Source organism: Syzygium oleosum, unplaced genomic scaffold, assembly GCF_021117445.2.
Source record: "Syzygium oleosum isolate NSW1041296 unplaced genomic scaffold, Sole_v2.1 Sole_v2.23, whole genome shotgun sequence".
NCBI lineage: Eukaryota > Viridiplantae > Streptophyta > Magnoliopsida > Myrtales > Myrtaceae > Syzygium > Syzygium oleosum.
In genome coordinates, this window is record NW_026607507.1 from 4,666,209 (window position 1) to 4,726,989 (window position 60,781).

At 42.3% G+C, this 60,781-nt stretch overlaps 7 protein-coding genes, 1 long non-coding RNA gene and 1 other non-coding gene across 12 annotated transcripts; 8 read left to right on the top strand and 1 right to left on the bottom strand.

The window, feature by feature from the left end:
- The first annotated feature begins 7,351 nt into the window (after nucleotides 1–7,351).
- Nucleotides 7,352–12,066, top strand: LOC115682297 ((+)-alpha-terpineol synthase-like). The gene is made up of 7 exons (XM_030606479.2): nucleotides 7,352–7,624; nucleotides 7,759–8,020; nucleotides 10,138–10,513; nucleotides 10,606–10,821; nucleotides 11,102–11,240; nucleotides 11,420–11,668; nucleotides 11,758–12,066. Exons 1-7 carry the CDS (start codon nucleotides 7,361–7,363, stop codon nucleotides 12,058–12,060), a joined length of 1,809 nt encoding a protein of 602 aa, XP_030462339.1. The 5' UTR covers nucleotides 7,352–7,360; the 3' UTR covers nucleotides 12,061–12,066.
- Nucleotides 12,067–19,716: 7,650 nt separating this feature from the next.
- LOC115682311 (beta-bisabolene synthase-like) lies at nucleotides 19,717–23,102 on the top strand. The gene is made up of 6 exons (XM_030606497.2): nucleotides 19,717–20,008; nucleotides 20,105–20,480; nucleotides 21,454–21,669; nucleotides 21,766–21,904; nucleotides 22,441–22,689; nucleotides 22,773–23,102. Exons 1-6 carry the CDS (start codon nucleotides 19,717–19,719, stop codon nucleotides 23,100–23,102), a joined length of 1,602 nt encoding a protein of 533 aa, XP_030462357.2.
- Nucleotides 23,103–25,047: 1,945 nt separating this feature from the next.
- LOC115682290 (histone-lysine N-methyltransferase ATXR3) lies at nucleotides 25,048–39,560 on the top strand. 2 transcript variants are annotated; one of them, XM_030606466.2, is made up of 20 exons: nucleotides 25,048–25,326; nucleotides 25,533–28,047; nucleotides 28,162–28,218; nucleotides 29,281–30,453; nucleotides 30,750–31,123; nucleotides 31,202–31,744; nucleotides 31,836–31,936; nucleotides 33,148–34,153; nucleotides 34,243–34,314; nucleotides 35,170–35,280; nucleotides 35,390–35,490; nucleotides 35,912–36,011; nucleotides 36,096–36,191; nucleotides 36,482–36,649; nucleotides 36,740–36,865; nucleotides 37,064–37,117; nucleotides 37,243–37,490; nucleotides 37,596–37,704; nucleotides 38,079–38,381; nucleotides 39,030–39,560. In XM_030606466.2, the coding sequence occupies exons 2-20, from the start codon at nucleotides 25,659–25,661 to the stop codon at nucleotides 39,204–39,206; spliced, it is 7,308 nt and encodes a 2,435-aa protein (XP_030462326.1). In that variant the 5' UTR covers nucleotides 25,048–25,326; nucleotides 25,533–25,658; the 3' UTR covers nucleotides 39,207–39,560. The 2 variants fall into 2 exon arrangements, with proteins under 2 accessions (XP_030462326.1, XP_056158341.1); XM_056302366.1 differs by lacking the exon at nucleotides 25,048–25,326 and having other exon boundaries at nucleotides 25,360–28,047.
- Nucleotides 39,561–40,132: 572 nt separating this feature from the next.
- LOC130134739 (uncharacterized) lies at nucleotides 40,133–41,287 on the top strand. The gene is made up of 2 exons (XR_008814265.1): nucleotides 40,133–40,553; nucleotides 40,877–41,287. It is a non-coding gene; the product is annotated as an uncharacterized LOC130134739 (long non-coding RNA).
- A 2,632-nt stretch (nucleotides 41,288–43,919) lies between these two features.
- LOC130134776 (uncharacterized) lies at nucleotides 43,920–44,999 on the top strand. The gene has a single exon (XM_056302452.1). It carries the CDS (start codon nucleotides 43,920–43,922, stop codon nucleotides 44,997–44,999), a length of 1,080 nt encoding a protein of 359 aa, XP_056158427.1.
- A 2,430-nt stretch (nucleotides 45,000–47,429) lies between these two features.
- LOC115682296 (protein VASCULATURE COMPLEXITY AND CONNECTIVITY) lies at nucleotides 47,430–48,690 on the top strand. Of its 2 annotated transcripts, none has more exons than XM_056321477.1 (3): nucleotides 47,430–47,886; nucleotides 47,970–48,194; nucleotides 48,262–48,690. In XM_056321477.1, exons 1-3 carry the CDS (start codon nucleotides 47,788–47,790, stop codon nucleotides 48,430–48,432), a joined length of 495 nt encoding a protein of 164 aa, XP_056177452.1. In that variant the 5' UTR covers nucleotides 47,430–47,787; the 3' UTR covers nucleotides 48,433–48,690. The 2 variants fall into 2 exon arrangements, with proteins under 2 accessions (XP_056177452.1, XP_030462338.2); XM_030606478.2 differs by having other exon boundaries at nucleotides 47,442–47,886; nucleotides 47,986–48,194.
- Nucleotides 48,691–50,368: 1,678 nt separating this feature from the next.
- Nucleotides 50,369–53,640, top strand: LOC115682294 (pentatricopeptide repeat-containing protein At3g29230-like). 2 transcript variants are annotated; one of them, XM_030606476.2, is made up of 2 exons: nucleotides 50,369–51,323; nucleotides 51,831–53,640. In XM_030606476.2, the coding sequence occupies exons 1-2, from the start codon at nucleotides 50,664–50,666 to the stop codon at nucleotides 52,932–52,934; spliced, it is 1,764 nt and encodes a 587-aa protein (XP_030462336.1). In that variant the 5' UTR covers nucleotides 50,369–50,663; the 3' UTR covers nucleotides 52,935–53,640. The 2 variants fall into 2 exon arrangements, with proteins under 2 accessions (XP_030462336.1, XP_056158252.1); XM_056302277.1 differs by having other exon boundaries at nucleotides 50,369–51,318; nucleotides 51,973–53,640.
- A 277-nt stretch (nucleotides 53,641–53,917) lies between these two features.
- Nucleotides 53,918–59,365, bottom strand: LOC115682291 (formin-like protein 3). Its single transcript, XM_030606467.2, has 6 exons — nucleotides 58,617–59,365; nucleotides 57,061–57,880; nucleotides 56,526–56,970; nucleotides 56,206–56,405; nucleotides 55,179–55,414; nucleotides 53,918–54,938 (listed from the first exon to the last, which is right to left on the bottom strand). The coding sequence occupies exons 1-6, from the start codon at nucleotides 58,758–58,760 to the stop codon at nucleotides 54,078–54,080; spliced, it is 2,706 nt and encodes a 901-aa protein (XP_030462327.1). The 5' UTR covers nucleotides 58,761–59,365; the 3' UTR covers nucleotides 53,918–54,077.
- Nucleotides 59,366–60,020: 655 nt separating this feature from the next.
- On the top strand, nucleotides 60,021–60,093 carry TRNAA-AGC (transfer RNA alanine (anticodon AGC)). The gene has a single exon. It is a non-coding gene; the product is annotated as a tRNA-Ala (tRNA).
- The last annotated feature ends 688 nt before the right edge of the window (nucleotides 60,094–60,781 follow it).

Here is a 60,781-nt window from a genome sequence, read left to right on the forward strand (position 1 = left end):
GTGCATATATGAGTGTGCACAAATGACATGAGTGTGTGATCACCTAAAATGCCCTGATGCGTTTTACGCGGGGTTCAGATAACAGTTGGTGTTTGTGAATGAGTGATCACATAAAACCCTGATGCGTTTTACGCGGGGTAGTGAACCCGTCCTGAGGCGTGTTACGCGGGACGATGCCCGGATTACCGGAAGATGACCAATCTGATGCGTGTTACGCGGGTTATGTGTCATGAGCCTGATGCGTTTTACGCGGGCCGGAGATCGATCTCGAAGTGATGGACCTGATGCGTTTTACGTGGGTCGGACCTGATGCGTTTAACGCGGGTCGGAGGAGAAATTGATAAATGGCAAGTGTGCTAGAGTGCAAGCGTGCGAAAATGCATTGATGAGGCGTGAGCACGCGTATGAGCACGAGCATAAGCATGACATGCGTTGTGACCAAATGATGTGTACATGTGCTGCGACTGGGTCCTATGTTTTATGCTTGAACTGTAAGTACCTAACCTGCAGGGCAAGGTGAGTGTTGGATTTGGGCCCGAGGGCCTAAGTCAATTATGATTTGCTTGGTGTGTTGATTTGTGCTCGTCAGGAGGTGCACGTTAGCCTAATTTAGGTTTAGGGAATTACTCACTGAGATTATTCTCATTGTTGTTTAAACCACATTTTCAGACCCCCAGCCCTGAGGATGGCAGGCGTACCGATGTGTTTTGGGAGGAGCCCCGGCTAGTTGTAGTGCTTGACCGCCGAGTCGCGTGTCCCCCATTTTGACGTTAGTGGCCGTTGAATCGCTTTTGATTTTTTGAGCGTGGGCTGTATATGAACATTGTATATGGTTTCCCATAGTAATACAAGTGTTTATTTTGTAATCTTGTTCTCGTTTGTGGCTATCCTGGTTTGGTGTTATAGTTCTGTATGGGTGTTTGATTTGCTTCCGCATGTGCTTTAAACCTCTGTGTTGGGCATTGGGTCGGTGACGCGTCCTGGGACGTCGCACTCGAATCGACCATGGCAGGGATGCTCGCGCGCTGTAGGGTTCGGGGCGTGACACCGTGAGGGTTCTGAACAACAGTTGGAAAGTCCTGCACCCGCTCCCAAATTTGATCGCCAGTCAACCTCAATGGTGGACGTGTTCTTTCAGTCCTATTTTTGATGAACTCTTTTTTATTCCTTCTGAAGGTATGATTTATCGGTAAAAATTGTCTGTGACAGTCAAAATAGCTGGGCTTCTTTCCATGTTTTAATCTAAATGACTTTGATCTCTCCAAACATATCGGACATCCTAAGATCCCAGCTGTACTCCATCCAGATAACATTCCGTAAGCTGGAAAGTCATTTATCGTCCAAAGAAGAGCAGCCTTCATTACAAATGTTTGATCGGTAGAAACATCATATGTAAGGACACCTTCCTCCCATAGCCGTTGTAACTCTTCAATCAATGGTTACATATAAACATCTATTAACTTTTTCGGATTTTGCGGGCCAGGCACGATCAATGTCAAAAACATATAAGGTGTCTTCATGCACATACCAGGTGGAAGATTGTACGGCGTTAAGATAACTGGCCAACATGAATAACTTTTTTCTGATTTCCCAAATGGGGCAAATCCATCAGAGCAGAGACCTAACCTGATATTTCGAGGCTCTATCGCAAACTCAGGATACGTTCTATCAAAATGCTTCCATGCCTCTGCATCTGAAGGATGACACATTAGATCCTCTTCTGTTTCATGATTTGCGTGCCAAGTCATGTGTTCAGCTGTGGCTTGAGATGCATAAAGCCTTTACAATCTGGGGATTAAGGGCAGATAAAACATTTGCTTGCATGGTCTACGCTTCTGATTACGACCCTGCCTCATGTTAATCTTGTACCTAGGTTGGCTACAGAATTTGCAAGATTCTGCATTTTCATCATCCCTCCAATATAACATACAACCCCTACTACATACATCAATCCTTACAACCGGAAGACCTAAGTTATCCACTAGCTTTTTCATATCGTAACAATCACTTGGCATGCTGTTATCACGAGGCATTGTTTCCCGCATTACTTCAACAAAAGAGTTGAAGCAATCTTGCGACACATTATGCTCTGCCTTGATATTTAACAGTCTTGCTGTCACTGATAACTTAGTGTGTTGTCACAACCTGGCCATAAAGGTTCATCTGCTGCTTTCAACACTTCCCAAAATTGATTATATGAAAAAGCTCCATTATACACATTCTCATCAAAACTCGTTACTCCCATGTCTTCCAATTGCGATGCATGACTAGTACCCACTTGTTCATGTGTAGTAGTAAAACTAGTACTTGCATGGTTCGAATCTGAAACAAAATTCTGACCAGCTGCATCAATCACCATCCTCTCGTATGGGTTCAATTGGTCATAATAGCTACATTCTTCCCCTCCTAAAAATTGGTCACTTCTTCAATATCCTTCATCGGATATAAATGGTTCACCATGGCAAGTCCAATTATAATAATTCGGAGTAAACCCAACTCTACAAAGATGTTCTCTAACTGTATCACACACATGAAATTTACCATTACTGCACTTTCTACACGGACACCTTAACTTATTTCCATCCATGAACTCATATTTACTACTAGCAAAGTCTAAAAATAGTTCTAACTCAGTCCGAAACTCATCGGTCAATCCTTGACGTCCAGGTAAGTTCTTATTATACATCCAAGCCCTGTTTCTTTGCATTGTGTCTGTATTAAAATAAAAAAATCTCGTAAAATATTGAAAATATCATATCTACCGTTGTTAATTAAAAAAAATTTATGAAAATTAAAATTTTGTTTTTCACGCAACAATTACTACGAAATTTTAAAAAATGAAAAAATTACCATGTAAAGAAGACTTACCTAGATATTTGACTGAAATCTTGATAGCAGAAAGTGGTCAATTTGAAGAGAATTGCAAAGTTCACTTGGATTGCGAGACCTTCAATTGGACACGTACCTAAATAAAAGCAAAATCACTTAACATTCATTTTTTAAAATTTTTTTATTTTTTCCGAATTTTTAAAAAAAAAATTTCTTATAATTTTCTCCGGTCGCCGGCGAGGCCGCTCGGCCTCACCATGGCAGCCGGCCCGGCTGATCTGGGCGAGGCCGAGCGGGGTCGCCATGGCCGCGGGTCGACGTCGGTCGGCCTCGCCCAGATCTGGGGGAGGCCGCCACGGCGGCGAGGTCGACCGGCACCTCACCCTTTCGTCCATCGCAAATTGGTGGCCGGTCGCCAACCGGCGACCAATTTACAACAAAAACAGAAAATAATGTCAATAAAAAAAAAATTCGCATCTGACGATGAATCAGAAGGACAGGACCATATTAGTTGCATGTTTAAACGGACTTAATTAGCTACGATACTTACCTGTGGAAAAGCTTCACCGAGATTGATTTCTGTGCGCACGGATTATTGAGAGAAATGATAAAAGGAGAAGGTGAGAGAAAAGCGGGCGACCTGACGAATCACTACTGAAAGAGAGAGAGAGAGAGAAATTGACGGGTGGGGTGGGGTGCATATCACAAAATTAATTTTCCGGTACAAATTTGCGACGAATCCAATTTCGTCGCAATTTGCAACGGATAAAATATTCGTTGCGACGGAAAATCAATCCGTCGCAAAATTCGTCGCAAATTTGCGACGGAAAATTAGTCGTCGCAAATTAGCGACGGAACTGGCGACGACCAACTTTCCGTCGCAAATTTGCGACGGATTATTTTCGTCGCAAATTTGCGACGGATTTATAAATCCGTCGCAAAGTTTGTCGCAAATTTACGACGAAAATAATCCGTCGCAAATTTCCGTCGCAAAAAACAAGTTTTTTTGTAGTGTCAAGAAAGAGACCTACGAGATGTAGAGGTAGATGGTTTAAGGAGACAAGTGCAACAACTGCACAAGTGTTTGCAATGCTTCGAACTTCTAGAACGTGATGATTTGCATCATGATTCGGAAGATGCTCTCTCTGATGAAGAGGATGTTATCCCTTCACTGGTACTCGAAGTCATGGTTCAAGTGAGGAAGGACTTCCTCGACATTAGTATCGAAGGTTTCATGGAATTCAACAAGATTCTTATTTGAAGGTGTAAATTCCTAAATCCAAAGGGAAAATGCAACTGGAAGAATTTATGGATTGGTTGCATGCCGTAGAAAGAGTCTTTGACTACAAAGAAATACCAAATGATCAAAAGGTAAAGCTAGTCACCATCAAGCTCAAAAAACATGCATCTATTTGATTGGAGCATTTGAAAAAGCAAAGAGCTAATGAAGGAAGAAGTCGTATCGAAACTTGTGAGAAAATGAAGAAAGAATTGAAGAAGTTCTTATCGACAAACTACTGTCAAGATACCTTTCTTCAGTTTCACAATCTCAAACAAAAGGCACTGTCTGTGGAAGAATATACAGCGAAATTTGATCACCTCATGATCCTTTTTAATGTTTATGAGCCAGAAGAGTAAACTGTTGTCCGCTACCTTGGTGGACTTCGATCAGAAATCAGTAATGCTGTTCAACTACAAACTTATTGAACTTATAATGATGTTATTCAACTTGCACTTAAGGTGGAATGACAACTTAAAGAAGCACATGGTAGAAGCTCTCGGTCTTGGAACAAAGAAGGTTATTCCAAAGGTGAGAGTGCCGCTACTTCTAATACTAGGGCAGCCGCTTCAAAGTCACTTCCTAAGAATGATGGAGCATCAAGTTCCAATCACCTTAACTCTATCAAGTGTTTCAAGTGCCAAGGGTTTGGACATAGTGCCTCTAATTGTCCAAATCGTAAGATTGTCTCTCTAGTAGAAGAACAGCTTGAAGAAGACTCAACTAGCTCCAATGAAGGTCCAGATGAGGGACATGAAGTTACCTATGGAGATCAAGGAGAGTCTATAATCCTTCATCGAATCTTGAATGCTACTCCTAGTGAAGATGATACTTGGCTTCGCAACAACTTTTTTCAAACTAGATGCACTTCTTATAGAAATATGTTTGATGTTATCATTGATGGAGGAAATTGTGAGAAAATAGTGGCCACAACAATGGTGGATAAATTGCACCTCAAAACAGAAAAACACCCACAACCTTACAAGTTTTTTTGGCTTCGCAAAGAAAATAAGGTAAGGGTTGATAAAAAATGTCCTGTTCAATTCTCTACTGGGAAAAATATAATAATGGAATATGGTGTGATATTGTTCCCACGGATGCTTGCCATCTGATTATTGAGATGCCTTGGCAATTTGATAGAAAAACTAAGCATGATGGGTTAAAAATACTTACGCTTTCAAGAAAGATGTTGTCAAAATCACCTTGGGTCTTTCCAAAATAGAGAGTACTCCTAAACCATCTAATGGGGAAGGAAATAATTTACTCTCTAAATCTGAAATTGATGAGGCCTTGGAAGAATTCATGGAGGCATATGCACTTGTGGTGTACGAAGAAAATGAAGAAAAATAATATGTCCCTTCTCAAGTAGAACCTCTTCTCCAAGACTCTAAAGATGTTGTTCTGGAAGAGATTCCACTTGGTCTTCCACCCATATAAGACATCCAGCATTGCATTGATTTCGTTTTGGGAAAGCAGCCTACAGAATGAGTCCTAAAGAGCATAAAGAGCTACAATGGCCACTGGATGAAATCATGGCTAAAGAAATGGTTTATCATGTTCCAAGAGGCCTTACTTTCGAGCAAGACGAGATCACGGAAAAATTGAAGGGAGAGATGCTGATCATTTAGATACCATCAAGCAACTATGATGTTATGGATGGTGAATCTCCAAACAAATTTGTTGAGGCAAATGTCGAGGTCATAAATGGAGAGGGAATGATTATAATGGCCGGAGGCATTACCTACCACTTTCATTTTGTATGCCCCGAAGCATTCTCTATCAAAGTTTTCATCAATTGTCAAAATATGTTTAATATATTTCATCTTTTTAGCATGCCATGAAGATATTTGTTAGTATGAAACTAATCTATTATCTAGTTCGTTAGAGAGGCCGTCCGAGAAATCTGTTGGAATCAAGTTCTTTTGGTAAGGATGTGTCAGGCAATGCTCAATGTTACAAAACTTTCTCCCTACCATGAAGTTGAGGACAAAGGAAACTTGGAGACGAGTTTACATGCAGCAAAAGCTTCTGATGCCGGAGCATTCCTTGAAGGCCATTGATTAAGCAACTTTGAAAATATTTAAACTTGAAGACCTACAACCATATTTCTCATATTTTCGAGGTCTTATAATTGTCATCATTGCATTTCTTAGTTCCTAGGTCTATATGAGTCTTATTTGTGATAAAGGTTCCAAGAGTTAAAAGTTCTAGTTCCTAAGACTTTATTATACTTTGTAGTAAAACTAATTTTGTCTCCAATGAGTCTAGGAAATTACTCATGCTCGGACGGTTGTTCCATGCTCATCTATATAAGCATGCTATGATGAATAAAAAAAAGGAAGACTTGATTGATTCATAACTTATTTAAGCCTTTGGCTTAAGAACAAGAAATTTTTCTTGTTTTGCTATTATCCCTTAGGTTGATTACCTACGAGTGACAAGTATTGTTCTTATCCTTAAGTGGATTCCTACATATGGCAAGTAGCATATCCATTTAAGTTATCACTTATGTCACTTTCTACTTCTCTACACTTTCTCCGGCATTGAAGATCCGAACATGAAGAGAGCGCGTGGCATCAACTTCATCCCTTACATGTAGAAAGTGACCTTCTAGAAAGGAAAAAGAAAAAGTATAAGTTTTTTTTTATTATTTTTTTGTTTATCTTACTCTAACTCTCAACTCATTCTCAAACTTTTGCTCTACCTCTTGCAGAGCGTAGGAGTTGAAACCAATATTTAAAACTACACGTCCCCACCCCTAGCCTCTCCTGAAAAGGTGAGGCTTCGAACTCCCCACCTTCCCCTTCTCAAGTAAGAAAGGTGGTCACTGGGGCAAACTCCGGTGGTTAAAAAAATAAAGTGACGTTTCTGTTTTTTTCATTTTCACCCTTTTGGTTCGACAAGAAATTGATGTTCTCGTTTTTATTAACTTTTTTGTTTTGTTTTTAGTTCTAAGTGGACAGTGGTGTGATCTTGACTTGCTAATTCTTTAACCTAATCTTGTCTGCCGACAGCCACCATGCCACGTGAATCTCGTCAAAAGTGGATATGATATTCGCACATTGAAAAGGTGCTGCCCATCTGGTGTGCAAGTTGCTATTTTCGACTTCAGCAAAAACAAAGTTGCTATTTCCGACACGAATGACCTGCAACGATTATTTCTTTTCTCTTTTTTCTACAAGCAGAAAAGACAATATAAATATCAACTCATGATCCATGAATAGCTAATGCTAATACCAAAACACAAGAAGCATGGCTATTCAATCTCCTACCACAAGCTACCTCCCTTCTTCTTCACTCCACCGCGGGCGACGACCCTCCGTCCTGCTCCTCAAACACCCTCGCCCCTCCTCCTCCTCCTCTTTTGTCGCGGTCGCAATCACCACAGGGATTCGGCGCGTTAGCAGCATTAATTCGAATGCGAATGAGCAGTCGCCAGTCACTAGGCGTTCGGCAAACTACACGCCGAGTATCTGGGATTATGACATTCTGAAGTCACTGAGTGCAGATTATGCGGTCGGTTTCAATATGCTTTCCTCTTGCTTGTATCATTAATACCTTGTGAAGCTTTTTGATTGCTCAAAACTTGTGAGAAGGCCACAATATGCTTGATTTTCTTGCGAGCTTATAAGAGTGAAATTAATATGTAGGAGGAGAGATATGTGGAGGGGATCCAGAGGATGAAGGAAGAGCTGAAGGACAGATTGGAGAGGGAGACACATTGGTTGGCGAAGCTTGAGCTCATCGATGCGATTCAAAGGCTTGGGCTGCAATACCATTTCGAGAATGACATCAAAAGGGCATTACAAGTCATCCGTGACGATTCGAATGATGCTTGTTTTTCAAGTGATCTCCGCTCGACTGCGCTTGGATTTAGACTTCTCAGACAGCATGGCTACGATATATCTCAAGGTTAATTTTTGTATTATTTGCCATCTCACTTTCCTTTTGAAACAACACCCACACCCCCCCCCCCCCCCCCCAAAAAAAATCCCATTTATAACTGCAACTTAGTTTAATTCATGAAAGTTTTAGGGTTAATACAACGAAAAACCCCAAACTGGTACACATGTGACAAATTTACTTCAAACTAATTTTTTAACCACAAAAAACCCCAAACTAGCATACTTGTGACAAGTTTACCCTCCTTTAACTACCGTTAAATTTTATAGTTAAATTGCTTTGTTAATTAACACGCGACAGTTGACGGATGTACCGGTTTTGGGTTTTACCCTCCGTTTGTCACAAATGTACCAGTTTGCAATTTTTTTCGTATTAATCCAATTAATGAAAATTAATGGATGGTAAATTTGTCACAAATATACAAGTTTGGAGTTTTTTATGCTCAAAAAATTTGTTTTTGGTAAATTTGTCACAAGTGTACCAATTTGGGGTTTTTAGTGGTTAAAAAATTAGTTTGGGTAAATTTGTCACGGGTGTACCAGTTTGAAATTTTTCGTGGTATTAACCTCTTAAAAATATGATAGTTTTAGAGAAAAATTAGCCTTTAGAATGGAATAAGATTTTCATTGACAATATGATATTTAGGATCATTACATTTTGAAAGAAACTAACCTCCAATATAAAAAGCTAGGATGCGTAGTTTGACCAAATCTTCATTGGGTCTACTTTAATAAATATTTAATCCAAAAAAGGCTTCACAATAAGTGTAGTTTTATATTTGGTAGGTGTATTACGTGTATGAATCTTGACCCGTAAATTAGAGCATGTTACATGTACCAAAATATTAATTATTATCACCATTTCAATGATTTGCACATTAAATCAATAAAATGGTGGATTTTGCACGGGATTCATCTAGGACAAAATTTATTCGCCTAATAATTTCTCGTGATAACAATTCAAATTAATCTTCATATGATTTTTAATTTTAAGTCATTAGTCAATTTTGGGTCGACATCATGTGCTTTTTACAGTAGAAGCAAAGACACATTCTCATGATAAGTTGGAACTTGGACGGTTCAATTGTTTTGTTCCCGAAAGAACAGATTTTTTCGTGCTAGTAAATATATGAAAGAGTTTGTAAGTGTTAAAGATATGTTTGTAAAAGAAATTACAAGTTTACCTGATTTCTCGGTAATTTGTAAACAACTTATTGGCACTTCTATGAAATTACCAATTCCCTTTAACAGGTTTGCAAATTCCAATTTTCTTATATTTAACCGACTTTAATTTTTCAACTATTATATGAATTTATTAATCTTTATACGAGTGACTTGCCAACATTTTTTTATTAAATTACCAATTACTTGTGAGTTGGCAACTTTCATTTGAATTACTTACCAATATTTATTTGTTCTTTTAATTTATCAACTATTGTTATCGTTTTCCAACTATTATTTGTCTTTCTCACAAACGTCTTTAATTTATCAACTCTTACATGAACTTATCGACTTTTGTTTGTGTGAGCTACTAGCTTTTCTCCCATTACTTACCAACTAGTTTTAGTTTATTGACTCTCAATTGAGTTGCTTATCAATGTTTATTTGTTTTCTTTTTAAAAATTTACCAACTTTTCTATTGAGTTTTCTATAAATCTATTTACTCTTTCTAGAAATTACCAACTTTTTATTGAGTTATCAATTAGTTCTTAGCGTTGTTTGAGTTAGTTATTGATTTCTTTAAAATTACCAACAACTCTTGTCTATGACAAGAATTCTCTTATCAGTTGCAAATTTTAATTTACCATTCTTATCATCAGCTTGATTTTGTCAACTACCAAATGAAATTACCAACCTTTTGTGTCTGACTAACCAACTTTTTTTCCGATTAAGTTTATTGGTTTTGAGTTACTAACTCTCATTTATGTTGCTTAACAACTCTTTCTATACGTCACCGACCTCAATTAAAGTGATTATCAACTTGTCTCCTATTAAGTTACCAACAAATTGTGCATTACAAACTCTTATTTAAGTTAGTTATGAACTTTCGTTTTAGTCTTATTCTAATTACTATATTCTCTTATCTCTAAACAAAAAAAAATATCATTGGTTTTGTTGGACATATAGATGTGTTTCGAAGGTTTATTAACAAGATGGGTACCTTCAAGGAATCACTCGAGAAGGATGTGAAGGGGCTTCTTGGTCTTTATGAAGCTTCTTTTCATGGATTGGAAGGTGAAAGCATACTGGACGAAGCTCAGGATTTCGCTTCTAAGCATCTGAAGAATCTGAACCTCGATGAAATTCCAACTTGTTTGGCGAGAAAAGTGCTTCATGCATTAGATATGCCAATCCACTGGAGGCCAAACAGATTGGAGGCTCGGTGGTTCATGGAAATGTACGAGAAGCAGCAAGACATGATCCCCTCTTTGCTACGATTGGCTAAAATAGACTTCAATTTAGTGCAGTCAATCCACAGGAAGGAAGTTAGCAATCTGGCAAGGTATACACAAGCACTCAATAGTTCATAGATGCAATCTGGCAAGTTAGGAGCGCATTTTGATTGACTTAGTCATCATATGACAAATTTTTCAGGTGGTGGGTTGAACTGGGCGCGAACAAGATGACATTCTTTAGGGACAGGCTAGTGGAAAACTATTTTTGGTGCTGTTTAATGGTTTTTGAACCTCAATATACAGCTTTCAGAGAAATGACAACAAAGATCGGTTGTATGGTGACACTCATCGATGATGTTTATGATGTATATGGGACACTGGAAGAGCTTGAGCTCTTAACAGATTTCATTGTCAGGTTCGTATAATATCACCACCATCATCATTTTCTCTCGTAACCATTATCGTCAAGAAAAAAGACTACAGGGAATTAATTAGTCTACAAATGCAATAGGTAAATCATATCCTAAAAATTTTATGTTATGAAATAAATTCTTCAATGTGTTTTGGACATCATGTTTTATGTCAGCTTGTTTTTCTTCTATGCAATTGACTGGTTTGGGCTAATAAAGTAAGGATATGAACTATTTTTCATTGTTATTACTAAAAAGCATATCAAGTGACGGTAACTTTTCTAGATGGGATATCACGGACGTCGATAACCTTCCTCCAACAATAAGGGATAGTTACATTGCCTTGTACAACACGACCAACGAAATTGGGTATTGGACAATGAGAGAGCAAGGAATCAACCCCATTCCCTACATGCGAAAAGTGGTAATCTCGACTTGCTAAACCTTTCAACTAACAATTTCTCAACCGTGCAGGGCAACTTATTTTCTACTTCTAACTTTCGTTATGACTTCTCTCAAAACATTTGAGAATCCAAAAAAGTTGGAGAAAAGAACGTCCCTCGACTTGGTCATTGACACACTTTTCGAATTTCAATCCTACAGTGGGCGGATGAATGTACGGCGTACATAAAGGAGGTGCATTGGTACAACAAGGGGGTTAAACCAACACTGAAGGAGTACATGGGCAATGCGGTGGATTCAATAGGCGGGCTGATTTTGCTGTTGCACAGCTACTTCCTAACCACAGACGAATTGACGCAAGAGGGACTTGATTACGTGTCGAAAATCCCGAGTCTCATGCATTCTTCCGCCAAGATTCTTCGACTCAATGATGATCTCAGCACATCATCGGTAACTTACTTTGATATTTGTCTTTGATACGAATGTCAGATGAATCTCGGGACTAATGTTTGTGACCCATCAATGTCGTCCATGCTTAGTATGAATTGGCACGAGGAGACAACTTCAAGGCGCTAGAATGCTACATGAATGAAACTGGCGCTTTGGAAGAGGCCGCGCGGCAACACATCAGGCATCTAATGCGCAAGACGTGGAAGAAGATCAACGGAGATGTGTTTGAGGACCACCCATTTCCCGGGTTCAGGCCTTTTCTTGGGGCATGTTTGAACTTGGCGCGAGCTTCTCAGTGCTTTTACCAGTATGGAGATGGACACGGCCTTCCTGATCACGAGACCAAGGACCATATTGTGTCAACTTTATTCGAACCTGTGCCCCTCGATTAGGGATGCATTGTTGGCCGAAAACTCGCTTTTGGTTACAGGCTTTTGCTTTATGCATTAGTGATGGGTGTTTGTACAAGCTTTATAAAATTCGTCAAAGAAGCATATGCTATTCCGTGCTTTGCGTTGTGGCTGATTCCATTGTCCGCAAGTTCATGGCACTTCTTGAGCGTAATCTATTGCAATTCACATCAGTTATCGCTGTTGCGCATATCCTTCTAAATCTACATTTGCAAGATGAATCCGTGACTTATGATATTTTTTATTCATCAATATCCATGATTAGTATGATATGACAAGAAGATATAACTTGTAGGCACCAGAGTGCTATATAAACGAAACCGGCGCTTCCATTCCTATATTTAGTGATAGATTTGATCCCTGAACCGACTAGCTATCTTGATTTCAAGGTAGACTTTGTGACATAGAGCAAGTCACAAAGTCTACCTTGAACCAACTATCAATGAGAAGATGTCCTCTCACCATGTCTCTCCCATCTCACTGTGACAGCTGATTCCCAACATCAGCCTCGCACAGATCGTAGCTTTTCTCCCGACAAACAATCAATAATATATGCATCCACCACCTATATTAATGGTATTTAAAACAATGACGTGCATTATTGTGGTAGAGAGAGTTGCATTTGAAAAAAGGATATAGTTGGCCAATCATACTCTTCAAGATATGCTATAGGATTGGTTTTATTTATTTTATATTATGAATGCACAATGATACATTGAACTTCGACAATATGAATATCATTTTGGTAGTTTTCGCTTACATTCCTACTGTAGTATGTAGGATTCATGGTTACGGAGGATGTTAGCATTATTGAAGAGTAATCAAACACTTACACTAGATGCTAATTGCGTTGATATGGATGCATTAACTTAACCGCAGCTGACTAAATGTTCGTGACCACAAATTCTCATGCCACTACTTAAGGAGTGCATGTTTTGCATCTACAAGTTAGCCACATTAAATCAGTTTATATCTACAGCTTATGTTAGTGATTTTTCATGAAAAATACAAGATGACATGGATTATTGTGGTACGGGGAATTGCAATTACAAAACTCAAAAAAATAACTTGCGAATACATACGCTTTATGACGCTATAAGATAGGTTTTCCTTATTCATATCAGATTAGATATTAGATGAGCTTACTTGTAAGTAAGCTCACAGGGCACACGAGTTTCATACCATCGTGCAAGTTCCAAGACGGCGTCTCCTGGAAAATTTTCTGGGCTGATTTGATAATGATACCGTTTACTTTATGTCTTCCCTCTAAGTCAATTTCAAGTTTCATTTCCCCCTTTTGTTTCATTTCTAGTTAAGCAAAATGAAAGTGACCACAACAATAATAATGAAAGTTTTTCGTTTGTCAATAGCAACAATCCATGAAAGATTATCGGAGTCTTCTCCTTACATCCCTCCACCTCCATGACATGTTATCTTGACACATCAACTTCACACATACACAACAATAACAGAATGTAATTGGATTCTTTAAGTTCTATCAAGAAAGTAAGTCTCGAGTCAAAAGACAAGGAAGTCGGTACGTTGCCCTGCACAAGTACAATGAAATAAAATATACCAGGAGTGAACACAGCAAGGGAGAGGAAAAAGGAGGATATCGGAGACTATGCAGTATGCAGGAACATCAATATTTTCGAGGGATTCGACTAAAATGGCTAACATGCGACTGCTCATTCGACCTGCGCAGGCATTTCTTTCATTCTTCAAAAGACCAATTGACTTAGCATCTCAATAACATCAGAAACGATAGAAAAAACTTAATACAACTACGACCTCTTCTAGGTGGAAGCCTCTTCTTCCAATTCTTGAGTTTCTCTGTTGGTCCGTCATCTGCGGTAGTAGCAAATAAGCAACAAACAAACAAGTAGGAAGAACTTTCAAGATTATTTCCCATGCAAGAAAGTTCTTCGCTGGATTGTAACAGATTATGACCGACGATTTGAAGAGCAGATTTTAATCACTTCAAATCTAGATTTGTGGACTGACTCAAATGACAATGATGAGTGATGTTTGAAATCAAATGAACCAGTTCATTTAGGTCCGACACATGCTTGAACTTCGGTTCCAACTACAATCAAAACAACGCATAGCAAAGAATCAGACAATACCTGATTTATTGACGCTGAAGAAGCTGTGATCTGTGAGTCTATGACTAGGTCGAGAGAAAAAGCTTCGATTCATCACTGCCGGTCAGAATCTAAGTGAGTACAAGGCACTGGCAAGAGACGAAGGCGCTGGAACGAGAAAAGGGCCAAGGTGAAAACTAGAAAAGGAGAGAGCTTTGCCGGAGAGGGATGGTCACCGGTTATGGAGCCAGTGGACGGGAGGTCATGTGACGGGCGATATCGAAGAGAAGGCTGCTGACGAATACCTGTTTGGTCCATCTCTGTTTTTCGCCAACATTTTTTGGTCAAATGGTTAAGCCAAAAATGTATCTCATTAGGAAGTACCTAACCCTTCTGGTCCATCATCTCTCTGCTCATTTAAACATTAATTGCATCTATATAACTAGGGAGAGGATTACGATTATGAGACCACACTTGGTTACGCAAGTTTCTCCATAGACTCTTATTAACGGAAAAGGATAGATTGTGCCTTTGACTCGATGTATTTCGGTCATTTACTGAGCAATCCAGATATCAAGTTTTTAGTCAAAAATGCCATTGTACTTTGAACAATTGGTAATAGACAGACCGCTCTACTTGGCTTTCATTCCACTTATGCTGAATTTTTTTTTTTTGCTAAATAAAAAAAAAATATGCCATAGGTAATGACTGATGACCACTTATTTCGTCTCAAAAATACGCCATAGGTTTCGTAGTGTTTCTCATACAAATATGTTAATGCATCAAAATGAAAAGGGTAACTGCTAAAACGGTCATCTTGTTGGAAAATCTTAAGAAAAATCTGTAGGTTATCGTTTAGGTGAAATCATAGCAACAACCTTATACAATGTTGTTTAGCACAAACTTCAAAGAAATTTAGCGTACGAGGCCGCCTCTTACCGGTTCTTAAGAAGAGTAAAATCGGTCATATATCTTGCGATCGGCCAAACATACTTAGTATAATGTCTTTCTGACTAAATACTTGGTTAAAATATGTGATTGAAAACAGGTTTAATAGGGTACTCAATGCAGATTGTACCATGTAATAATACAACTACTTTCTTCTTCAGGTAGATCTTGTTTGGGTGTGGTTCATACTCCCCAGCAACTAGACAGAACGGGTTGAGTTTGGGCCCATCTTTCTCTTGTAATTGAGGAATGTAATAGAGATATGCGAGGTGCTAATTATAACGGAATTCTCAGCTAGACGAAACCCTAATTTAAGAGTGAACCGAGATAAAACCATGCATCTCAAATTCTCTTTCTCGCTTTTACTCTCTATTTTCTTTGTGATTGTGCAGCAAATCCTAACAGATCCATCGTGCTTGAAATACTAGACTTGATTCACGGAGGCTGTGTTGTTCCCAAGAGTCAACAGGTTTAGAACTCAATTGGCAATATTGAAAAGTAATTGACGCAAATGTAATGGATTTAGGACTTTTTTCAATACTTTTCCCTAATATCTAACAAACCTCTTATTTGTACGAGCACCTATCACGAATTTTGAAATTCATTTCCATGAAAGTCTATTGACACCTATTTTTAATTACCCAATTAGATTAATTATGCAGAAATTATGAATTAAATTTTTAATTCCTAAAACAAAAAAAAATATTTTTAATTTCAATTGCATTGCATATAGACATAGGTACACCTTGCACTATTACAATGTATTTTTCTTTTTCATTTTTTAAATAATAAAAAAATTCAAAAAAAATCAAATCAGGCTGGACCAAGGCCGGCCCGACCCGACTCTCTCCTTTCTTCCCCCACGCGGGCCCAGCCCATCTCCTCTCTTCCCTTCCTTTCGCGCGAGCTGGGGCCGACCCAGCCCGCTCCCTCTTCCCCACCGCCACACACACCCCCCCTTCCCCCCACAGCCGGCTTCTCTCCCTCTCTCCTCCTTCCTTCCCTTGTCGCTATAATCAGCCACCTGGGACAAACGCGGAGAAGCCGCTCCACCGCGCAAGTCTGGCCACCGAAGTCAATGGAGCAGAGAGCAGTTGGGGGACCATTAAGGCGACGACTTCCGGGGCGGGCCAGATGGCCGGCGGCCCCTATAAAGGCCGGTGAAGAGAGAGGAGAACGGGGGGTCGGTTTAGGAAAGAGACTGAGAGCGGAGTGAGAGATACAGAGAGAGCTGAGCAGAGAGAGAACCAGAGGAGGAAGGCCCTTGCCGGCGACCACCACATCTCAACTGCGGCAAGCCTCGCCCGACCTCCGCCCACCACCCCTGTTTTGCCTCTTCTGGTTCCAAATTTGCTCTGTTTCGGGCATGCCGGATTGGGGCTCGCGGCCGTCCATCTCGCCCGAGCTCCGCCCCCACTCCATCCTTCGTTTATCTATTGGAAGTGTCGTTGTTCGCGTGTTGAGAGCCCCCGCTCGTGTTTGAGCCTCCTTTGAGCCAAAAGTCATTGGTTTTTCCAGCGCCCACCAAGTGTTCGACAAAACGCCTAGATGAGATCCGGTTTTTTTGGTCATCTGTTTTGGCCGGCGTTGAGTGGTCCGGGCATCGTCACACACGGTTGGGGCCTGTTGATAGCGTTTTGTGTGTCTGCGTGTCGAGAAGAGGCCACGTTGAAGCCGAGCGTGGAGCTTGAAGTGACCGGGTCAGGCTGAGCTGAGTCCCGGCTTGCGGTGGTGATTAGCCAGACTGAAACCGAGCTTTCGGTTGGGGAACCACCAAAGCGGCGCCAGAACGGGTGCACCGCCAGGCCGAGACGGACGACGCCGTTCGTCCCGGTTGTCCCCGTCGAGACCGTGGAACAGGGGAGGCAGAGCGTCGTGGCTGAGGAAGAAGGCGTCGGGCTCGGCGTTGGGGTGAGTTGAGCCAGCGGCGACACGGGCAGAGGAGCAACGCTGGGTTTGGATCATGGCGATGAGGCGATAGTGGCTCGGGCGTCGGCGTACGACCGCGGCAGGTGGAACGCCGCAAGTGCCACTGTGAGGCCGCGGAAGAAGAGAAAAACTGGGGAGTCGGGTTGCTAGGGACGATTCGGGTCAGATCTGGGTTGGTCAGGATTCGAGTCGGATCCAGGTTGGTCATGACTCGGGTCAACGACCCGGGTTGACCTCGACCCGGTTCAGATCCGGAGATCCAACCCGGGTCAACGACTTTGGGTCGGATCCATTGACCGGGTCGGTCAGAACCGACCCGGATACTCCGACCCGACCCGGTTTTATTTATTATATTAATATTTTATTATTTTTAATAAAAATTTTAATTTTTTAAAAATCGTGTTATATTATTATTATTATTATTTTAAAAAAATCGTTTTTTATTATTTCTCTTAAAATTAGGAAATAGTTTTAAAATTAGTATTTTTCTAAATTATCTGAATTATTTGATTAATAATTATGTCTAAATCGGATAATCTTATAGAGCTAGACGATAGTGTTTTGCATGTTATTTTTACTACTGTTGTATTATTATTATTATGCATGTTGTTTTTTAATTAGAATGTAATTTCATCAATTGCCATGTTTTAAATGTTATTGCCTTAGTTAGGATTAAAATCTTAGGCTGCATATCTATCTTAACTACTAATCACTAATGATTGTGCACTCGCTTGATTACCTCACATGTTAAGAGACAGTTCCTAAAATCAATTCAAATTGCCTGACAAACATTTTTTAAAATGAACAGTATGAAAGGTACTGAAAGGGCACTAGTAACTTAATTAGTGTAACAAAGTCTCCGAACTCACAGAATCTCTAGTTCGCAGAAATAAGCAATTCTCCCATTGTCTTGCTTGGGTGTCTAATCGACCCACCCCAAACCGATTAGTGGTGACTCCTAGGTAAAAATCACTTGCAGATTAAAAATCTAAACCCTAAGTCGCGATATGATATAGGCTTGAGAGAGGTCGAGTTAAGTCTCGAATTTAGACTTAACGCGTACTAGGCGAAACTCCCTTTTTGATGTTTAAAAAATCGGAGGTCGTTCGCGACAAAGTCTTATCATTAATTGTTTAAGGCAGCAATATTCAAAGTTAATTAGTACAAATAAAATGAGTTTATGTCTTTTTCAATGTATTTCCCTGGTATCTAACAAACCTTTTATCTGTACGAGCACGTATCACGAATTTTGAAATTCATTTCCATGGAAGTCTTATCATTAATTGTTTAAAGGTGGCGGCGGTGGAGAGTTGGTCAACCTAGGTCGCTTGCGGAATGGTTGAACATTGAACTCCACCCGTGGAAGTCTTATCACACTAATTGTTTCAAGCTTTCTAGATAGATGTAGGGAATTCAAAACTCAACGAAAATTTAAAATATATATATCCGATACCGTTGTCCGAAAAGGAAAAGATCGAGTGGACTGAATCAATCAAATCTTGTTGCGGCTTTACTTTACGACTTTGAATGGAGTTTCATGTCTGATGGGCGCGCTCGAAAGAATCAAAAAATGCTGGCTAACTTACCAGAACTCGAAAATATCCTCTTTCCATAGGAGAATTACGGTTAGTTTAACTTTCGATATGCCATTAAGTTATGTGCTTAACGCGTTGAATTTAGGCGGATCATTGCCATCAAGCACGCAATTTCTTGCCGTCATTAACCCGCGGTAGCCAGGGGCTTGCTTTGTATTCTTGTTAGTGGTTACTGATGGTACTTCACCAAAGTAGGGGAAGCTAAAGCTTCCAACTAGGGCCACCACGCCTATCCAGGCATACACATCCGACGAGCTGACAGGACCGTGTTCCTCATTTTAACGTACCGATACTTGCATGTCTAGCCCCGCGATTAGAGAGAGTGTTTCTTCCCTCTCTCATGGGAATACCCCCGAATTTAACGTTTCAGAGTTTAAACGAAGCACTTTAAGGACATACTTAGGTCAAGTTCATAAGAAGTGTCTTCTGAAAGTTTATTACGAGCTGATTTAGGGTGCATTTGTTTCATGAAAAATTTAAAATTAAATAATAGTTTGTATTGCTTACAAAAATAAATGAATGAAAAATATTTTCATCACTTACGAAAATAGTTGGGTATAAATTATTGTCGATGATGAGAACATCTTCCGTTGACTAATTTTTTTAACTAATATGACCAATCATCTTTCGAAAAACATTTTTCCAATTTTAAATTTTTTAGCTAGTGAAGGACTAACAAATAATGCATCCGAAATAAGGGCGACTGTGTTGGGTCCTTCGCATGGAACATCTCTTTAAATAGAAGTGCTGAAACCTGGAACTTCACATCAAGCTCATCAGCCAGCAACAACATATTCCTTCTCACGCTCCACATTCTCTCTCGTCTCCTTATAACCTTTCAGCCACCACCAACACCACCAACTCATGGCGGCCTGCGGTGTAATCAGCGACTTGGTAATCGACGGCTCGAAGAGGCGAACTGCAAACTTCCGGCCGAGCGCTTGGGACTACAACTTTGTTCAGTCACTCAGAAGTGAATATGGGGTAACCACGACACTAACTTACTAGAATGCTAATGGAGTGCTGTTTCATGTGATTGTTTCACGTTCTTTTGACTATTGAAATAATGGGGAGAGGACGAAATGGTGAACTTGTGGGCGATGCAGGAGGAGAAACACATGGAAAGGGTCACGAAGATGAAGGAAGACGTGAAGGATTTGATTTGCAGCGAAATGCCTCGGGTGGAGAAGCTCGAGCAGATCGACGCGGTCCAACGGCTAGGATTGGGATACCACTTCGAGGAGGAGATCAAGAACGCATTGCGAGCCATTACAAATGGCACGACCAATAGGTCTTGGGCTTTCGACGGTGATCTCCACGCCACGGCGCTTCGGTTTAGGCTTCTCCGCCAAAACGGCTTCACCGTGGAGCAAGGTATCATCATTCATAAGCGAAATATCATTTGAAGATATATATACACACACCATTTAGTGACGAGTACACACAAAAACATGTTGCTCTTACGCGCAGGCGTGTTCGAAAGATTCATGACAGAAGATGCGAGCGGTTTCCAAGAATCCCTGAGGGAAGATGTCAAGGGTTTACTGAGCCTGTATGAAGCATCCTTCTATGGATTCACAGGCGAAGCCATCATGGATGAAGCCAGGACTTTCTCGTCTGCATGTTTGGAAAATCTCAAGGGAGACGGTGTCTGGTCGAAAAGGATAGATCACGCTTTGGACATGCCCGTTCACTGGAGGCCCAACAGATTGGAGGCCAGATGGTTCATGGACATGTACGAGGAAGATCGGCTCGATCGCTCGAACCCCGTCTTGCTCGATCTGGCTAAGCTTGATTTCAACATAGTGCAGTCGGTTTATAGAGACGAAGTCAGCAAATTAGCCAGGTACTTTCGAATAAAAAGCTTAAATTAATCACCTAAAGGGCTTCTCAAAGCATAGCTTACCAAATTGTTTTTGCATTTTTTCATAATATTTTGCAAATGCTAAACCAAACGCATTCTTAGTCTTGTAGCACACGCACTTAGATGGTCGCAGTTTTGACCCACTACAACTTCGATTTTCTTCTTAAAAATCAAGTCAAACTGACCCGATTTCCATTAGCTGGTAATTACCCCATTTGAATAGCCCAAAAAAGACAAAACCCAATATCAGACAAATTAATGTATAGATGGGCCTTGTAAATGAAGACTTTGCAGGCCTTCCTCATACTACTGAGCCCAACAGGTCCCTTCCAACTATTATTATTATTATTATTTTACTTTTTATATAGGATTATTACCATGAATAATCCCAAACTTGTATATATGTGACAAATTTATCCCGAACTAATTTTTGAGCTCTCAAAAATCCTAAACCAGTACACCTATGATAAATTTATCCCAAATTAATTTTTGGGTCACCAAAAACTCTAAAGTGGTATACTCGTAACATATTTACTCTCCGTTAGCTTCTGGCAAATTTTACCATGAAATTGCTGAGCTAGATGACACGTAACAATAACTCAATTAACATGACATGTCCACATGCAAATCCATATCAGTTTGGGGTAAATTTGTCACATGGGTACCGGTTTGGGGTTCTTGATAACCCAAAAATTAGTTTGCGATAAATTTGTCACAGATGTACCAATTTGGGGTTTTTCAATATTAACCCTTTTATATCTGAACAACTCTTTATTTACACAGGTGACTTTCGTTGGTACCCTTTTCGAACTTCAGTTCCAGAAAGTAACTTTAAATTTCGCCTAAGGTTTTTACACAAATTGTATCAAGCCCGTCCTTCGAGCAAAATGCAATAACAACCTTAATAGTTCTAATTCTCATATGTTCTTATCATTTGAACTTCAATCTCTTTCAGGTGGTGGGTGAATTTAGGGTTGAACAAGATGGATTTTTGCCGGGATAGACTGATGGAACATTACTTATGGAATGCTCTAATGGTCTACGAACCGCAATTCGGAGTTTTCAGGGAGATGAGCACCAAGGTCACGTGTATGATCACATTGATGGACGATGTTTATGACATTTTTGGTACATGGGAAGAACTCCAGCTCTTGACGACATTCATTGAGAGGTCTGTGCACGATATTATCTTAATTTTCTCAAGATTTCATGTATAAACTAGTAATGAATCGATAGTAATGTCATGCTCGTAATGCAAATGTTGCAGATGGGATATCTCGGAAATCGACAAGCTTCCTCCAACGATAAGAACTTGTTTCCTTGCCATGTACAACACTACCAATGAAATTGGCTATTGGACGGTGAAAGATAGAGGCTTCAACATCATTCCCTACTTACACAGATTGGTATGTCGCTAAGTTAGCCATCATTCTTGAATTAGTAATTGCATCTTAACACGTTGTTGTTTGTCAATTATTATCCAGGATGCAAAATCTGGACTGGTTTTGTTTCTTTTGAATAAAGCAATAATAGTTAACGTCACACTATCTAATAGGGGGGATCGGTTTCCACCTTCTTCTTCTTCTTCAACATTAAAAGAAAAAAGTAATTTACAAATTAGGGTTTGCTTCGTAATAAAAAAAATCGAGAAATCTTGGCCAGTCCATTTTGGGAATGGCACCAGTTATTCCCTATTCCAAATTTTTTGGGAATCGGAACTGGACCGGTCCCCTTGGGAACCCCCCAGAACTGGGCGGTTCAGTTTGGTCCGATCCGGTTCCCGGATTAGACCGAGACCGATGTGTGCCCCTATTAACCAGTGCATTCTCTTATACCAATCTATTTTAAGTAAATATTCCAATAACCAGTTTCCCTTTTACTAACATTTCTAGGGATCACACAGATTTTTCTTGATTTTTTCTTCCTTTTCCAATTTCTCCAGTGGGTAAATCAAGGTAAGTCATGGTTAGAAGAAGCAAAGTGGTATCACGAGGGCTACAAACCATCACTCAAGGAGTATCTCAACGCTTCAGTGACATCAATAGGAGGACATGTTGTGTTGTTCTGCTCCTACTTCGCCACTTCAGACAAGCTGTCCAAAGAGACCCTAGAATACTTATGCAGCATCCCCAACGTTATGTATTGCTCCTCCCTGATTCTTCGGCTCACGAACGATCTGAGCACCTCATCGGTAAGTCTCTATCATGTCGATTGCCCGATTTCACGGTCCGAGTTACGATGACTTAGATGATGGAGGAAAATGTGTTTATGTAGGCCGAGTTGGCGAGGGGAGATAATTTCAAGTCGCTGCAGTGCTATATGAATGAAACCGGAGCTTCTGAAGAGGCAACCCGACATCACCTGAAGAGATTGGTGCGAGAAGCTTGGAAACAGATGAACGAGGATGCCCTCGGCCACAACCCGTGCTCGGGGTCGGGGTCGAGGCGTTTCCTCGGCGCGTGCCTGAACCTCGCGCGGGCGTCGCAGCTGTTCTATCAGTACGGGGACGGCCACGGGATTCCGGATCGTGAGACGAAAGACAACCTCAGGTCGATCCTCATCCAACCCGTCTCGATAAGAGTAGCAGCAACAGCGAGCAGCTAAACGTGCCTCCGATTGGGCACGCTAATGAGCTACTTGGAAATTATTCCTAATTGAGTCCGATTGTATTTGCCCAAATTATGTAAGCTCCTTCTCTATTTCCTTTCCTCTTTGAACATGCAACGCCAATCATGGCCACGTCGATATTGGGCTTCCTACAATACAGGAGTGTAACAAAGTTTGCAGTATTTTAATTTTAAATAGTTTCGATCTGGGCTTAAGGGATTACCTAGGAGAACGAAAGCACTTCCTAAAATATATTTAAGTAACTTGAGCTCAAATCGAGTGCGAAAACCAAATGGAATTACCAAATCTCTCCCTGCTCTCCCAAACATATTCCAAAAAAGCCACGGGCACCATCAACAAACGCTACGTTCTTAACATGATGAGATTGGAAATTTGGGCTCAAATATGGTAGGATCTCCAATCAGGGGAAGCTCACTTATGGGCAAGGTTAGAGATTACCCATAAGTTCGTAGCCAATGGGGGCTTGAGCCGCTGACCCAGTAACCTGTGGGTGTGTTGCATTCATGCATTCCTTATTTTATCGAATCGGTGCCCATACGCTCCAACATTTCTGTTAGTTTGTATCTTTTTCTTATCCTGTAACTCGGCAATACCCAATTTAAATATTTTACATCTTGTGAGCCGGATATAGCTTCGATCCTCAAATCGAGTGCCAACACCATATCGAATTACCAAATCTCTCCTTGGTCTCCCAAACATATCCCGAAAAAGCCACGGCCACCGTCCACAAACGCCGCGTTCTTAAACACCACGGCGAGATTGGAAATTCGAGCCGAATATGGTATGGATGGATAGCTTGGAAATGATAGAATCTTACTACGTCCCATTCGTGATTCCTTTCGTGGAACAAGTACTTTCCAAAGGCTTCCCGTTTTCCCTTTTTCATTTGGCTCAAGCTCGTCAATAAAAAGGGCAAGTACAGCAAGTTCTTATGGAGAGAAAACTGTGCTTTGATTTTTCTTTCCCTTTTTTTCTTCTTCCTGTATTGGCATGATTGCGATTTAGGTAATGACTCTTTGCCCATTTAATTTTCCTTTTGCCCTAGTTTAAGAAGGCGGAGTGGATTGGGCTCGTTAAGAAAGCCCATGTCCAACTTAACTCGCTTTATCGGGTTACATTTAGCCGTTGTGTTCTTTCACTATATATACGTCGCCGATCTGGTCACCCATTCGTTCAAACCCATTCGTCGGTATAATTATATTTTTTCAACAATTCGAGAGGTCTTGCAAGCTAGGTTGTCGGTGCCCTTGTCTCCGTCGTCCTGCTTCCCGAAAGTTGTACAAAACTCTATGCTCTCTCTGTCTATCACCGCTTATCAGAGAGTCCGATCCATTCCGACGACTGTTATCGCCTTTCGGCGTGACGATTGCCTTCCTTCTGAGGATGACGACTCGAGACAGATTCCCACTTTACACCGGGGCGCTCTTGCTCCGGGCGATCTCACTCTGATTTTCTCGTCATTTAAGTGCCGCCCAGCACAAACATTCATCTTATAAAAAAATCATCGGCATGAGACGGATTTGGTCGCCGGATCCGGCGAGATCTCACGTCGTCCGCCCTCGCCGGCCTCTCCTAACGGGAGAAACCAGTCCACGACCGCCGGCGTCGACCCGGCTCGACGACCCGAGCTTCGAGCGGGGCGGTGTGTCCGGCACAAGGGCATCCGGGCACGTCCGGCACGGGGGGCATCCCGGTAACTTCACTCTCCTTCGGAACGACGTCGCTGGAAAAAAGAGGAAAAAAAAAAAAAGAAAGAAAAGATTTTCGGTTTAATTAAAGGGGGGGAAAAAAAAAGAAAAGAGAAAAGAAAAGAGGGGGCAAAAACGCGAGCGCTCGTCTTTCAGGCCCGAGAGAGAACAACACAACGGAGAGGGAAAAGCACGAGGATATATATACCAAAGCGCAACCAACAGAAAGAGAGAGACACACACAGCGGAAGAAGAAGAGGAGAAGGGGGAAAAAAAAAAAAAGAACACAGCGCACCGGAGATTTTCCCCCTCGCGGCGGCGACGCCTTGTTCCCCCGCCGAGCCTCCGCCCGATCCCCCGCCGCCCCTCCGCGCGCGCCAGAGTCTCCGCCGAGGCCCGGCTCCCTCTCTCTCTCTCTCTCTCTCTCGCTCTCTTCTGCTGCTGCTGCTGCCGCTGCTCCCCTCGGCCGCTCTGCCCGATCTAGCGCGCGCCCCGGCCTCCTCGATTTCTAGGTCAGTTTCGCGTCCCTCCGGTTCGTTTCGCCGTTCGGTTTCCGGCTCCGCCGCGTGCTTCGATTCCGTGGCTCGCTCCGGGCTCCCGCGAATCGAGGCAGCGCGGGGTTGATGCGTTCCCCCGCGGCGGGGGTGGGGCGCCGGCTGTTGCGGTCGTCTCCGGCGGAGGCGCGGCATTTCTAATTCTCTCTGTTCGTGGAATTTAGGGCTCGGACGCCGAGGGCTGGAACCGGAGCGAGATAGGAGAAGGCGAATTGTTGAAGCATGAGCATCGACAGCCCCGGGGGAGGGGAGAGCTAGGGTTTCCGATTCCGGGAGGGGGCGGGATTTCCATGGGTGATGGAGGAGTCGCATGCATGCCTTTGCAGCATCGGCACAGCATCATGGACAGGCTTTCAGCACCGGAGAAAGCGCTCTGCGGAGGCAATGGGTTCGGCACCAAGCCGCTCAAATTGGAAGGTTCCCAGCCCAAGAAGAAGATGAAGAAGGTCAAGAAGGTGGTCACCGTGAGGAAGGTGAGGACTTTGAAGAGTGAGGTGGCGTTGGCGAGGAAGGATAAGGGCGGCCAGCAAGTCGAGAATGGCGAGGCCTCTGCGGATAAGGCGCAGAATGATGACGTGGAAGAGGGTGAATTGGGCACTCTGAAGTGGCCAGCTAAGGAAGTGGAGAATGGGGAGGTGGCGTCGGAGAAGAAGCAGCAGCAGCAGCAGCCGCCGCGTAAAACCGAGGCTGACAAGGAAGAGGCGGTTGCCGAGAAGTCGAGAAAAGGAGAACTGGAGCATGGGGAATACGTTTCTGGTAGACCGAGAAAGACGGAGGTGGAGAAGGAGGAGATAGTTTTGGAAAAGAGCAGGAGAGGTGAAGCCGAGAAAGGCGAATTCAGGCCCTGGAGAGGCTCCATTGACGATGTCGAGAAAGGAGAATTCATTCCTGACAGATGGCGTAAAGGCGAAGCGACCAAGGATGATTACAGCTACGGTAGATCACGCAGGTATGAGGCTTTGAATCACAAGGTTTGGAGGCGTGACCTCGACCAGACACCACCTTCGCATTCGGGGAGTTCAGCGAAGTACTCCGGTGACGATAATTATCGTAAGAAAGAATTCAGCAGAAGCGTATGTCAGCAGAGCAAGAATTCTTTCAAGTGGGAGGTTGGCCAGGAGAAAATGGTGAAACTGGGGTCGAAAGTTGTGGATGAAAGCGGTTCGCACAGGGTTGACTATCACAACGGTAAGAACCAGGGAAGAGACTACTTTCCCGGCAGTCGGCTGAAGCGCCATGGACATGATGCGGATTCGGATAGCAGTGATCGCGATCGCAAGAACTATGCCAATTATGCTGATCATGCAGGCTCGAAAAGCCGGAGGCTTTCTGATGACGGTGTTCGTCCTGCGCAGCCAGAACACTATTCTCGCCACTCTCCGGAAAGGCCTCATAGAAATTCTTCTTCTATTAGGCTGTCTTCATTTGACAAGCATATTTCCAAACATCATGAATTTTCTTTATCTTCGAGAGGAGCTTACGACAGACATGGCCGCAGTCCAGTCCAGGCTGATAGGTCCCCGCGTGGTCGAACTCGGTATCATGATCACAGGGAACGGAGTCCAGTTCATCACGAGAGATCACCATATAACCGTGAGAGATCTCCGCGTTATCAGGGAAGAATTTTATCGAATCGTGATAAATCTCCTTATGGCCGCCAAAGATCTCCATATGCTCGTGATAATGCCCCATACAGCCGTGAGAAGTCTCCTTGCGGTCGTGAAAGAACGCCGTATGCCCGTGAAAGGTCTCCCTATGGTCGTGACAAATCCCCATATGAGCGCAGCCATCACTTTGATCGCCGCAACAGAAGTCCTTATGCAGAGCGGTCTCCGCAAGATCGAGGTAGGAATCGGGACCGCAGGGAGACACACCTAAATAATAACGAGCGGTCCCAGGTTGATCGAGGTAGGCCCAATAATAATCGCGAAACGAGCCATAAGAGTGGAAAGGAAAAGCCTAATATTCAGCCGGGAAACAAAGGGGAAGAAGAGAAGCCAAATGAACGGAATTCTACTGGAATGGGGGCCGATAATTCCATCAAGGAATCTGATGTCAGAATCAGTATGCCCAATACAGATACATCATCTCACGAGGAGAGAAGTGGTAGCATTCAATCTCACAAGGAGGACCAGACTCAGAGTCCAAGTGTTGACTGCAAGGAATCTCCAAATGTCAATGGGGTTCCTCCAGAAGAGCTGCTCTCCATGGAAGAGGATATGGATATATGTGATACACCACCTCATGTGCCTCTGGTGGCCGACTCAGCAGTGGGGAAGTGGATTTACCTTGATTATCTGGGTTTTGAACGTGGCCCTTCGAAACTCTGCGATCTCAAGTCACTTGTTCAAGATGGTGTTCTTCATTCGGATCACTTTATTAAACACATGGATAGCGACAGGTGGATGACTGTTGAAAATGCAGCTTCCCCTTTGGTAACTGTGGCTTTTCCATCTATAGTATCAGAAAGTATAACGCAGCTGGTAGATCCTCCAGAAGCTCCTGGTAACCTGTTGGACGATACTATCGATGGTGGTCAATCTGGTAGTCTGACTGTTGAAGAAATGCAGTTGCCTGTTGCAACTGAGCCTCTGGAAGATCTTTGCATTGACAAAAGAGTTGGACTTCTGCTTGACGGTTTCACTTTTATTCCAGGGAGGGAACTTGAAACTATTGGAGGTATTCTTATAAACATCAATTCTAGAATTACATGGTTGAATGTAAGGATTTTGCATTTAATTCTTTGGATCTAGAATTTTTTTTTTTGGGTAGTCTAACGTTATTCTTTCACAGAAGCCTTGCAGATGACATTTGAGCATCAACAATGGGAGGAATGTTCTAGCCCTGAAGGTATGATATTCTGGCATTAATTGCATATGTTTTGGTTGTTCATGCATATACTAATTTATTTCTTCTCCTTTAATTAATTTGAATTTAAGGAGTTGCAATCCACATACTGACAGTGCTCATTCTAATTTCTATTAAAATTATGTGGATTGCGAGTATGCTCCTCTGTCGAAAGTTCTATTTGGTGTTGTTCCTGATGTCTTTCATGATCAGAGTTTATACCTTGATGATATGTTGAATTCTGTGATGCTTGTTGATCTTTTGAACCAGGCTAGTTAGTTGGAAACACATGGCCTGTTGGGAAAAGGCAAAACAGCTTGCAATTTGGATGTCATATAGTTAATGCTGATGTAGGGAATGAAAAGATGGAATAAATTAGAAAGGAAATCTGTAAATTTCATTATTTTCTCTGCATTTCCTTTTTAATAGTTCCGAGTTGCGGCATGATGAGTAAGATTTGACCTATCTTCCTTTATGAAAATACATGATTTAAGGGCTTAGTTTCGGAATGGATATTTACATGACATTTCTTGTTTGTTCCAAGATGTTCAAATTTTGATTTTCCGATAACTGTTTGCCATTTGATGTTCATTTTAAAATTTGTCCTCATAAATCTTGATTGGAATTGCACGTCGTGTTTGTTCCATAGACGGAGAAATTTTTACTTTGTAAAATTTTGGTTGCCTTCCTTTAGGTCCTAGCTTTAATTGATTAAATGTCTTATATAGCTAGATGCTTCGTGATGAACTGTCCTACACTCTTATTTCCATGTGGTTCCCGTGCTAGATATGGGAGTATAACCCACAGTGGACCCGATAGAGAGATCTTGACAGTACTTACCTTTTATAATTCCTTGTTACTTCTTTTGCTGCTCTGGAAAGTGACTTCATTTATTGAAACATGTGGATTTCAGGAACAGGGCACTGGTGTTTTTATTTAATTTCTTTTTGCTTTTGCATGTGTAAAATTTCATCAATATCTGCTTCTGCATGTAATTCCTCTTTGCAACACGTTGAGTAAGTTATGTGTCAGCACTTATGACCACTGCTATCCTGTATTTGTTAGATTTTTTCTGGCATCGAGCTTGCATTGGAGAAAGACCAAATAGGGTGGCAGATGATGCATCAAGATGTTCTGATGTTGCATCAGCTGACTTAAGGGAAAGTTCAGTCTCGGACAAAGATTTCTCATTTGTCCATGGTGACTCTAGCGATTGGTTTTCCGGCCTCTGGTCATGCAAAGGTGGAGATTGGAGAAGGAATGAGGAAGCTGCGCAAGATAGAATTTTGAGAAAGAAAATTGTAGTGAATGATGGTTTTCCCCTATGCCAAATGCCAAAGTCTGGTAATGAGGATCCTAGGTGGCATCAGAAAGATGAACTATATCATCCTTTGCTGGCCAGAAGGCTTGACTTGCCTCCATGGGCATTTAGTTGGCCAGATGAGAGGAGCGAGAATGACCCGGCTAGCAGATTGCAAGTTAAGCCTGCTATCATGCGTGGTGTCAAAGGTACAATGTTATCTGTGGTCAGGATAAATGCATGTGTTGTGAGAGATCAGGGTTCTTTTGTTTCTGAACCTCGAATGAAAGCCCGGGCAAAGGAGAGGTACTCTTCGAGGTCTGCTCGGTCACATTCTTCAAGTTCTGATGCCAAGAGATCCTCTGTAGAAACTGATTCCCGGTCAAGATCTATTGATGAACACAGCGTGCGGGGCTCGAGGAAGAGCATTGTGACCATAAACACTCCAAAGGACCGAGTATGCATTGTCCATGACCTGCAATTGCATTTAGGTGATTGGTACTATTTTGATGGAGCTGGACAAGAACATGGGCCTTCTTCATATTCAGAGCTTCAGGAGCTAGTTGATGGAGGTACCATTCAGAAATATACCAGTGTTTTCAGGAAATTTGATAAACTCTGGGTTCCGGTGACATCGGCTGGTGAGACTTCGGAAACTTCTGTTAATATACAACAGGAGAAGAGTTCTTATGGTGGTTCTTCTGGACCTGCTTTTCCACAATTGAAAGATGGTATGATTGAAAGCAGTAAGGCTGCCTCTTCGTTCCACAGTATGCACCCACAATTTATTGGTTATATGAGGGGAAAGCTACATGAACTAGTGATGAGATCTTATAAAAGTAGGGAGTTTGCTGCCGTGATTAATGAGGTATTAGATCCATGGATCAGTGCCAAACAGCCAAAGAAAGAGATTGACAAGCAGATTTATCGAAGATCAGGTTTGCGCATAGTCATAACTCTTAATTTTCTGCTTTATTTGAGGATTGGGAAATACATGCTGGGATCTAGGCTGACACTTTAACTTTCGATTTTTTACCTTTTATAGTTAGTTAGAGAGGACTTTTTATGTTGAATATGACGCGTTACTTTTCTTTTAATCTTTAATTGGAGGACATTTTCACGCCTCCTATACTACGCATGATTCCTTTTTGCTTATCTTTTGTTACTCGATTGGCTAAATTCTTCTGCACCTCATGGTTACTTCTAAGCGATTGATACTGTGACCAAATTGTAGATGCTGACTACCATGCTGGCAAACGAGCACGTCGTTTGAATGACGAAACCGAAGAAGAGAGTGACAATGAAGAAGTCGCTGAGAGAATTCAGAGGGATGACATCTCATTTGAGGATCTATGTAATGGCAATGCTTTCAATCGGGAAGAAATTGTTTCTTTAGAAAATGGGTTGGGCTCTTGGGGTTTATTGGATGGTCATGTGCTTGCTCGAGTTTTCCATTTTCTTAGGTCGGACATGACATCCCTTGCCATTGCTTCTTCTACTTGTAAGCAGTGGAGGGCTGCAGTAAGGTTTTACAGGGATATCTCCCGACAGGTTAATTTGTCATCGCTGGGTCATAGCTGTACTGACTCAATAATCTGGACAGTCATGGTAGGTAATTCAAGATTCTCTTTTGGAATGTACCAGTATCTCCTAATTGGGAAGTTAATTTTCTGTTATTGCCTGCAGAATGTTTATGACAGAGAAAAGATAAAGTCACTGATATTGACTGGATGCACCAATATAACTCCAGGCATGCTCGAAGATATTTTGCGTTTGTGTCCTTGTTTATCTGACATAGATATCAGAGGTTGCAGTCAGCTTGAGGACTTGACCCTAACATATTCCAACATAAATTGGGTGAAGAGCCGAAAGAAATTTGGGGATACGCACTTCAAAATGAGGAGTCTAAACCAGTTAACAGACAGAAACTCAGCATACTCTGGAGCAAAGGGTACAGGTGGTGACGTCGATGATTTTAGTGATTTGAAAGATTATTTTGATAGTGTGGATAGGAGAGATTCAGCTGGTCATTCTTTCCGCCGAGGGTTCTATAAGCGTTCCAAATTATTCGATGCGAGAAAATCCTCCTCCATTCTATCAAGGGATGCACGTGTGAGGCGATGGGCTGTTAAGAAATCTGAAAAGGGGTACAAGAGGATAGAGGAGTTTCTTGCTTCTAGTCTGAAGGACATCATGAAGCAAAACACTTTTGATTTCTTTATGCCCAAGGTTTTACTGGAATTTTTTGTTTTCAAATGTTTGACATGTAGGCCATTAGAGCTCTAATCTATTGCTTCTTACTTTTCTTCTCCGGGTTCAGGTTGCTAAAATTGAAGAGAAAATGAAGAATGGTTATTATATTCGCAATGGGATTAGTTCTATCAAGGAGGATATTCGTCGAATATGTCGGGATGCCATAAAGTAAGCTCCATTGTTCACTTTTTGTTACATGTTCCTAATATTTGTCTTCTATTCACTGACAGAGCCATAGTTAGAACCACCTTATAATGGTATGCAATTTAATGTCCAAACTACAGATTGTTTGTATTATATGGCAGAAACCTAAGGCTACGTTTGGTAGTTGGGATAAAATTCAGGATATCCTATCCCGTGTTTGGTGCCTGCTCAAAACAGGATAAAGTCGGATATAGGAGAGATATAACCCGGATAAAATTATCCCATGGGGGAGGTGGGATAAAGGTGGATCGGATTTTTAATATGCATGATATAAAAGTTACTTTTCTCGAATAACAAACTTGTTAAATTAATAAAATTAAAATAATGTTTGAATAAAAATAATATTTGAATTTTAATATAAAAATTCTAAATAACAAAAAAATAACAATAATTTCGTTTATATTGATTCTTATTTTTATTTATATATCAAATTTCTTTCTATATTGTAATTTCATATGTATAAATAAATGCATTTAGCATTTATATTTATTACATATTTTAGGTATATTAGTATAGTTTACTATTTAATAAAATGTTATTAGAGAATGATGGAAGGAGAAAAAAGAAATAAAAACGAAAAGAATTAAAAAGAGAGGGAAAAATAATAAAAAAATAAGCAAATAAAAATGAAGTAGGTAAGAGTGTTGTGACAGATTTTTATCATCTCCATTTGTGTAGTTTGTAGGTTCATTTACACTGATATGACGTTCATAGAAAATAATGGACATGGTAAGATGTGAAAATATTTGGCTTTATTACTGCGATTCACCAAATAGCAGATAGAATATGAAATTGAAGTCCTATCCTGGTTAAAAATCCAGACGACCAAATGCAGCCTTAACTCATTCTTCTAATTAAGCTGTTGACTCTTTGCCTGATATTATGTAATGGTTCATTTGAATGAGTAACCAGTGATTGCATTTTTTTTCGTAAGTGGCACTAGTCTGCACCGATATGTTTTTGTGTCTTGGTGTCTATGTCCCATCGATCTCTTTATATGTAAAGGAAGAATACATTTCATTCATTTATGTTGAAAATGAATCCTTAGACAGACTTTTATCGTCTCTAACACCCCTTGCTGTTTGTTGTTTCTGGTTTTGGTTTGTATGTCAATCAACCATATCAATAGCTAGTCTATCTTCCATTTTAAGTCTTACGGTAACTTTTTGATGCAGAGCAAAGACTCGTGGTGAGACAGGGGATATGAACCATGTCATATCATTATTTATCCAACTCGCCACTCATTTGGGAGAGAGAGATGACTCATCGGAAGGGTTCTCTGCTTCATCGAAGTATAGACGGAAAGTAAGCAGAGCTGATAGTGAGAGAAAATATGCAAGTAGGAGCAATGGTTCCTCCTTTGTGAATGGTGCTTTAAATGATGGGGAGTATGCTTCTGATCTGGAAATTAGAAGGCGTTTATCCATATTGAATAAAAAATCAATGGATTCAGATAGTGACACATCTGATGACTTTGGCGGATCTTCTCAAAGTAGCAAGTCTGAAAGTGAGACTACTGTTTCTGACACAGAAAGTGACTTGGGATTGCGGCAAGATCGATCTGTGCTCTCAAGCTCAAGAGAAGATGGCAATTTCATGGCGGATGAGAGTATCGATGACGACCGTGAGTGGGGTGCCCGCATGACAAAAGCAAGCCTTGTTCCTCCTGTTACGAGAAAATATGAAGTTATTGATCAGTATGTCATAGTAGCTGATGAGGATGATGTGAGGCGTAAGATGCAGGTATCTTTACCAGAGGACTATGCTGAAAAACTCACTGCTCAGAAGAATGGAGCTGAGGAGGTGGATATGGAACTTCCAGAAGTCAAAGACTACAAACCGAGAAAGCAGCTAGGGGATGAAGTGATAGAGCAAGAAGTGTATGGAATTGACCCCTATACGCATAATCTTTTACTTGATTCAATGCCAGAGGAATTGGATTGGACTCTCTTAGACAAGCATTTATTCATTGAAGATGTACTTCTTCGTAGTCTGAACAAACAAATCAGGCACTTTACAGGCACCGGAAACACTCCAATGATTTATCCTTTACAGCCTGTTATTGAAGAAATTGAAAGGACGGCTGAGGATGATCACGATATGCGGACTGTGAGAATTTGTAGGTCTATCTTGAGGGCCATTGATAGCCGTCCAGAAGACAAATACGTCGCTTACAGAAAGGTATTTGCTTGCACGCTTTTTCATGAGCTTGATACCAATTTGTTAAATATTTTTGCCGCGAGTTTAATCCTGTGATATGAACTGACTAGGGGCTTGGCGTTGTCTGCAACAAAGAAGAAGGATTTGGTGAAGATGATTTTGTGGTGGAGTTCTTGGGAGAGGTATAATTGAAGTTTATCATTACTCAATATTATTAGGTTTGTTGGGTATGGTATTTTAGCCATGGAACAAGTAGAAGTCCCGTGCAATACACAGTTTTAAGAATATTGTTATTTAAAACTTTATTTTGAGATTTTATATTTCTAAATAGCTAGAAGGAAGAAAGAATTCATTCTTATGGCATTTCCTTGGAGGAGTTTAGATTTCTCAATCATATTATAAGATGAATAATTAAGAGTGAAATATCCAGCAAACCAATCTACTTGATAAAACTATCAAGCATCAAAGTAAATCTAATTATTAAATTATACAAATTAATGTTGAATTATGTTAATCCTACCATTAGTGGGGTAATTAAGCATTTTCTGGTTCTTTTGTAGTTAATGAGAATAATTGGGGGGGGGGGGGGGGGTACTGTGCTGATGTGGCACAAGCACGAAGCTCTACTCTATGCACTTATCTATCTATTTATCTATATAAATATATATTTTAATCTCTCTCCATTTTTGCTTTGTTTGACCATTATCGACTGTCAGTCTTCTAATGTTCGTGTACAATCTGGGGAAAGCATTTTTTTTTTTTTTGTATATGTTTGCATATTCTGTTTTTGATTATTAATTCAGCGGCTCTTTGAAGATGAGTTCTGACTTTGAGGCGCACTATGAATCTTTTATGGCTGTCTTTGTTTTCATATTTTTCACTTTGCTGCAAGCTTTTCTTCATCTTCTGGTTAACTTGTGTTGGTGCAGTTCTTGTAAATCCATTTTAATAGAAATGAGCCTCTCACCTTTTTTGTCCCTATATTAAGAGATTAAAATATGCTGAAGACAGCTGACCCCCTGAATATGCTGTTGCAGGTCTATCCTACCTGGAAATGGTTTGAGAAGCAAGATGGTATTCGATCATTGCAAAAGAACAATAAGGATCCTGCTCCAGAGTTCTATAATATTTATCTTGAGAGGCCAAAGGTATCAAAATATTATTTACTTATTAATCTTCTGTCAAGACCTTTTCATTCGAATCAAAATCTTTCCTTATTTTGACGATTTGTTGCTTGTTAATTTATGCCTTTGCCAGGGTGACGCTGATGGTTATGATTTAGTTGTTGTTGATGCCATGCATAAGGCAAACTATGCAAGCCGAATCTGTCACTCTTGTCGTCCTAATTGTGAAGCAAAGTAAGTGACAGCTCCATAACTTTAGTGTAATTTCTCGAAGTTATGAATTCAGGCATTAAGCTACCTTTAAAAGTTTAACTATCCAAAAAGTTATGTCCTTTAATGGGTTTTGGGCTTATCCAGGAAGCCCATTCTTTCCGTAAAAGTATTAGAATCTTAATCTGTGTGACTTTTGGCAACTTGATGTTGCAAATAAAACTGTTGCTGTTTTTCCTATACAATCATTAAACTTGTTCTTTGCTGAATTCTCAATGATGCCACGACCTATTCTCTTCTTTTCTTCTGCTATATGTTTGACATGCAGATATAGTTGGCCAGTGATATTATAATGCTTTTATCCCTATGATAGATGGTTCTAATTTGCTTTGGCAAGATATCTTGGTGATTGATTTATGTATTACTTTCACTATATTTAATACAGGGTCACTGCAGTCGATGGACAGTATCAAATTGGAATATATTCTGTACGCAAAATCCAATATGGCGAGGAGATTACATTTGACTACAATTCGGTCACAGAGGTATGTGGATTGTTTCTGTTGACTCACTTTATTGTCATATGGCGTCTTTGTTGTTCGATGATCATGGCCTTTTAATTCTTGCAGAGTAAAGAGGAGTACGAAGCCTCTGTTTGTTTGTGTGGTAGCCAAGTCTGTCGTGGGAGCTATCTCAATTTGACTGGAGAGGGAGCTTTTCAAAAGGTAGAAATGCATGGCCATATTTTCTTTTTCTGCCCTATGCCACCTTGGCTTAATCCTTGATATATGTGGACTTAACTTCAGAGGCTAAAAGAAAGAAAATAAATGAAGAGGATTTGCCTACTTTCTGGGTTTCTTGGATCAGTAATTTGTTTTGGACAAGGGCTCACTTTCATTATTGTGTGTGTGTGTGTGAACTTTCGTTAGTATATTCACTCCCGCTGTTTGGTTTAATATCAGATATTTTCGGCCGAACAAATTTATTATCTGTTAACTTGAGGAACTGTTATCAGGTATTGGAGGAATGGCATGGGATTTTGGATAGACATCAGTTAATGATAGAGTCTTGTGAGGAGAACTCGGTGTCTGAAGAAGATTACTACGACTTGGGAAGGGCGGGTTTGGGCAGTTGCTTGCTAGGCGGGCTGCCGGCTTGGCTAATTGCTTATTCTGCTCGCTTGGTTTGCATCTATTGCTCTCTCATCATTGTCGACTTCTTTGGTTATATTCTCTGTGGCTTATTTCTCTTGAACATATTGCTTTTGGGGCAGGTGAGGTTTATAAATTCTGAAAGAACAAAACTTCCTGAGGAGATTCTTAAGCATAATTTGGAGGAGAAGAGGAAATATTTTCTGGATATTTGCCTTGAAGTAGAGAAGAGTGATGCCGAAGTTCAGGTGAATCAATTTATTCAATTTTAGGTTCCCTGTGGCTGGGGCTGACTGTTCCTCTTGCTGTCTTGTCCAGTTTTCCCCACCAACACCCTTCCTACCTCTTGGGTGGGTGGGAGCTGATGCCACAATCTCATCTTCAGTAGTGGCAAAATCTTTTCTTAGCATGCTTATCAATTTTATTTGTATTGAACCATGTCGCAGGCTGAGGGTGTCTATAATCAGAGGCTTCAAAATTTGGCTGTTACTCTAGACAAGGTCACTTTAATCTTTTCGGTTTGCTTTTAAGTTTATCTTTTTTCTGGCTCCTCTGCGATGATCTCTGCGACTCTGCTTAAGCTTATATGGCTTTTCAGTTGTTGATATTCCCCTGAATGATGCAGGTGCGGTATGTAATGAGATGTATTTTTGGAGACCCAAACAAGGCTCCACCTCCGCTGGTAAGGCTCAGTCCTAAAGAAGTAGTTTCCTTCCTCTGGAAAGGAGAAGGATCGCTGGTGGAGGAACTTCTTCAGTGCATGGCTCCTCACGTGGATGATAATGTGCTAAATGATCTCAAGTCAAAGATTCGTGATCATGATCCTTCTCGTTCAGATGACATCCAGAAAGAGCTAAAACAATCCTTATTGTGGTGAGCAACAAAAGCATTTATGTTTGAAATGCTATTATATGTTCTGCTTTCTGTCAATGATGTTGTGGATGTTTTTGGTCTTATGGTTTGTCTTTAATATGCAAGGTTGAGGGATGAGATCCGCGATCTTCCATGTACTTACAAATGCCGGCATGACGCTGCCGCTGACTTGATCCATGTCTACGCTTACACAAAGTGCTTCTTTAAAATACAGGTAAGATTTATTACAGTAAGATGCCGAAGCTATCTAATTGTTTGGAAGTGTTATCAGGGAATTGTTCTGAAGCCCCCTCACTAAAAGGAGATAGCTATCAATCAATTCGAAGTTCTGCTTTAATGGTTTAAAATGGCTAGCATGATCTATATTAGAAACTTTTACCACTACTCTCCAAATTCTAGAAATGATTGGGTGAAATATTTATGTGATGTGTCGGTTTGTATTTTATTGAGTGCACTACCAAAAGAGCTAAAGTTGGTAGTTTTGTTCTTGGCAGACCTCGAAAGGGTGTTCAATTAGAGGGTTACTTTTATTGACATAAGTTATATTCATTGTTTGGCTTCTAAAATCTTTCTTGCATTCTCACGCAGGGATATAAATCTGTGACGTCCCCACCAGTTTACATTTCTCCGCTTGATTTGGGCCCAAAATTCAGTGATAAGTTGGGCCCAGGTTCTCATGAGTATCGCAAGACATATGGAGAGAATTACTGTTTAGGACAACTTATTTTTTGGCAGATCCAGACAAACACCGAGCCAGATGGTAGCCTTTTTAGAGCAAGTAGGGGATGCCTGTCGTTACCTGATATTGGTTCATTTTATGCCAAGGTCCAGAAGCCGTCACGACAGCGTGTTTACGGCCCAAAGACGATGAGATTTATGCTGGGACGAATGGTAAGTCTATTGCTGTTTTTCTCCTTTTTATTTATATTAAAAACAGCACGAACACCTCATGTGATTTTAAATATTCTACTGAGGCAGGTATTGCACCCACATGAAATTTTAAGATCCCAAAGTGTTCATATCGGTAGATAACCCTCTCATTCAACCTGTTCTTACCCCCTTTGGTTTTTCTTAATTCGTTGGCTGGCCAGTTCCCTTTTTCTATTTTCTGGAATATTCTTTCATTTTGAAATTGCCCTGCAAGGATGTCTCGTGTGGTGCAACACGGACGAGAAAACCTTTTCTTAAAAAGCATGTTGAACTGTTGCTTAGGATCATAATTTTGTTTGGTTCAGGGAGAAAATCACTCACTTTAACATGCTCAAGGATTTCGAACTCCTTAACACTATGATTTGGGGCGCGATCAGAAAACTAAATTTGTTAGATAGACAAAGCTGTGTTGTATTTTGGGATAAGGTAATCTGGTGTGGAAGTTATGAATATTTCTGCGAGGAGCAGTAGCTGTTGAATGGTTTGAAAACGAAGTGAAACCCATGACCTTTAATCTAAAAGGAGTCTGGCGATTATTTAAGTTTGAGAATACCATTAGAAGTTCCAACAGTCTTCTGTGTCCTTTAACAGCTCACTTTGTCTCTCCAGGAGAAACAGCCCCAGAGACCGTGGCCGAAGGACCGGATATGGTCATTTAGCAGCTCTCCCAAAGTGTTTGGGAGCCCAATGCTCGACGCGGTATTGAACAACAGTACGATGGACCGAGAGATGGTGCATTGGCTGAAGAACAGGCCCATGGTGTTTCAGGCAATGTGGGATCGGTGACCTCCTCAATTTCTGCATTCAGGGGAAGAGAAAGACGGCACCGCGAATAACTAACCTGACAACAACTCGTGTTTCCCGGTAGCTCCCAAGATAACTTCACAGCTCGGTTCGGCGGCCCCCTGATAAAGCGGGAGGAGGGGGTGGTGCTGCTTCCCCTGGCATCATTATTGTGTACAGTCTCTTTCTTATTGTTTTTCTCTCCCTGCCTCTCTCTTTTTTTACCTCTGTAATCTTGTAATTCATCAATTAGTGGTAGTGCATTTTTTGTTTTTAATCTTGGGTATATCTGTAATCTAAAAATAGAAACAAAAGGGAAAGAAGTAGTCTAGTGCATCGTCATTCTTTTTATCTGCCCTTCCCCGTTGCGATTTTCTGTTCCTTCAGATCTGTGATTTTGCCTTACTTCTGTTTTCTTTTTTTTTTTCTTTGTCAAATCGGCCGTGCAGTTTTGTGCATTTGCTTTGAATTTGGCTTGAGAAACTTTTTGTGCGTGCCAAAACATAAGCTTGTCTTTCTACTTTACTTTTTTAAAGCTCACTCTGGGGCTGGGCTTTACATATAGTTGCATAGATAAACGGCGAGAAGTTCACACAATTGAGTTGTTGAGCCAATCTTCTCGTTTTTTGAAATTGGCGAATGGACGCGAGTTTTCTCCTTGAAAATTAAAAGAAAATGGACATTTTCCTTTTGCCTGCGTACGAGAGGTCGGGAGGAAAAGAGGGCCACGTCTTTCGCATCTGTCTTCTAAAGGGTAGTATTGGTATGTGGAATTGGTAGCGGCGCTGGCAAAGACAGCGACATTCACCAACGGCAGGGACGAAGGCGTCGGGTTGCCAAGCTAATGCGAAACACCGTACGTCAGGCTCGTGCATCCCACGCACTCGCCGATCACCTTCTCCCCCTCTTCTTTTGGAGAAAATATTCAGTGGTTGCATATCACCACGTCATCGTCCTACGTGGTATGTATGAACCATTCAAAATTCGACACGTGTGCGATGACATGAAATTAAAAAATTGGATTCGGAACCTCTCTTTCTTTTCTCTCTCCTCCGAAGAAGACTGACACACGCAACATTAATTGCCTTCTCTCTCTTCCCTTTTGTAAAAGAACTCTGTTCCAGATGAGGAGGTCCTCCTCCTCTCTCTCAAATTTCAAATTTCACTCCCTCTCTGCGTCCGAAGACACACTCTCTCGCCTTCGGCTCCGGCACGTCGCCTCCGCCGTCGCCACCACGAGCCCCATTGCTGCTGGGTTTGAAGCTCGTATCCGCCTCCGGCACTGCGGCTCAAATCCGCATCTGGCACGTTGTGACTCTTTTTCTCGTGGGTTTTGGCTTCCAAAACTAGGTGTGACTTCTCCTTCAAAACCATGGAATCTTGCACTCCGTGGATGAGGCCTTTAGGCTCTCGGTGTTGCATTTCAAGGTTTCTTGAGGTTTCGCAGACTTGTGAGGGAATATCTCTGTTTTTTTTTTCTTTCTTACAAGGGTATAAAAAGTCTGCTTCTGTATGTGGGCATTTGGCCTTCTTGGGGGCTCAAAAATTGTGTCTTTATTGGCAAAATCAAGAAGGAGATTCGTTTCTGAGAGGGAATGAAGATTCGTAGTAGTGAACTGAAGATAGAATATGTCTTTCGTTTTATATTATGTTGATGGAACCCAATGGTTTAGGTGGCGGGATCTTTGGAGGCATTGGTCCAGGAATGCTAGGTCTAGAAATGCCTCTGCATCAGCAACAGAAGCCCCCAAATGCCCAAAACCCTCACTCCTTGCACCAATAGGTGGTTCGAGGGGTCACAGTGGGCAAGGACACAAAGATGAAAACGCTCACAACGAGAGGACATCTTCGCGCAAAAGGCCGAGGAAATGCCTACTCTCGCTCTCTATGGCACTCCTGCGACAACTGAGCGGCGAGGTGACAAGCATGATGCAAGACGGCAACAGGAGTCTGTGGGAGAAGAAGCCGTAGATGAAGGCGAAGGTGTTGTAGCTGGAGGAGCAGCAAGTTAGCTACCAGCTGCAAGCGTTCGAGCTCGAAAAGGTAGCGGCTGAAGTGGGTGAAGTTCAGCAACAAGAAGGAAAGGGAAATGGAGAGAGCCAAGCTCGAGAACGAGAGAATGGTGCTTCTCATCTGCCAGAAGCTCAAATTGCTCGATCCTCAACAGGAACAGCAACATTCATTCAACAAATGGAGTGAACCGTCCTCGATCACAGGATAATTTTTACATTATCTGAGATAGAGTAGAAACAACAAACTGATTATTCTTCAGAAATGTAGTTGTGATCTCAGTTTTTCTATATGAATTCAATTGTGTAGCTGTTTTCTTTAAAATCCTTTTCTTTACAACCTTATTACACGCTCGGTTGCTTCGCTTAGCATAGACATGCGACTGCCTATATGGTACGATGTTTGCCAGAGTGATATATATCTCTAGTTGCAAATGTATATACACTCAAGTCACATTCAAGGTACTTTTGATGTTGTAACAATTTGAGTAACCATCTCAATTTAGTACTTTGACGGCCAACTCTAACTCTTCAAGATGCTGAGCATAATCAGTAGTTATGAATCTTTTTTCTGGTAAGCTCTAACTTTGAGCATAACTAATAGTTATGAATCTTTTTTCTGGTAAGCTATGTCTCAGCTCAATAAGCCAAAAGTTGAAAATGGAAAAAAGGGGCCCTGAAAATATGCTTCCTTATAGGTGAAACATGATAGAGATAGAAAGACAATTTTCTGGCAAAATGAAGTGGTGATGCTGTTGGTTTGTTCAGGTCACAAGCATTGGTGCTGAAATGGGCTATCCATCACGCTCCTAGTTTAGTTTATAGCAAGAATTCTGTCGTAGCAGCTAAATTTGAAGCAGCAATTTCTGATCTATGCTTATATAAGTCATGCTTGACATATACAATGCCAAAGTTTCATAAACTTCAAAATTTATGACTTCAAAATCGAAATACCAATCTAACGATTTGTACAGATGCCTGTGCACGCATAGAACTACTGTTGTTTCCATAGTTGCACCATGCATGTCCATCATATCTTCAGCTTGTTGCGATCCCCAACTGAAGCTAGACATTGACAGTGATAAGAGTGTCAGTTGTTGCAGCAGTGTGCGCGTATGGCCTTCCGTTGCATCTCTGCCTTCTCTATTTTCTCAAGCATATTTCAAGGGCTTTGTAATATTAAAATAGCTAAAACGAGTCTTGATTCACCGAGTTAACCAGAATTTAGTTCTATCTTGGCATTCAGGAACAACATCGATCTTCTTTTGCACAGTTCATGCTCTTCTTTTTTGATTTTGCCGATAAAGACACAATTTTTTAGCCCCCAAGAAGGCCAAATGCCCATATACAGAAGCAGACTTTTTTTTTTTGGTAACCCAGGGAACCACCGCACGGCCGACAGCCGGGGAGTAAACCCTGAGGGCGACACGTGCTAGCCACCACACACGTGCCACCGGTTAAGTCACCCTGCGACGCCCGGGATTCGAACACTCAACCTTTTGCGAGAGGAAGAGTGCGCGCTCCAGCAGCACCACCCAGGCGGGTGGTCAGAAGCAGACTTTTTATACCCTCGTAAAAAAGAAAAAAAAAACAGACAGAGATATTCCCTCACAAGTCTGCGAAACCTCAAGAAACCCCAAAATGCAACACCGAGAGCCTGAAGGCCTCATCCATGGAGTGCAAGATTCCATGGTTTTGAAGGAGAAGTCACACCTAGTTTTGGAAGCCAAAACCCACGAGAAAAAGAGTCACAACGTGCCGGATGCGGATTTGAGCCGCAGTGCCGGAGGCGGATACGAGCTTCAAACCCAGCAGCAATGGGGCTCGTGGCGGCGACGGCGGAGGCGACGTGCCGGAGCCGAAGGCGAGAGAGTGTGTCTTCGGACGCAAAGAGAGGGAGTGAAATTTGAAATTTGAGAGAGAGAAGGAGGACCTCCTCATCTGAAACAGAGTTCTTTCACAAAAGGGAAAAGAGAAAGTAATTAATATTGCGTGTGTCAGTCTTCTTCAGAGGATAGAGAGAAACACAAAGAGAGGTTCAGAATCCAATTTTTTAATTCCATGTCATCGCACACATGTCGAATTTTGAATGGTTCACGTATGTCATGTAGGACGATGACACGGTGGTATGTAACCACCGAATATTTTCTCCTTTTTTTTGGTCATTTTCTTGCTTTCTTTCTCTTTTTAGCGTCTTCTGAGAGTATGCATACGGAAGGACACTCCTTTAATTCGTAGGCCTAGTAGACGCCAATGCATTTGGGTAAAAAGATAAATTAAAAAAAAGAAAAGGGTCCAAATTAGTTTTTTTTTGTTTGGGGCAATAGGCGAAATCGCATTTTCCCCGGGGAGTGAGAGAGGGGTGGGGGAGAATACATACAAACGGCAACGAGAAAACAAAACGACAAAGCATGTCACAGAGAGAGAGAGAGAGAGAGAGAGAGAGAACGAACATCCCTCCCCCCAATCGTCCTCGACCATGTAGCCTGGGAGCCGCCTTTCTGATTCTGATTCTGTTTTTCCGTACGCTCCCCAGCCCCCCTCCCTAATCACCCTCCGCCACGTGTCCCCAAGGGTAGAGCGAGCATCGCCTGCGCCGCGCCACACCCCCCCTCCCTCCCTCCCTCCCTCTCGTATAATATAAACGGGGGAAGCGCACCCTCGCTTCGCTTCGCTATTTTCCATTCCCAGTCCCCCGTCTCCCGACATGAACGGCGATCCTCTCTCGGCCTTCCTCGGCGGCGAGCCCTCCTCCTCGAGCCGCCGCCGCCGCCGCCTCCTCCTCCTCCCGCCGCCGTCGTTCCCCCCGGCGGCCGCCGAGGAGCTGTCCAACTTCGACGCCATGTTCTCCGGCGTCAGCCTCCGGTCCCTCTTGCTCGACAATCCCGTCTCCTCATCATCCCCTTCCCCTTTCTCCTCCTCCTCCTCCTACTCCTCTTCTCCTCCTCCTTCGTCCCCTCTCTGGTCGCCGTTGCCGTCCCCGGTCTCTCCCTTCTCTCCGAGTCCCGAGCAGCATCAGCACCTCTCGTTTCGCTACTCGCCGTCCCCTCTCAAGATGCCCAAGCAAGAACCCCCTCACTGCTTCCCCGACTTCGCTCCCGCTTCGTCCCCGTTTGACTCCCTCTCGCTCGCCGACGACTCGACCCTCTGCTTCCCCCTCCACCGCCTCTCCGACCTCCTCCGCTCCCTCGAAACGCTCCAACCGCAGCCCCCGCAGCCGCCGCCGGCAGCGGCAGCGGCAGCAGCAGCAGCCGCGCCCGGTCCGGCTCGCAAGCGCTCCCCGGCCGACCCAGAAAGGACGAAGCGGGCCAGAGAAAAGCGAAGGAAGATAGGCGACTGCATGAGGCAGCTGCACGAGCTGGTTATGCCGCAGGTAGAAAGAAAGATGGACACGCTCGCCACGCTGGAGGAGGCCTGCAAGCAGGTGGCGTACCTGCAGCAGCTGGTGAAGAGCGCTCTTCAGCTCATGCCCCACGAGTTGCCGCAGCCGACCCCGTGTTTCCCCCCTCGCTGCCCGACGGACGACGACGTCGGCGGCGGCGGCAGCGGAATGCTTGGGAGGTGGACGATGCAGCATCTGTTGGAGAGGATGGTGAACTCGCCCCCGGCTCAGGCCGTGTTGTGCGATCAGGAGTACGGCGTGGGGGCGGCGACAAACCAGCAATGGCTGTTGCTGAAGCAGCAGCAGGAGGAAGAGGAGGAGGCGGCGTCCGCGATGAGGATGGAGATGCAGCAGCAGCAGATGTGGTGGAATCTTGAAGCTCCTCCATATCAATCCCCTGTTTGAAGGAAGAGGGCGAGCGCCATGGAGTACGTCTCTGGGTGGGAAAGGGGAATGGCTATTCAGGTTTGTGTTGAGTCTCGCGTCTATATCCATAGGTAAAAGCTAATAGAACCATCTTTTGATATGGCTCCGGCCCCCAAAAAAACATTTAGAAAGTAGGAATCGGGCATGGCTTCTTCTTCTTCTTCTTCTTCTTCTTGTTAGTTCTAAGACTTAACTTCTTGTAAGGACTAGGAAGTTTGTCTTTGGAGTTGGTATACTTTAGAGAGAGAGAGAGAGAGAGAGAGAGAGAGAGAGAGAGAGAGAGAGAGAGAGAGAGATGAACATGCCATTTTGTAATCGAGAGGCATCATGCTTCACCTGCGAAAGTGACATGATGAATATGATGACGATGACGATGGAGTCCGATCCTTCTGGACATTTTGCTGCGCCTAATGACGTTAAAATTAACGGAGGAGTCTCATTTGAGACAGATTCAGAGCGCCACGCACATCTCCATATTATCATGCATCATCGCTACCAGATCACAGAGCATCGACTGCGCACATTCGAGTTTGTCCGACATGCCTGGTCTGGTTCTTCCCTCTTATTTGCATCATCCATGCCCGTTCTGAATCCAGTACAGCGTGCAAAAGGACAAAAAGAAACAGAAGTTGAAAAAGAAGACACCCATATAAAATCTTCACCTCGTTCTTGTCGAGAATGGGTTGGTCATCAAAATGAAGATCTCCTCTAACAGACCCGCCATTGAAATGGGCTCGAGCCCTTCTCTAACCATGGCGGAACCGAAGAGGAGAAGGTGCGGAAGATCTGACGACGGCCCAAATGACGCTAAGCCCGGCATGAAGAAAACGACGGCGTATTTCTACTTTTTTGAGGGATCACAAGGCTTTTTATATTTTATATATATATATTTTTATCTTCTCCAAAAATAGCATCGATTAGTCATTTTATTATCAACATTCTCCATCTCGTGCCATTAAATTTCGAATTAACTAATGGCCATAATAAATATTCTATAATTGGACGATTTTGGCAAAATCTATGGAACACTAATTCATTCTTGCAACACATGAAGCACATTAGCTTGGTAGCTTGTTTCATCGTAGCGTTTACCACCCCAATCTCTCTCTGTCTTTTGGTGGATGGGCGATTAATCCGCGCATGTATCGGAAGCCACGTTAATCATGCCAACTAAACTCGAATGTAGACACAAATTTCTTTATCTAATTTTTCATATTTCCGTTCGAGGAAAAAAAGGGAGACGGAGAGAGTCGGAATGCACTATGAACAAATTTCTTCATTTCATTTTCGTCCGGAAAAAAAAAAAAAGTGGATTAAAACAGAGGAATGTACGGCAAATAACAAGAGATGGCAATATGGTAAATCCACTTTACCCCAAGGCCAAAGACCTGTCTTCGTAATTTCCTCTTTTCTTAATTTTGGCCGTGCTCTGGTCATGCATTTTCACAAAGCTCGAGGAGGTGGATGATGGTGACCCGACCCAGGTTTGACCCTTGGCGATACGGATCCCACCGATTCTTGACCCGACGCTTGCGGGTTCGAATCGCGGGCCCGCATTTGTCCCCCGTTACGCGGTTTGCTTTTTCCCATCGTCCTCATACGTTTTCCCCACTTTTGGAGGGCGAATGCTATTCTGCCAAAATGTTCGTGATCTGTTTATCTAATGTATCAAGCGAATCGACAAATCGGTTCCGCCCCACTGTATCGTTCGGTTTGTGGAATTGGTGCGATCGGTTTCGTTTCGCATACTTCGGCCGATGAAGAGTCGTCGTCAATCGCGAAGAAAAGAGTGGGCGACGGGCGGTAATCTGACCCGTGCAACTGGTCTTGTTGGAGTGTGGTTCATACTCCCCATTGATAGGGAGGCAAGCAGGTCACGAGGGCAGCGCTCCCAAGCTGATAGAAAATTTTTATAGTTTGGATCCATATTTTATTGATTGTTTAGACTTGGGCCCATGAATAGCTGCTGTCTATATATAATCTCTTTCTCTTGTTAAATGTGCTAATTATTGTGGAATCCTCTATTAGATGTAGTCCTAGTTTAAGGAGTGAACCGGAATACGCTTTATGTCTCGATTTCTTTTTCTTGCCTTTATTTTCTATTTCGTTGTGTTTGTGCGCCTAATCTTCACAAGTCTAAGATACAATTCAATCGCATCGGCCAAAAATAAAGAAGAGAACAGTTCAGTATTAAGAAGGATCAGGTCGCTCTTGTTTTCCCATGTGAAAACTTGCCCTATTAGTAAGATTTTCCTCCCTGAGATGGTCACAATGATGATTGAACCATTACAAAAAAGTTGCTACAGTTGCAGTCACTATTGATGACAGACTACCTCGAATATTGTCATGTGTATAGATAGGTAGTGATGCTATGATTTCAATGAAGACTGCCATCGACACATCTCCGGTCACTCTCCTGTCCGTGACTTGGTTGATTCTCTGCTTTCCTTGCTCCCCCATGAAAGGCATCTTGCAGAAAGGAAGAGAAGATGAGCAAAGTGAAAAAGTCTTGCACTGTGGGGACAAAAGAAGCTTTTGCCCTCCTTTTCAAACAGCTCACCACATTCTCCTCCCATCTTTTTCCCATTTTCCTTTGGCACAACACATTCTGATTACTTTACTAGACCCCATGCAATTGTCTCGATGACTTTTGTCCCTCTTTGCCTCTCTTTGAAAAGCACAACCTAATTCTTCCTCTCTTCCTTCCACACACACACACACACACAAACCCACACACAGCAGCAGCAAGCAGCACAGTTTCTCAGAAATGGTGAAAGCAGGGGGCATTTTCGTGTGCATCCTGATCATAGGCCTGGATATTGCAGCCGGTATTCTTGGCCTGGAAGCTGAGGTTGAGCAAAACAAGGTAAACCTGAACTAGAGAAAAAATGAAGGAAAGAAAAGATGGCATCTTTAACCATGTCTTTTCAAGATGCAATAACCGGGGAGTGTTCGTGGTGGTCAGGAGAAGCACCTGAGGCTGTGGATATTCGAGTGCAAGGAGCCGAGCCCAGAGGCGTTCAAGCTCGGTTTAGGCGCGGCAGCGTTCCTCGGCTTAGCCCATGTCCTCGCCAATCTGCTCGGTGGCTGCTACAACTGCATTTGCTCCCAGGACGACCTCCAAAAGGCCTCCCCCAATCGCCAACTCACCATGGCCTGCCTCGTCTTCACCTGGTATACTGTCTCTCTTTCAACTATCAATTGATTTCGGCTGCAGATTAAACGTGGATCAATGGCTCAGGATCATACTGGCGGTCGGGCTATCCATGTTGGTCGTCGGGACACTGTCGAACCACAAGTCGCGAGCCTCCTGCGGCTTCACGCACCACCACTTCCTCTCCATCGGAGGCATCCTTTGCTTCGTCCACGGCCTCTTCTGCGTCGCTTACTACGTTTCCGCCACCGCCACTGAAGGCTAATGAAGAGGTGGGTCGTGAGTCCTGATAACTTGGTCTTCAGGTGGTTTGACTAATGTTGTTCTGTTCCCCAATGTCGCACTTCCTGATGTTTTGAGCAATGCATATGGAGGTAGATGACTGATCTATGTACTGGTAGAATCTTTATGAAGACAGGGACTTCTATCGTACTATACGATGCACTCGTTTTGCTTTTTCTTAGCGACGAATGATTCGTTCATCGGAATGTATTACGGACTCTGTTATTCTCGAAATCTGAATACGAAGTCTAAAGGGAACCTGTCTACAAGAATCAAACTCGTACTGTTCGTCTAACTTACGACGCACATTCGTTTCTTAACAACGAAGCCAATATTTTCACAATCGAACTTTTGTGCTAACTTTACTATTAAACGTATTGCTTTCATGATGGTTCCTTCACCACTCGGTCTTTCTGAATAAAGAAGTCTGAGATTGACCTCCATTCACTAGTGGGGTGTATCCATACTTCTTTTTTTCTTTCTTTTGGATAAAATGAATGAAAGATGGTCTCTTTTATGATCCGACATGATGGTCTCCTTTTGAATCCGAGGAGGTCGGTTGAGCATGATGAGAATGTTGCAGAACTCGATCTCCATTGCTCGACATAAGACGAGAGTCTCGACTATCAATCCACCAATTATGCCATCTTATAGAAATCAATGGATGCCGCCTCTACTATGGTTTCAATACATTGAGAAAACATGTGGCAGAAAGCAAAAAAATGATCAAGGCCGCTGCGAAAAGTACCATGGAATCCGCATAGTTTGTACACGATGATTGCTTCAACAACGGAGGAGATGATGATGGCGACCACTTCTGGATGCAGTCCAAGACTGTTTTTCCAGATCGTGAACTCAATTTGAGACACTCTAATTCATCTTTTTACGGGTCGATAATGGATTTGGAGCAAGGCAGAAACTCGTGACATGCTCAAGTTAAGAGGCGTGTGTACCAATGAATTGCAGCCATCCATCTTTAATTCACGGGAAATTTGTCCAAAAAAGTTTTAAAACGCAAACTCAGTCATTAATTTTTCAATTTGGTCAATTTAGTCCTAAACCATTTTGACGATTTTCCACTATAATAGATCTAGCTAATTTTGATCAGAAATCGCTCAGTCGGCATTAGTCGTTCTATGTGGCATGCTTAGGCGGCCGACCGCTATATTGTACGACGACATCCATACAATAGTTGTTCCATGTCCGACATGTGTCACAGGCTAACAGATTCTTGGCCACAGAATAGCCCGTCTGGCGCCTGGTGAGCCGATAACACTAGGCCAACCTTCCTTTTATTGTTGTTCCTCATAATAGTATGGCAAATAATATTCACAAATCGAATCGTACCACTAGTTTAGCTCGAGCATCCAGTCCCTCGGAAGATACATAGTCTACTTCGATACAATAATGATTTCGGCGTGCCATATATAGTTTCATCAGGAGAGCGGCATCAACTCTCGACCAATTTGTGCATGGGATTCCAACTCCGACTTCAGAGCTCCTCAAAATTATCACTGTTCTATGCTAGCACTCCTAGCACAAACGCTCTGATGGCATTCTTACAAACCAATTATATCATCACTCCTGCATCACTAATTTTTCACCTCGTTGCCGCAAAGCTCCACTCAAAAGGTTACTAAAGGGAGAATCCTGTCCGTGTCACATGCATCTTGCATTAACAGTAACTGTTCTCTCCTAATACTTGCCAAGTTGCACCATGACTGTTCCGTTCCCGCTCTCTACCGAGTTCAAATAGGTCAAAGTCTCTTGTTCCCCTCTTGTTCCAAGTCCATTCATAGGCTTCAGATCGAGGCCGAAAGCAATTTGACACTGCTACTTTAAATGTGAATCTCTCCTAATATCTGGACATCGATTTCACGTCACCATCATGCAGGTACCGACAATGTCATGGTCCTTTCCTAAGTTAGTTCTGTCATAATACCAACATGTAAGTGGATGGATTACCATAAGAAGAAAACAAATTTGATGGTTAAGCAATGTTCAAAGTTAGTAGCCAAGTGCAAATTAGACTCTTCAATATCTTTTGGAAAAATCAAGATGACAAATGCTCGCAAGTTTGCGCATGTGACTATCGCAGCACCGGTAGAATTAAGGCATAACTTCCCGCTTCTTCAGTATTCAATCTGAGCTCTTCGTCTTCGATGCGAGTTCAGCAGAGGTGATGTCGGTCTCTCGTTGCGCCTATCATGGTCCACTCTCCGTCCCCATCCCACCTCGGAAACCCACTGATCGCACTTCTCCAAAGATCCAAAAGCACTTCGCAGATCCTCCAAATCCATGCCCAACTGATCACGACCAGCTTCATCTCCGACTCCTTCACGTCGGGCAAGCTACTCACTTCCCTGACGTCGTTGAACACGCCCCATATGGACCACGCGCGGCTTGTGTTCGACCAAATTCGCCTGCGGAGTGTTTTCACGTACAACACCATGATCAGGGGCTACGTCGGCAGCTCAAACCCAGAAAAAGCTTGGAGCTTTTACGCGGGTATGAGAAGAAAAGGCCTTGTTGGGGATGATTACACGTACCCTTTTGTGTTAAAAGCATGCGGGATGATGATGGGCTTGGCCGAGGGAAGGCTGGTTCATGGGGAGTTAGTGAAGAGAGGAAGATGTTGTCATGTGTTCGCAGTGAATGGGTTGATTGGTATGTACGGGAAATGTGGAGAAATGGGTTGTGCGAGGATGGCTTTTGATGGGGTCGAGGAAAAAGATTCGGTGTCTTGGAATTTATTATTGAGTGCTTATGTAGGGTGCGGGAATACAGAAGAGGCCCAGAAGGTGTTCGATGAAATGCCAGAAAAGGATGTGATTTCTTGGTCCATGATGATAGATGCTTACGGTAAGGTCTGTTGTTCCACCTGATTTCTTTAATTAAGTAGTTACTCTGGGGTTGCAGAGAAGTTTGTTTTACCTGAGGTTTTGCCTTTCTGCCGTTTTTTCCACCTGAATGTGACTTAAGGCATTTGGCTATCTAATGTCAATGGAATATTATAGTTGCTTATGACTGTTTCTTTATCTTCTTTTCTACCCCCAGTTAAGAGTAAATAATGATACTTCATATCTTGTTTATCTGTTAATAGATGCCTTGGAATGCTGGTTTGGTTATATTCGAAGTTATTTTCCTGAGTTTGTTAGGAACTTAATTAATTTTTACGTGCAAAGGAGATGGAAAGGAATTGGCTTCAGAGTATATAAGATATAAATTGCAACTTCTATTAAACTGAAGTGATGAAACTGGAAGAAAGTTGCATCTTCCATGAAGTAATTTCTCCTCCTGAAATGGGGATGCATACAAGTGATCGTTTATCTCTCAGAGAATTTGTGCTTACAGGCCTTCTTTGATTTTGTCAGAGAAGCGGTGATGTTGTGAGGGCTCGACTTTTCTTTGATAACATGCCTATCAGAGATACTATTTCATGGAATTCTATGATTGCTGGATATGTAAAGGGGAGAGATGTGATGGCTGCTTGTGAACTCTTTGATATGATGCCAGGGAAAAATGTGATATCTTGGAGCATTCTGCTAGATGGATATGTTTCGAATGGAAATCCCCTGGAAGCATTGAAACTTTTTAAGCAGATGCTTTTGGAACATGTGAAGGTTGACAAGGTTGCAGTGGTTGGAGCACTATCAGCATGTGCCCAGCTGGGGGCACTTGTTCAAGGGAGATGGATGCATATATATGTGGAGAGGAACAGAATCGACGTTGACATAGTCGTTCAAGCTGCGCTTCTCGATATGTACATGAAATGTGGGAGCGTCAATGAAGCCAGCAGGGCTTTTTATAGCATGTCTGAGAGAAATGCCATTTGCTATAGTGTGATGATTTTTGGATATGGTACTAATGGCCATGGAAAGAAAGCTTTGGAATTATTCAGGCAGATGGTTTGGGAAAGAAATGTATGGATTGATGATATGCTTTTCCTTGCAGTTCTTACGGCATGCAGTCATGCAGGTTTCGTCTATGAAGGTCTCTGTATCTTTGAACAGATGAAAGGAGCTTATGGTATAGAACCCAAGCTTGAGCACTATAGCTGTTTGGTTGATCTCCTTAGTCGGTCCGGCCAATTAGATAGTGCCCGAGAAGTCATAAAATCCATGCCTATGACACCCAATTGTGCCGCTTTATGGGGATCTTTGCTCTTAGCATGTCGAACTCATCGAGATGTAATGCTTGCAGAAGTTGCAGTCAAGAAGCTTGTGGAGCTAAAAGCTGATGATTGTGGGACTTACATTCTTTTATCCAATATTTATGCTGATATGGGTTTGCAGGAGGAATCATTGAGGGTATGGAAACTTATGAAGAACAGAAGTATGGAGAAGGAAACAGGGAAGAGTTCAATAGAAGTAAATGGCATTATAAAAGAGTTTGTGAGTGGAGAGAATTCCTCTATAGTAGCAGATGCATTAGAATGGATCATATGGAGCTTATCCAGCATGCCTTTGCATGAGTGATAGACTCGGAAGCCATGGGCTGAGCTCAAGTTTTTTTGCTGTCCTCCTCTCTGGATAGTAACACGATTTACGGAGTGTTCCTAAATCAGAAATGTTATCGTGGATTGAGTAAAAGAAGCTGGCATGGAGACAACTTGAGTGGCAATTCTTTTAAGCACGGTAATACGGTGCTAGCCCATGATCACTAAAGGCAATTCGAAGATAAACGTGAGTATATATGGGTCTGACACTCTATTTTTCTCATGAGTTTGTGAAAATTTGGTTTGACACAAGCAGCAGTGAAGTCACCATATGCAGAGCAACATGATGTTGGAGAAGTTTACCTTTCTGCAGCAAGAGAAAGCTTTAGCGGTTGCTGTAAAGTCTTTTTTACTCATTAGTAGGTTTGGCCTCAGCATATGCTAATTGGCCTGATTTAGCTGCTGAATCTGGTAGTGAATAATAAGATGAAGGTGCATCAATGGATGTCATTATCTCTTCTGAGTTAAAGACCTCTTTTTTGTTAAATAAGGGCCTACAGACACTAGGTAGCTGAGAGATCGTTAGTATTCACGTGCGGCTTGTTGCCATATAAACTGTTGTTGATTCCCAGTTGATTTGCACCGTGTAATGAGCCTGACGCAGATCTGTCTTTGCTTTGAAGTTCCATTTTTCTGTCCCAAACAATTAATGATTTTGTATGTGAAGTTTTCCCATCTATGAATAACAGAGGAGAGGCTGGACAAGTGAGGTGACAAAAGTGCTTCTTGCATTAACTCAATAATGTTGGAGTACATTCATCAGTTGCAGAATAATTGGTCTAAATAATCTGCAGTACCATGTGCACTTGGTCTTCGGCTCATGCGAGCTTCTTTCTTGTTTAAATCAGTGATGTCATGTGAATATTCCTCGATAAAAAGGGCCGTTTAGCATTTCTTCTTTCTCAAGCGGAAATTACTGGACAAACCCCTAAACAACAAAGTTTTTAATTTAATAAAACATAATTAAAGCTGAAAAGCTGCCTATATTAGAATCAGTTTCAGTGAGTTTGAATGCATAAGTCTGCATCGTCTGTTCAACTCGCTTCTCTTACAAGTAAAAGATGACTATACTTAGAATTCCACCAACTTCTCATTGAATAAAGACCAGCAAACCAATATAAAACTATGGAGACGGGCTCTCATCATCTGAACTAGAATCATACATCTGTCGGTCTAAAATTGCTGGAAATAGTCGCTGCCGGATATCTGGTGATGGCTGATGGTTTTCTCGTGAAGGTGATGCAGTTGGTGTCTCTGTTCTGGAAGTCTTAACTGTCTTCATCCCCGAGTCTCTCACTTCTTTGCAGGCCTTATCCAACATTATCAAGAAATCACGTACGATTACAAAGAGACGTAAACCTTCTGATTTCCCCGTGCTTCCATGGAAGTAAGCTGCCGTGCTTTCCACCAAAGCCATTATCCTCTTTTCTTCCTCCAATATCCATGCAACATCACCTTCTATACACTCGACAAAACTGGTGAGTGAGTCACGGAATTTGCTTTCTTCCTCCATGCTCTCCATCTCGGTGTTGAGGAACCGTTTAGTCTTTGCAAGTGAGACCTCCAGCTTTGCTACTGAAGCCGATAAACCATCAGCATCAATTACGGCAGCTTTTTTCACGTCTTTGAGTTCGTTGCTGACTCCAGAAACCACCTGCAGCCCAAGAGCACTATAATGTTCTGCTGAATCATGGTTTGAGTCGTCCATGAGATCTTCTGATCTAACACTAGACATGCTTTGGCTCTCGCTTGCAGATCGAGCAGCCCGAATTCCTTCAGAACGAATGATCTCCTGAACGACGAAATGCAAAAGGGTGGTTTTACCATCCTTTCCCCTGACATCAGACAATTTCAATAGTGTGTCAAGCTTAAATGCCTGCGCACCACCTCTATACGTCCCATCATTCATGCGGTTACCGGTCTTGAGGACTGCTTCCAAGAGTTTAAGGAACAGTCTGCTATCTCTGAGTTTACCACAGGCGACCTGAAATTAAAAGAGGTTAATTTTGGTTATAAAATGACAATGATCAATCTATATTATCTCTGTGCAGAACTGCATACGAATTAGAGCTAGGTATGCCCTAAGTTTCCTATCTTATGACTGACAAATGATGATGGGAATGTCTTGCACTCTGCTGACTCTAGCTTGACAGAATATCATGTATAGATTAAAGAAACGTAAGTGCAAGAAACATCCAGTTTGAACTAAGTAGTAATCATTTACCTCTAGAGTTGTTAAGGATTCTTTGATGCTGGATACTTCTTCCTGAGCGGAGTTCATAAATAGTAGTGTTTCCACTCGCTTGAAAGCGTGTGGGATGTCAACCAATACCTTCAAAAACCTCTCTGCAGGGCCAAGTTGAGACATTTCACCACTAAACAATCGGAGTTTCAGTTCCTCTGCTGCAGTTGGAGCCATTTTTACAAGAGTCTGGAGAAGCTCCACCGGAAGCTGAGTACCTGTAGTATTACAAGCATAAGAATCAGCCATCACCTTTACAAGTAATAAAGAATGATATATCCGTGAAAAGTCGAGAACTCAACGTCTCGGACCTTAGTATAAAAGCAGTGAATTGGTCTACATAACAACTTGAGAATGGCAACTCATCCTTTCTAGTCATTGTTTGCTTACCAACTCCCAAGGCATATACAGGATTCAATATCTGGATTGTATCTCAGTTACATTTGTTGTCTTGCAGACAGCAGCAAATAGTCTCGGGGCACAAAGAAAATTGATAGTCTTTAATAGGTCGCCAACCTCCAGATCATGATCTCTCTCAGGTCATGAAACCTAGGCCGTGAGCTATTGAAGCGTCAGGCTTTGCAAAGTTGGTCTCCGTGTCATGGTCTCAATTACACACAAGGATGTCATACTGCTTAGTTATCAGATTCTACAAAGTATGTACTAAGAGCTATCTAGTGATTTCTTGAAGAGGATCAACATAAAAGGGAGGAGGCTCTACATGTAGAGGCAAATATGATCGATACTTGTCACTATGATCATTTAATTTCCAGGACCAATTTCAATAGATTTAGCAGTAGTTTAGGATATGAGAAAAGCACGGGACGTGAAATTCTGCATTAGTTTTTTTTTTTTAATTTTTTTTTAATTTTTTTTTAATTTTATGAAAAGAATATTCTTTTATGCTATCATATCAAATGAGGTTATTTGATACAGTGCCTGAGAAAAGCACGACTAAAATGCACAGATGCAACGCAAACATGAATTCCCATCCAGATATAGAGTTTACCTTCTTGAAGGGCGTCACAGACTTCCTCTGTTGTCACATTAAGTGCTCGTAGTAGAATTGAGAGGTTCTGCGCTTTTTTCGTATCAATAATTTGAATATACTGAGGAGTTTCCAGTGATAATGGTTCTTTTCTACGGCCAGTTTTGTTCTTATCCACAGTGCTATATCCAAATAATGACTCCATCATCTCCTCATTGAACCTGTGAAAAATATCATGACAATGACCAGTCGAATACTTAGTTCTTAATTGACCAAGTCAATTTCAAATCATACTGGGTACTTAATTGACTAAGTCAATCTAAGATAGATCCTAGACTTACTGGAAGGACCCAGATTTGATCTCATGCCAGACCATTGTCTGATCAGAATTTGCTAGGACCTTATCCCAAAAAAATGGCTTCAACTTGGTTTTGGGGGCGTCAGATTCTGCATCGTGGTCATCCTGCTGGTTGGGTCTAAGAGGTGAAGCTCCTTTAGGAGGTAGTGGTGGAGGGCGACCACCTTTTGGAGGTGGTGGAGGCCGCGGATTGAGAAGTGGTGGCGGTGGTGGTCCAGGAGGTGATTGAACTGATTTTCCAGGCGGTGGCTTCAATGGAGGAAGCGGTACTACTCCAGTTGTTTCCAGGGAAGATACTTCAGGCTGCGACGAATCATGATGGTTGGATACTATGGAAAGATGACTCGCCAAGGATGGGGTCTTTCCACTATTAGAACTCAGTTGTTTACCGCTTGAATTTCCAACGCTATAGGATTTTTGGGAAGAACCTGATAAAGTTCACATATTGTCAGATCAGACATCAGAAATTTAGAATGATAACATGACAATGATAAAAGTAACGCCTGATAAATGAATACCTGCAGAGAAATCACTCAAGCTCAAGTTTAGAAGAGGTCTATCATCTTTTTGTCCGGCTCTGGGATCAACTTTCTTGTTCCTGCCCTTGGAACAGCATAATAAGATCAGTGCGACAACAAATAGCGTCCCAGCTGCTGTACACCCGGCAGCTATTGCACTTTTCATCCATTTGTGATCATCTTTCTTAGGAGTATGGCTTGGAGCAACATGTGTCCTTATAGGTAGAATTTCACTAGTTGGTGGTTGCTCCCGTGACTCACTTGTATCTGGCGGTAAAGATGGCTCCTCTGGTGACTCCACGAGTGCTTGTGGTTTTGGGGACGGAGAAATGGTTGGAGCAAGATTAGTTGGAGCTGGACTGGTACTCGGAGATTCTGTTGCAGAATACGGAGAAGGGCTTATTGCCACATTTTGGTTCGGAGATGGAGTTGGAGCAGGACTTGGCACGATATTTTTACGTGGAGATGTTGATGGAGCTGATGCTAGTATATTGGTTGATGTTATCTGGTGATGTGACCTGCTTACCAGATTTCTCCGAGGAATATTTGGTCCATAGAAGAGAAACTCCATGCACTCCATGAACCAGTTCCTCGTGTTCGGCTCCCCATTGGAAGTGCGTGCTCGGAGATTGTTCTCTCTTAAGCAATCCAAGAGCATGCGTTTCACATCGGGCGGCAGGATTCTCGAGGCTCTGTCCATGTTTCCTTTGATTGATCTAAGGCCATGGATTGCCTCCCGCAGTACGTATATGTCAAAATCTTGAATCACCTCTGCCCTGGCCATCAGTTCATTCTCGCAGTCAATCCATGCTTGCTCTGTCTGTTATCATATGACATATTCGAGTTTAAGGGGAATTCTTGATCTCAAAGTGCAACTGAATGGGGCTGTCAAGTCAAATTATGTGTAAGGATCATCATTGTTCCTTAGATATCCAGCTACTAAGTTTCCAAAAGGGTTCTTTCATCTAATCAAAGTGATTTTTTCTTTCAAGAATACGCAGCACAGGTTAATTGCAATGTCTATCTAGAGCCAGGAGAGACTTAGCACGTAAATCGTAGATGGAGCACCATCAAACTCGCAGGAAATTGAAGAATGAAGGGTACACGGTCATACAGACAAATGGGTCTCAGTTGAAATGGATTCTCAGATTCTTCTCTCTCAAGTTACCGTTTCATTTTTTTCCCAGGAACATCTCAATTAACTCACATCCCGAAAATTTATGCATTGCGAAACACCTGATGAATCAATTCTGTTCCTCTTATACGTCTTTGTTTTCTTTTTCTTCTCTTTTTTTTGCGGGACGCTCGAATTTGTCTTTTTATCAAAGATTACTCCGCACTCTATAGGCCATCCGATCATCTAGGCAAGTACAAATTCTTTAGGAACAGCTTTTCTTTTTCCAGGAGCTTTTCCAACAAAAGACAAACCAGCTAAATAGATTCAACCAGGAAACACATACCTACCTATAAATTAAGCTCCAAAGCAGGCAAAAGAAATTGTCGAAATTCAACAAAGCGAAAAAAGAAAAAAAAAGACATGCGAACAATCCTCGTACCGTGTAGGAACTCGTCTGCGGTGGCGATGAAGCGCCTCCATTTCCGAGAAGTTCGTGCCCAGCTTTTCTCTTGCCTTCCGAGCTCCCAGTGGCCAATGCACATAGCAGAATCGCGAAAATGACCGGCCCACTTTTGACTCTCATTTCTATTCCTTCTCACATTGCCAGTCTCTCGCTTCTCTTCTCATTTCATCCAATTTGAATTCCCTCACGACTTTGTCTTGATCACCATCCAAAAAGGTAGAGGGTAAAAAGAATCACCTTCGCCACGTAAAACCCAAATGGCTTTTTTATCTTCTTCTTCTTCCTCCTGCTGCTGCTGCTGTTCGTTGATCCACAACGGCCACGTCCCCTTAAGTCAAATATCCCTCAGGATCAAGATTGGGACGTCCTAACGACAAGAGAATCGAGAACCCACGAAAAATCGGGGGACGAACGTGGAAATGCCGGATCCAACAAGCCGCCTCACGAAACGAGCGACCAACCGACGCGGGCGTGTCCAAAAAAAAAAAAATCGAACCTTTACCGGGAAATCAAGAAACTTGAAGGCGGAAAAGAGATGGGTGTCGGCGGGACGATCACAGAAACGCGCCCGCGAATGATCTGGAGCCCCTCTCTAGGGGCGAGCTTTGCCCTCTTCCATTTGCATGCTTTCTTGAACGAACGCGCGAGGAAAGAGAAGGAGAAGGAGCAGGAGGAGAAGAAGGGCGCCACCTCGGAGGGTAGACGTGACGAGAACAAAGTGGGAACGTCCATAATCTTTGGTGGGGTCGTAATTCGCAATCTGCCCTTCTTTCTTTGCGTTTATTACATCTCGACCAGGCCCCAGGTGGGGGTATTCTTGATTTTCAAATTGTTTCCCCACAGTTCTTGCATCTCCGAAACGTCCGTTCTTGTGAAGGCTCACTCCCCTCACAATCTCTCTTGATTTTCAACCAAATTTTAGTACATCGGGCGAGATAATCTCAACAAAACACGAGTGAACTCGGTTCGTTGTAAAAGGATCTAAATTGTTATTTAAATTCCTCCAGATCGAACATAACTTGAGGGGAAGTATTCCGACACCATGCGTGCTAATCAGGAGATTAAAAGACGACGAATTACATATTTGGAGGGGGTACGAGGAGATTCGACCAATTCTATCCATATCCGGATAAACATGAAAATTACCATTTTGAGAATATTTTCTGAAGGCCTATTCTTCTTTTGCCGATTGCCAATTTATCTACGCATTTTCTCCTTCACAAACACGCATCAAACGTGGGCCTTTTTGGGTGCTAATAAATAGTAATTAGTTTGGCTCCCCCTCCCTAACATGTAAGATGCGCAGCCCCTTACTATGAAAATTGATAACCATGAGCTAATTATAATTATTTATTCAATAAACTCAACAAAACAAATCCAGGGGATGTAGCTCAGATGGTAGAGCGCTCGCTTAGCATGCGAGAGGTACGGGGATCGATACCCCGCATCTCCACGTTGAAGTTTTCTGCTTTTTTTGATATTTTTAAAAAAAAATTTGGGGGTCTTTAGCTCTCTGATCTTGCACGCAAATTTTGTTGCGTGAAAACTTTGAGTAATGTTTGACCACATTGAGCTGGAAAAATCCGTTCTTGTGGAATTCCATGATCAAGGGGCTACGCCTGTACTTGTTGTGGCTTCCCTTTTCAAGTCCCTTGTCTTGTACCGTGAATTTTCCAAGTTTCGGTCGAAAGGCGGATAATTTCGCTTACCCTTTTGTCTTGAAGGCGTGCGGTGAACTGTTGTTTGTCGAAATTCGGAAAAGAGTTCATGGCGAGATAGTGCTTGGCGGGTTGGAGTCTGATATCTATGTGGCTAAGTCTTTGCTCGCATTGTATCTGAGGTTTGAGGATATTGAGGCTGCGAGGGCGATGTTTGACAGAATGCGTGAAAGAAACTTAGCTTCTTGGAATACGATGATTTTTGGTTATGCAAGGAATTGCAAAGCGGAAGAGGCTTTATTGGGTTTCCAAGAAATGAAGAAGGATGGACTTGTTTTAGATGGGATGACTTTGCTCGCTCTTCTCACGGCTTTGTCTAAACTCAGAGGAGTGAAGCAGGGGAAAGAGGCTCATGCCTATGCTGTCCGGAATGGGAAAAACTTTGCGACAGATTTGTGGTGAATGCTCTTATAGACATGTATT

Coding starts and splice junctions, on each gene's coding strand:
- LOC115682294 (XM_030606476.2), top strand. CDS start 50,664: ATGGTCCACTCTCCGTCCCCATCCCACCTCGGAAACCCACTGATCGCA. Junction 51,324..51,830: donor TGATAGATGCTTACGGTAAG/GTCTGTTGTTCC, acceptor TGATTTTGTCAG/AGAAGCGGTGATGTTGTGAG.
- LOC130134776 (XM_056302452.1), top strand. CDS start 43,920: ATGAACGGCGATCCTCTCTCGGCCTTCCTCGGCGGCGAGCCCTCCTCC.
- LOC115682296 (XM_056321477.1), top strand. CDS start 47,788: ATGGTGAAAGCAGGGGGCATTTTCGTGTGCATCCTGATCATAGGCCTG. Junction 47,887..47,969: donor CTGAGGTTGAGCAAAACAAG/GTAAACCTGAAC, acceptor ATAACCGGGGAG/TGTTCGTGGTGGTCAGGAGA. Junction 48,195..48,261: donor GCCTGCCTCGTCTTCACCTG/GTATACTGTCTC, acceptor TCAATGGCTCAG/GATCATACTGGCGGTCGGGC.
- LOC115682290 (XM_030606466.2), top strand. CDS start 25,659: ATGGGTGATGGAGGAGTCGCATGCATGCCTTTGCAGCATCGGCACAGC. Junction 30,454..30,749: donor GCAGATTTATCGAAGATCAG/GTTTGCGCATAG, acceptor ACCAAATTGTAG/ATGCTGACTACCATGCTGGC. Junction 38,382..39,029: donor GATTTATGCTGGGACGAATG/GTAAGTCTATTG, acceptor TTGTCTCTCCAG/GAGAAACAGCCCCAGAGACC.
- LOC115682291 (XM_030606467.2), bottom strand. CDS start 58,760: ATGAGAGTCAAAAGTGGGCCGGTCATTTTCGCGATTCTGCTATGTGCA. Junction 56,971..57,060: donor CTTGAGTGATTTCTCTGCAG/GTATTCATTTAT, acceptor GAACTTTATCAG/GTTCTTCCCAAAAATCCTAT. Junction 55,415..56,205: donor CTGTGACGCCCTTCAAGAAG/GTAAACTCTATA, acceptor GTAATACTACAG/GTACTCAGCTTCCGGTGGAG.
- LOC115682297 (XM_030606479.2), top strand. CDS start 7,361: ATGGCTATTCAATCTCCTACCACAAGCTACCTCCCTTCTTCTTCACTC. Junction 10,822..11,101: donor TTAACAGATTTCATTGTCAG/GTTCGTATAATA, acceptor TAACTTTTCTAG/ATGGGATATCACGGACGTCG. Junction 11,241..11,419: donor TTCCCTACATGCGAAAAGTG/GTAATCTCGACT, acceptor TCAATCCTACAG/TGGGCGGATGAATGTACGGC.
- LOC115682311 (XM_030606497.2), top strand. CDS start 19,717: ATGGTGAACTTGTGGGCGATGCAGGAGGAGAAACACATGGAAAGGGTC. Junction 20,481..21,453: donor GAAGTCAGCAAATTAGCCAG/GTACTTTCGAAT, acceptor AATCTCTTTCAG/GTGGTGGGTGAATTTAGGGT. Junction 21,905..22,440: donor TTCCCTACTTACACAGATTG/GTATGTCGCTAA, acceptor CAATTTCTCCAG/TGGGTAAATCAAGGTAAGTC.